The sequence below is a fragment of the Paramormyrops kingsleyae genome, unplaced genomic scaffold (assembly GCF_048594095.1).
Source record: "Paramormyrops kingsleyae isolate MSU_618 unplaced genomic scaffold, PKINGS_0.4 ups27, whole genome shotgun sequence".
Lineage (NCBI taxonomy): Eukaryota > Metazoa > Chordata > Actinopteri > Osteoglossiformes > Mormyridae > Paramormyrops > Paramormyrops kingsleyae.
In genome coordinates this window covers 2428452-2500540 of record NW_027325965.1, presented here as the reverse complement: position 1 = coordinate 2500540, position 72089 = coordinate 2428452, and the positions used below count along the sequence as shown (strand labels likewise).

At 45.5% G+C, this 72089-nt stretch overlaps 2 protein-coding genes and 1 long non-coding RNA gene across 5 annotated transcripts; 2 read left to right on the top strand and 1 right to left on the bottom strand.

Annotated features, from left to right (window-relative positions):
- The first annotated feature begins 26339 nt into the window (after positions 1-26339).
- LOC140583963 (uncharacterized) lies at positions 26340-32012 on the top strand. Its single transcript, XM_072707886.1, has 2 exons — positions 26340-27126; positions 31237-32012. Exons 1-2 carry the CDS (start codon positions 27114-27116, stop codon positions 32010-32012), a joined length of 789 nt encoding a protein of 262 aa, XP_072563987.1. The 5' UTR covers positions 26340-27113.
- A 4590-nt stretch (positions 32013-36602) lies between these two features.
- Positions 36603-38270, top strand: LOC140583967 (uncharacterized). Of its 2 annotated transcripts, XR_011986030.1 has the most exons (4): positions 36603-37267; positions 37445-37557; positions 37654-37765; positions 37866-38270. It is a non-coding gene; the product is annotated as an uncharacterized lncRNA (long non-coding RNA). The 2 variants fall into 2 exon arrangements; XR_011986029.1 differs by having other exon boundaries at positions 36604-37557.
- LOC140583966 (uncharacterized) lies at positions 38271-40145 on the bottom strand. 2 transcript variants are annotated; one of them, XM_072707888.1, is made up of 7 exons: positions 39768-40145; positions 39604-39674; positions 39271-39447; positions 38949-38998; positions 38818-38871; positions 38685-38747; positions 38271-38508 (listed from the first exon to the last, which is right to left on the bottom strand). In XM_072707888.1, the coding sequence occupies exons 1-7, from the start codon at positions 39938-39940 to the stop codon at positions 38356-38358; spliced, it is 741 nt and encodes a 246-aa protein (XP_072563989.1). In that variant the 5' UTR covers positions 39941-40145; the 3' UTR covers positions 38271-38355. The 2 variants fall into 2 exon arrangements, 1 of the variants encoding a protein (XP_072563989.1); XR_011986028.1 differs by lacking the exon at positions 38818-38871 and having other exon boundaries at positions 38271-38747.
- Positions 40146-72089: the final 31944 nt, after the last annotated feature.

The following is a 72089-nucleotide window of genomic DNA, read 5'->3' as shown; positions in this document are numbered from 1 at the left end:
TTTCCGTTTCAGCGTTTGATTTGCCCTCTCCACCATCCCTCTAACCTGAGTTCGCCACATCATGTTTTGGGACTGTGGGGGGAAACCCCATGATGACACGGGGAGACTGGGGCATAAACAGCCACCACACGGTCCTTGATAAACCTATTATCAACAGCATGGACTCCAAGACAGTTTAAGGTCCATCTCTGCTGCAGCCTTCTTCCACCTTCACAGCCGTTGTTGTGATCCACCTACATACCTGGACACAATCCTCCGCCTGCTCCGCTGTTGAGGTCTTTCTTGAGTCGTGCTTTGTCTGGCACCTCCCCCTCAACCTTACCGCCAAGGGTGACCCTACCAGGAGCGTGGCTCCAGACGGTATCACTCTCGGGATCTTTGGCACACGCAAGCCTCCCCACCACGACAAGGTGGCGACTCTCCGGAGAAGACACACACAGGTACACCGACAGGCACGCATGCACGCACACAGGCATGCATACAGGCACATACACAGTCAGGGACACATGCAGACACACACAGGCACGCATGCAGACACACACAGGCACGCATGCAGACACATACTTGCACGCATGCAGACACATACAGGCACGCACGCACAATTGCACGCAGGCAGGCACGCACACACAGGCCCACGCACGCTCACAGGTACGCAGACAGGCAGGCACGCACGCAACCACACAGGCATGCACAGTTACACTTGCACACACACGCACAGGCACGCATGCCCACAGGTACGCATACAGGCAGGCATGCACGCAGACAGGGATGCACGCACGCAAGCACACAGACATGCACAGTTACAGTTGCAACCACACACACACACACACACACACAGGCATACATACAGGCACACACACACAGGCACACACGCAGACACACACAGGTACGGACACACGCATGTACACAGGCATGCACAGAACACAAGCACGCGTACACACACAGGCCCACACACACGCACAGGCACGCACGCCCACAGGCACGCAGACACACACAGGCACGCGCACACACACAGGCCCACACACACGCACGCACGCCCACCGGCACGCATACATACAGGCACGCCACACAGGCACGCGCGCAGACACACACAGGCACGCACAATTGCACGCAGGCAGTCACGCACACACGCAGGAACACAGACAGGTACAGACACACACATGTACATAGGCATGCACAGGAACACAGGCAAGCGCACACACACAGGCCCACACACACGCACCCAACAATAGATATGACAAGCTTCAGTGAAGGTTCCCATGTCACACACACAGGTTCAGGCTGCCTTGAATTTCATCTAGCAGTCTGAGTACACAAATGCAAATGTGCCAGGGTTCACAGGTAATTGCCGTGTTTGCACAACAAAAGCAGGAGGAGAATGGGGCTGAAGGTCTGCGCAGACTTAGGAGGAGCTGTAGGGAGTTCTAGGGGATTTATGCAAATTTGCGCAGGATAGTAGTTCTAGTGCAGGGATTCATAACCCCGGTTGTAAAAGGAGCAAAAATGTGAGCTGCAGCACTTGGTGATGATCCACTTCTCTGTGCCTTCAAACTGGCTCATTTCCACCCCTTGATGGCCATATATTTGACAAGAATTATACATTAATACTTTACAACACTATAGAGAATTAAACTGTGCCTTACTGGCTCTTAAGCTCAGAATCTCTCGATTCACCTTTGGGAACAGACTGGCTCATGTGATTTGACATCTGTCACACACTGGATAACCTGTTACAGTTTTCTTCTACATATCCCATACATGGGGATGGCACAGTGGTGCAGTGGTTAGCCTCTGGGACCATCCATCCATCCATACATCCATTTTCTGAAACCGCTTCTCCTGTTCAGGGCTGCAGGGGCTCCGAAGCAGGACACAAAGCAGGAAACAACCCTGGATGGGGCGCCAACCCATCACAGAGCACACTCACCATTCACTCACACCTACAGGCAATTTGGTAACTTGAGATAGCCTCAGCATGTTTTGGGACTGTGGGGGGAAACCCCATGATGACACGGGGAGAATATGCAAACTGCACACATGGAACCCTGGCAGAAACTCAAACCCAGGTCCCAGAGATGTGAGGCGACAGTGCTAAGCACTGCAGCACCATGCTACCCGCCTCTGGGAACATACTGAGGTTAATTGCAGTTACCAAGTTGACCATAGGTGTGAATGGTGCACACAGGTACGCACGTACACAGGCAGGCACTCATGCACACAGGCACGCACGTACGCAGGCATACAGGCATGCATGCACACAGAGACACACAGGCATCATCGACAATCACTCGCAATCGAGTATGATGGTCCACCTGGAGGGTCCTTATTGTGGATCTTCAGATGGAATTCTCGAACCACAAACCTTATCCCAACAGGTGGACGCCTGTGCGTGGCTTCTTTTAATGTGGGGAGACTGGGGCATAAACAGCCACCACACGGTCCTTGACAGAGACAAACCTATTATCAACGGCATGGACTCCAAGACAGCTGAAGGTCCATCTCTGCTGCAGCCTTCTTCCACCTTCACAGCCGTTGTTGTGATCCACCTGCATGCCTGGACACAATCCTCCGCCTGCTCCGCTGTTGAGGTCTTTCTTGAGTCGCGCTTTGTCTGGCACCTCCCCCTCAACCTTACCGCCAAGGGTGACCCTACCAGGAGCGTGGCTCCAGACGGTATCGCTCTCGGGATCTTTGGCACACGCAAGCCTCCCCACCACGACAAGGTGGCGACTCTCCGGAGAAGACACACACAGGCACACAGACAGGTACACCGACAGGCACGCATGCACGCACACAGGCATGCATACAGGTACATACACAGTCAGGGACGCACGCAGACACACACAGACACACACAGGCACGCACGCACAATTGCACGCAGGCAGGGACGCACACACGCAAGCACACAGGCATGCACAGTTACACTTGCACACACACACACAGGCATATATACAGGCATGCACACACATGCACAAAGGCACGGACACACACACAGGCACGCACGCAGACACACACAGGCACGCACGCATACACAGGCACGCATGCAGACACATACTGGCACGCATGCAGACACATACAGGCACGCACGCACGCACAATTGCACGCAGGCAGGCACGCACACACGCAAGCACACAGGCATGCACAGTTACACTTGCACACACACACACAGGCATATATACAGGCATGCACACACATGCACAAAGGCACGGACACACACACAGGCACGCACGCAGACACACACAGGCACGCACGCATACACAGGCACGCATGCAGACACATACTGGCACGCATGCAGACACATACAGGCACGCACGCACACACAATTGCACGCAGGCAGGCACGCACACACGCAGGCACACAGACAGGTACAGACACACGCATGTACATGGGCATGCACAAGAACACAGGCAAGCGCACACACACAGGCCCACAAACACGCACGCACGCCCACAGGTACGCACACAGGCAGGCACGCACGCAAGCACACAGGCATGCACAGTTACACTTGAACGCGCACACACAGGCATACATACAGGTAGGTACGCACACACACCAGCATGCAAGCACGCACACCTAAGCTAGGTATCCTTAACCCAGGACTTCCAAACATAAGCAAAACAGTTACATTACTATTAGTTAGCATTATTATTAGTAAGATTCCCTTTACATTGCATAATAGATAAGAAATAAATGGATGTAGAGAAGAAACATGTTTACAATTTAAAGTATTTTAGAGATGCTGTAAGTATGAAGGTGAATGGTTCAATGGGGCAAATTCAAATAAGAGGCTGAGAAGGATGTTCAGCTTCAGCCACCGGCTCTCGTGGTTGGCAGTGGGCTCTAATTTTGCCGGTTCTTTCCTTTCTTCTGTTTCCCATGCCCTGCTTGCAGGGGCACCTTCACCACATTGCCAATTGATGTGGACACCTTCACACTGCCTGCTTCTGGATCATTTACGTTGAGGTGTTCCACTGTTAATTTATCCACTTTAGTTTCAGCAATGTCCCAATTAACAGCATTCAGCTGGAATTCACTATCTGCAACTTCTATCTCTACATCCATAATTTCCAATTCAACTGCTGAATCAAAACCCCTCTCTGCAGTCTCCTCCAATTTCACTGCTCCAATCTGTACTTCTACTATTTCAAAATTAACATTACTTTGATCTAAATATTCAAGATCAAACTGGTAGAGGTCTACCAGTACAGCTCCTACCTTCAGCCTGTCTTGGTGGTCGTCTGCAGGCTTTATGGAGATTGTCCTTTTATTTAGCACAAAGGCCTCCAACCCATGTGCATCTAACCGCTTATCCCTCCCAGGCTGGTTGGTGGGTGCAGTTACTGGGAAGCACTCTTCTCCATCGCCCCAGCAGATGATCTCCTCCCACTTGTCCCAGGCTGCCCAATACACATCATCCGTCCAGCTAACTGCCTTGGCAATTGGCTTTCGGGTGTGTGACACGATGGAACCATCAGCCTGGTCAGAGGGTGATTCTGCTGGGGAGCACAGCTCTTCCTCTTCTCCCCAGTCAATCACCTCTCCCCACTCGTCCCAAGTCGCCCAGTACTGGTCGTCGCTCCAGCTGACAGCTTTAGCCATTCTTCTGATTCTGAATGAGGAAAAACAACATACAGGCAATGCAATGGAGCTGTCAGTCACTCCAGACACATAGAATACAGGTCTGCACAGACCCACACCTTTGCAATCAACAGCCGCATTACTGCATAGGAAACTAGCTATCTTTCACATAGAATTTAAAAAAAAACAGAAGCCTGGGACAATTTAAATTTTATTTAATAGCAATATACCGATTTCAGTCACCAGACAAAGTTTACCAGTTTCGCTACACTGCCTTTATTTGTGGTTGTTGCAACACATCCGCCCTCTCCTGGTCTGGTGGAATATCACTGCTGTAGGCAGCACCGACCGCAACCATCCGCATCCGCAGCGGAACATAACATGAAAGCGCGGGAAGGCGTACGCGGAAAAGGGACATATCAACTAGACTTTGCGGCACAGGAAACTAGCCGACTTGCATATAAAATTTAAATGTAATTAACACAGCAGCCCAGAACAATATTCACTTTATTTAATAGCAATATACTGATTTTACTCACAATCAAGCGCAAATTTACTCAAGCGCAGGGAAGCACACGCGGAAAAGTTTAATATCAACTTAGAAACATTTTAATATACATGCAAATTTGACAGATACTAAAGTGTAAGATAATTAACATAATAAAACGGGAGCAGACATTTTTCGTACCTCGCCATCTTGGTCCAGAAACGGAAGTGAAGCTGCGTGTTTCAAACTTGCAGCGTCCCACGTGCCGAGACGTCCAATGTAACCAAGCAACGCAGCGATAACATAATTAAATAATAACATAACAATAATTATAGTAGTTGTATATAATAATAAGAAGAATAGAATTTTATAAGATGAATCGTACAGCGATACCGATACATATTGATATCGGTATGCTGAACAAGGTTATGCCACACAAGCCTCCTACAATTCAAGAACCTGAAGTTAGTTTAATTCACAATTTATCCGTTTACATTTTACCGTGACTGAGCACGATTGTCCCCCCCCCTCCCCCCAAACAGGAAGGTTTGCGCAGTCGCACAGCAGAAAGAAATTCCTGATTAATGCCCTTATTTTGTGGCTTATTTGGAGTCGTTTTGGGCACGACGATCGACACACATAGATTTATTAAGTATGCAACGCAGTGATTTTAATTCATTCATGCTGCAATTATAAGAAGATACTTCTATACTTTATCTTTGAGTTGTAAATGAAAATCCCGCTGCATGGGATACCGATATTGAAAAGGTACTGTGGTACCGCGTTTTTGAAAGCTGTTCCGTACGTATTACATTTCTTAATTAGTACTGAGATTATATTATACCGATCAGAATAACACACTCTGATTTAGAGCGCATGCCTAGAACAGAATTACATGATGTTCTCCGCTAGCCCATAAATTCAACAGACTGTTTCCACGGAAAGTAAGCAATTATACTTGCTGTTTTTACGTGCATGCAGTTACAGTTATAACTGTATATGTACAAGTAGCATTTATGCTGTTTCTTGAATGTGAGCTAATACATAAACTAAACCCACCGCTGCAAAAACATTCTAGCTTTAATTCTGTCATGCATATTTTTTATTTGTTTGCATTGTCCGGTTTTGTTCATAATTTGTAATATCCCGAATAAAGCCAATTTCAGATAACTAGATATGTTGATCTAATGCCTTTTCAGATTTTCAAATTACTTTGTTTTCAAAACAACATGGATATTGTGATTTAGGAGCGTATTTAAAGTACAAAAATAGCCTATCTTCCTATTACCTGCCTGATAGACACACTGTCCTATGACTGACTGACCACATTTAACTGGTCAGTATGAGCCTAGTTGGACCTGTTTACAGCGCCCTCCACAATTATTGGCATCCCTTGTAAAGATTTGTGAAAAGGGTTAGAAAAAAATCCACCTTTTGGTGAAGCAGCTTCATGTCACACTGAAAAAATGAGAAAAATCCATCGTTTCATTAACATAAATTTATTCCAAGGAAAAATCCCTTCATCAAGAAATAATTATCTTTAACAAAACACATGTGCCACGATTATTGGCACCCCTGGAAATGATAGTGAACACAATGTAACTGAAGTATGTTTCCCCTTTAATTTGCACATCTTTGAGTTGATTGGAGTGAAGAGGAACCTTCAAGCTGTAATCCATGACTTCCTAGTTAACAGGGATACGAACATGAGGTGACACAGAGCCCAAATTCCCTTAGTCATCCATCAACATGGGAAAGGTAAGAGAACATACAAACCAAATGAGGGAGAAGTGTGTTGACCTTCATAAGTCAGGAATTGGGTATTAAAAAATAGCTACTTGCCTTAAAATGCTCATTTCTACTGTTAGGGCAATAATAAAAAAGTGGACAACAACTGGAAGCCCCCTGGAAGAGGACCCAAGATTGTTTTTCCCCACTTACAGTGAGGAGGATTGTAAGAGAGGCAAAAAATCCCCAAGGATGACTGTTGGTGAATTACAGGATCAAGTAAAATCTTAAGGTTACCACGTCTCTAAAAAACTATCAGACGCCCCTTTTGTGCTAACAGATTATTTGGAAGGTGTGTCAGGAAAAAGCTTTTTTTTGTCCTTCACAACAGTCAGACGACACATCAGGACAACATGCATGACGCATATCGACATATTTGTGGCACAAATGGAACCCCATACTTACGCATTTAGTCTGTCAGCAATCTTTTGCCAAGGTACAGCTACAGTGTTCCCTTTTTTAGTTATTGCATCCTTGTACTCCTCATATAACTCCAAGATTATAATGCATTGACATATACATGCAAAGTGAATACAGTATTTTTGTTAACGTTATAATGTGCTGAAATAATGAAAAAGCAAAATAAAAAGACCAGGTGGCAAGATAGTTTATGTGGTACATATAGATAACTGGTCCTTCCAAAACCAGACAAAGCTTATGTTTAGTTATAGCTTAAAAACCTTCAAATTACACATTAAATTAAATGTTTTACAGGGTATTTAATTAAAATCGACAGTTTTCCTTTCTTTTTTTTTAGCAAAAATATTTAGTGATTTAACAACTTATTTTTACACAGATAATCATTCAACCTTGAAAAATGTTATTAAACTTACTTAATGTGTTAGAAAACTTACAAAACCTGTTGAAGTATGGTATAAATTTGTATTCCTATCAGTTAAAGTTACTGTATTTTAACAGATTTTAACCATCTTTTCTGAAAATATTTTTCACCGTTAACAGGTTTTGTCTGGCACCCCTGCTGCCAGACTTTTGACTTATTTTACAGATTTTTTTACAGTGTGATAACACAGAGAGTTACCTAGAATAAAAGTCTGGACCTCTCAGTTTGGTGAGTAAAGAAAATCTCTTTTATTCCAGCAATTCCAACAAACGCTCCCGTCACACTCTGGCACTCGGTACCAAGTACCCCGAGCACACAGAGCAACCAGTTGATAAAGCATAACTCCCAATTCCCTATAAGGACTTCTAAGTCCTAATTGGTCACAAAACACCAACAAATGGAGCTCAAACGTAGAGCAGTGTTCAAAACAATCTCTTCTTGCCTAAAGCCTAAGACATAACAGACCCAATATGCCTCCCCTCCCGGGCCTACCAATGTCCAATTTTTCTTCTACACTCCCCCCTTTTGAACACGTGAGATCCGCGCTGTTCACAAATAATCAGAGTCCACGATGTAGTAGTCCTCTGGACGAAAGCGCAACGGGCAGAAGCGGGCCGGTGGCGGTTGGATGGAACACGAGTCACCAGCGGTGTTGGTGTTGCTGCTGACATTGATGACGACCGGGGGCTGAGGTCTGTAGAGCCAGGCAGGAATGGGAGGATCATCCACGTATGGAAAAGAGGGAGCCCGCAGGAACATGAGATTTTGCCTGGGAAGACAGAACTAGCAATATGATTAGTAGCAACACTACAAGCAAAAGCAATATACTAAAAACTAATGGTTTAATCACCCCGGATAAACCAGTGAGGAGAACCAATTGTCCCAGCTGTACTCAAACAGGCCATGCTCTTCATGTATCTCAGACAGCTGTTTGTGCACTGCGTCCTCTAGATCCTGCACAGCCTGAGAGGAATCAGGGATGTACGTGCAACATTCTTTCCCCACTATAGCACAAACACCACCTTTCTCAGCTAATAGGAGATCCAATGCCTCACGGTTTTGCAGAGCTACCTGCTTCGCTGTGGATAATTCACCTTTAACGGCCTTCACAGTGTCAAGTGTCTGACTGGTCACTTTTTCAACTGCAGTCTGCAGGGCAGCCACCTCTGTCTGAAGGTCCGCTACACCAAGGGATGGAATAAACCCCAAACCATTGCTCAGTTCGACTAAGAGACCGTCTGCTCCGTGAATAGGCACGCAGTCAGCAGAGCAGCCATGACGGACAAAGAGCCGGAGCATGTTTGATTTAGGACTGCCATATCATGATTGGTGTACGGAATCCCGTAGATTCCACACAATTGTGACCCTCTCGGGGGCCAGTCTTGAAGGAACCACCAGGGTCGGACACGCGTCTGCAGTGGACCCGATGGACCCAGGCGTCGATTCCTTCCACTTTCACTGCGTGAGGGGTCACCATCAGGACCTGGTGTGGTCCCCTCCATCTCGGCGTGGTCCATCTCTTCCCTCTCAAGTCACGAACTAACACCCAGTTCCCTGGTTCGAGCGGTGTCACAGCTTGTAACGGCTTACCGTCCGCATTCCTCCAATTGGCACGAACCTGGTCCCAGGCTGCACCTATCGCTCACCGTAGACCTGTCAGATAAGTCCGAAAATCCCCATCCACGGTCTCCAGTGTAACATATCGTGAGGGAGACAAAACACGCATCGGCCTTCCTGCATCGACCCAGGGCAGGCCTGTCGTCTCTGAAATTTTGGCCAATTTCCGTTTCAGCATTTGATTTGCCCTCTCCACCATCCCTCTAACCTGAGTTCGCCACAGCATGTTTTGGGACTGTGGGGGGAAACCCCATGATGACACGGCGAGAACATGCAAACTCCACACATGGAACCCTGGCAGAAACTCAAACCCAGGTCCCAGAGATGTGAGACGACAGTGCTAAGCACTGCAGCACCGTGCTACCCGCCTCTGGGAACATACTGAGGTTAATTGGAGTTACCAAGTTGACCATAGGTGTGAATGGTGCACACAGGTACACACGTACACAGGCAGGCACTCATGCACACAGGCACGCACGTACGCAGGCATACAGGCATGCATGCACACAGAGACACACAGGCATCATCGGCGATCACTCGCAATCGAGTATGATGGTCCACCTGGAGGGTCCTTATTGTGGATCTTCAGATGGCTGAAGAGGCCAATTCTCGAACCACAAACCTTATCCCAACAGGTGGACGCCTGTGCGTGGCTTCTTTTAATGTGGGGAGACTGGGGCATAAACAGCCACCACACGGTCCTTGACAGAGACAAACCTATTATCAACGGCATGGACTCCAAGACAGCTGAAGGTCCATCTCTGCTGCAGCCTTCTTCCACCTTCACAGCCGTTGTTATGATCCACCTGCATGCCTGGACACAATCCTCCGCCTGCTCCGCTGTTGAGGTCTTTCTTGAGTCGCGCTTTGTCTGGCACCTCCCCCTCAACCTTACCGCCAAGGCTGACCCTACCAGGAGCGTGGCTCCAGACGGTATCGCTCTCGGGATCTTTGGCACACGCAAGCCTCCCCACCACGACAAGGTGGCGACTCTCCGGAGAAGACACACACAGGCACACAGACAGGTACACCGACAGGCACGCATGCACGCACACAGGCATGCATACAGGTACATACACAGTCAGGGACGCACGCAGACACACACAGACACGCACGCAGACACATACTGGCCGCACAATTGCACACAGGCAGGCACGCACACACACAGGTACGGACACACGCATGTACACAGGCACGCACACACACAGGCCCACACACACGCACAGGCACACAGACAGGGACGCACGCAAGCACACAGGCATACATACAGGCACTTACAGACGCACACATAGGCACGCATGCAGACACATACAGGCACGCACGCACAATTGCATGCAGGCAGGCACACACACACAGGCCCACGCACGCTCACAGGTACGCAGACAGGCAGGCACGCACGCAAGCACACAGGCATGCACAGTTACACTTGCACACACACGCACAGGCACGCATGCCCACAGGTACGCATACAGGCAGGCACGCACGCAGACAGGGATGCACGCACCCAAGCACACAGACATGCACAGTTACACTTGCACACACACACATACACACACACACAGGCATACATACAGGCACACACACACATGCACGAAGGCACGGAGAACACACAGGCACACACGCAGACACACACAGGTACGGACACACGCATGTACATAGGCATGCACAGGAACACAGGCAAGCGCGCACACACAGGCCCACACACCCGCACCCAACAATAGATATGACAAGCTTCAGTGAAGGTTCCCATGTCACACACACAGGTTCAGGCTGCCTTGAATTTCATCTAGCAGTCTGAGTACACAAATGCAAATGTGCCAGGGTTCACAGGTAATTGGCATGTTTGCACAACAAAAGGAGGAGGAGAATGGGGCTGAAGGTCTGCGCAGACTTAGGAGGAGCTGTAGGGAGTTCTAGGGGATTTATGCAAATTTGCGCAGGATAGTAGTTCTAGTGCAGGGATTCATAACCCCGGTTGTAAAAGGAGCAAAAATGTGAGCTGCAGCACTTGGTGATGATCCACTTCTCTGTGCCTTCAAACTGGCTCATTTCCACCCCTTGATGGCCATATATTTGACAAGAATTATACATTAATACTTTACAACACTATAGAGAATTAAACTGTGCCTTACTGGCTCTTAAGCTCAGAATCTCTCGATTCACCTTTGGGAACAGACTGGGTCATGTGATTTGACATCTGTCACACACTGGATAACCTGTTACAGTTTTCTTCTACATATCCCATACATGGGGATGGCACAGTGGTGCAGTGGTTAGCCTCTGGGACCATCCATCCATCCATACATCCATTTTCTGAAACCGCTTCTCCTGTTCAGGGCTGCAGGGGCTCCGGAGCAGGACACAAAGCAGGAAACAACCCTGGATGGGGCGCCAACCCATCACAGAGCACACTCACCATTCACTCACACCTACAGGCAATTTGGTAACTTGAGATAGCCTCAGCATGTTTTTGGACTAGGGGCAGAAACTCAAACCCAGGTCCCAGAGATGTGAGGCGACAGTGCTAAGCACTGCAGCACCGTGCCACCCGCCTCTGGGAACATACTGAGGTTAATTGGAGTTACCAAGTTGACCATAGGTGTGAATGGTGCACACAGGTACGCATGTACACAGGCAGGCACTCATGCACACAGGCACGCACGTACGCAGGCATACAGGCATGCATGCACACAGAGACACACAGGCATCATCGGCGATCACTCGCAATCGAGTATGATGGTCCACCTGGGGGGTCCTTATTGTGGATCTTCAGATGGCTGAAGAGGCCAATTCTCAAACCACAAACCTTATCCCAACAGGTGGACGCCTGTGCGTGGCTTCTTTTAATGTGGGGAGACTGGGGCATAAACAGCCACCACACGGTCCTTGACAGAGACAAACCTATTATCAACGGCATGGACTCCAAGACAGCTGAAGGTCCATCTCTGCTGCAGCCTTCTTCCACCTTCACAGCCGTTGTTGTGATCCACCTGCATGCCTGGACACAATCCTCCGCCTGCTCCGCTGTTGAGGTCTTTCTTGAGTCGCGCTTTGTCTGGCACCTCCCCCTCAACCTTACCGCCAAGGGTGACCCTACCAGGAGCGTGGCTCCAGACGGTATCGCTCTCGGGATCTTTGGCACACGCAAGCCTCCCCACCACGACAAGGTGGCGACTCTCCGGAGAAGACACACACAGGCACACAGACAGGTACACCGACAGGCACGCATGCACGCACACAGGCATGCATACAGGTACATACACAGTCAGGGACGCACGCAGACACACACAGACACACACAGGCACGCACGCACAATTGCACGCAGGCAGGGACGCACACACGCAAGCACACAGGCATGCACAGTTACACTTGCACACACACACACAGGCATACATACAGGCATGCACACACATGCACAAAGGCACGGACACACACACAGGCACGCACGCAGACACACACAGGCACGCACACATAAACAGGCACGCATGCAGACACATACTGGCACGCATGCAGACACATACAGGCACGCACGCACGCACAATTGCACGCAGGCAGGCACGCAATCACAGAGCACATTCACCATTCACTCACACCTACAGGCAAGATAAATTTATAGAAGTCGCGGATAAGCTTAGAAGCAGAACATCCACGGTGGTATTCTCTGGAATACTTCCCGTGCCACGTGCAAGTCAGGAAAAATTAGCTGAGATTAGGGGATTTAATTGCTTGGCTAAAATGGTGGTGTAGGAAAGAGGGGTTCAGGTTTATGGGGCACTGGAAGACCTTCTGGAACAGGTGGGACCTGTTCAAGCCGGACGGGTTGCATCTGAACCATAGGGGAACCAGTGTATTGGGGAGGCGTATGTGCAGAATAGTTGAGGAATGTTTAAACTAGGGACTGGGGGGGCAGGGAGGTCAGTTAAGAATTTATGTGGTGAGAGACGGAAAGCCCAAATAAAAATTAAAAGTAGACACTGTAAAAGGCCTACCATTAGTGGTCTGTATTTGAATGCTAGGAGTATTAGAAACAAAATTAATGACTTAGAGGCTTTAATTTCTTCAGACAATTACGACATTATAGGAATAACTGAAACATGGATGAGTGACAATGATGGTGATGAATATAATATGGATGGTTATACGTTGTTCCGTAGAGACCGGATAGGCAAGAAGGGAGGTGGTGTTGCAGTATACGTAAAAGAAAACTTGCAGGCAAGGGATCTCACTGATAAAAATAAAAATTCAGAAGCTGTATGGATCAAACTTGATGCTAAAGATTCAAATGGCCTAATTGTCGGGGTTTGTTATAGGGCACCTAATGTAGCTGTAGAGGAAAGCAGAATATTATATGATGATATCAGGATTATGAGTAATAAAAATGATGTGGTGGTTATGGGTGATTTTTATTTACCTGGGATACAGTGGGACACAGTCTCTGGCTCTTCTGTAAATGAACTTGAGATGGTGGAATTAGTACAGGATTGTTTTTTTACTCAGTTTGTTAATACTCCTACCAGGGGAGAAGCCCTTCTTGATCTCGTTTTTTGTAATAACCAGGATAGGATTGGAAAATTAGAGGTTTTAGACCCATTGTACGGTAGTGATCATAACATGGTTAAATTCGAGGTTAATTTTAGTGTCCAAAGAGCAAAGTCTAAATTAAAAGTATACAATGTTAGGAAGGCTAACTTTAATGGTATGAGACGGAAATTAGAAACTGTAAACTGGACAGAGTTAAATAGCAAAACAGTAGAAGAGGCATGGGAATTTTTCAAAAGCACATTGTTGCAAGTGCAAGAGGACTTCATACCTGTTTCCAGCAAAACTAAATCTAGGAAACGACAACCAAGGTGGTTTACTAAGGAAATTAAGAATAAAGTCAGGAGGAAAAGGGCTCTGTTCCACAACTGGAAAATAACTAATGATTTCAAAATCAAGCAGGAGTATCTAAGTCTACAGGCAGAGTTAAAAAATGACATTAGGCTATCAAAGAGGGATGTAGAAAGAAAAATTGCATTGGAGGCTAAGCATGACAGTAAAGGTTTCTTCCAATATTTTAACTCCAAGAGTGCACTAAAAGCTGAAATCACTAATTTACAGGATAGTAAGGGCCTTATAATTGATAACGAAATTGATATGGTAAATGAGTTTAATGATTATTTTTCAAGGGTGTTCACAATAGAGAACACAAGTAACTTACCACCAATTAATACGAATACAGCATCGTCTATGACCAATATATGTATAACTGAGGTTGATGTGATACTAAGCCTAGCTAAACTCAAAATAAATAAATCACAGGGGCCTGATGGCATCTTACCTTTAGTCTTGAAAGAGATGAGGGATATTATTAGCCAACCTTTGACTTTAATATTCCAGAAATCGTTATCTGCGGGTGTGGTACCATCAGATTGGAAGCATGCTAATATAACACCCATATTCAAAAAAGGGGATAGAAGTAATCCGGCAAACTATAGGCCAATCAGTTTAACTAGCATTACTGGAAAAATAATGGAAGCTATAATTCAAGTGAAAATGGTAGATTACCTAGATGCAAATAACATTATAAAGGATAGCCAACATGGATTTAGGAGAGGTAGATCCTGCTTAACGAATCTGCTTGAGTTCTTTGAGGAAGCTACAAGTGAAATTGATCACAAAAAGGCCTATGATGTGATTTACTTAGATTTCCAGAAAGCCTTTGATGTTGTCCCCCACAAATGGCTCTTGTTAAAGCTTAAAGCTGCAGGAATTTTAGGAACTGTGGCAGCTTGGATCAAAAACTGGCTAACTGATAGGAAGCAGCGAGTAGTTATTAGAGGCACTATGTCACAGTGGGCCTCCGTTTATAGTGGGGTACCGCAGGGTTCAATTTTAGGACCACTATTGTTCCTAATTTACATTAATGATATTGACACGAATACATACAGTAAACTGGTTAAATTTGCAGACGACACTAAGGTGGGCGGGGTAGCAGATACTAATCTAGCAGCAGAGAGGCTCCAACGGGATCTGGATTTAATTAGCGAATGGGCTGATACTTGGCAGATGAAATTTAACACAGATAAATGTAAGGTAATCCATGCAGGGAGCAGAAATATACAATACAGGTATTTTATGGGTTCCACTGAAATAAAGGTAGCTGATTACGAGAAAGATCTCGGTATGTATGTTGATGCTTCCATGTCCCACTCTCGCCAATGTGGGGAAGCAATAAAAAAGGCGAACAGAATGTTGGGTTATATCTCTAGATGTGTGGAGTTTAAGTCAAGGGAGGTGATGTTACACTTATATAATTCCTTGGTAAGACCCCACCTAGAATACTGTGTGCAGGTTTGGTCACCATACCTCAAGAAGGACATTGCTGCCTTAGAAAAGGTGCAACGAAGAGCTACGAGAATGATTCCTGGTCTTAGAGGAATGTCTTACGAGGAGAGGTTAGCGGAACTGAATCTGTTCAGCCTTGAGCAAAGGAGACTAAGGGGGGATATGATTCAGGTCTATAAGATTCTAATGGGTCTGGATGCCGTTCAGCCAAATGACTATTTCAATATTAGTCTAAATACTAGAACTCGTGGCCATAAGTGGAAATTAGCGGGAGAACATTTTAAAACAAATTTGAGGAAGCACTTCTTTACACAGCGTGTAGTCAGAGTATGGAATAGTCTTCCTGCTATTGTAGTGGAAGCTAAAACCATGGGTTCCTTTAAATCAGAGCTAGATAAGATTTTAACAACTCTGAGCTATTAGCTAAGTTCTCCCCAAACGAGCTTGATGGGCCGAATGGCCTCCTCTCGTTTGTAAATTTCTTATGTTCTTATGTTCTTATGTTCACACACGCAGGCACACAGACAGGTACAGACACACGCATGTACATGGGCATGCACAAGAACACAGGCAAGCGCACACACACAGGCCCACAAACACGCACGCCCACAGGTACGCACACAGGCAGGCACGCACGCAAGCACACAGGCATGCACAGTTACACTTGCACACACACACACACACACACACACACAGGCATGCATACAGGCACACACACACATGGACGAAGGCATGGACGCACACACAGGCACGCACGCAGACACACACAAGTACAGACACACGCATGTACACAGGAATGCACAGAAGAACACACACACAGGCCCACACACACACACTGGCACGCACGCCCATAGGTACGCATACATACAGGCACACACACACAGGCACACACGCAGACACACACAGGCACGCGCGCAGACACACACAGGCACGCACGCACGCACAATTGCACGCAGGCAGGCACGCACGCACGCACAATTGCACGCAGGCAGGCACGCACACACGCAGGCACACAGACAGGTACAGACACACGCATGTACATAGGCATGCACAAGAACACAGGCAAGCGCACACACACAGGCCCACACACACTCACCCAACAATAGATATGACAAGCTTCAGTGAAGGTTCCCATGTCACACACAGGTTCAGGCTGCCTTGAATTTCAGCTAGCAGTCTGAGTACACAAATGCAAATGTGCCAGGGTTCACAGGTAATTGCCGTGTTTGCACAACAAAAGCAGGAGGACAATGGGGCTGAAGGCCTGCACGGGCTTAGGAGGAGCTGTAGGGAGTTCTAGGGAATTTACGGAAATCTGCGCAGGATAGTAGTTCTAGTGCAGGGATTCATAACCCCGGTTGTAAAAGGAGCAAAAATGTGAGCTGCAGCACTTCCCTTCTAATGGTGATGATCCACTTCTCTGTGCCTTCAAACTGGCTCATTTCCACCCCTTGATGGCCATATATTTGACAAGAATTATACATTAATACTTTACAACACTACAGAGACTTAAACTGTGCCTTACTGGCTCTTAAGCTCAGAATCTCTCGATTCACCTTTGGGAACAGACTGGCTCATGTGATTTGACATCTGTCACACACTGGATAACCTGTTACAGTTTTCTTCTACATATCCCATACATGGGGATGGCACAGTGGTGCAGTGGTTAGCCTCTGGGACCATCCATCCATCCATACATCCATTTTCTGAAACCGCTTCTCCTGTTCAGGGCTGCAGGGGCTCCGGAGCAGGACACAAAGCAGGAAACAACCCTGGATGGGGCGCCAACCCATCACAGAGCACACTCACCATTCACTCACACCTACAGGCAATTTGGTAACTTGAGATAGCCTCAGCATGTTTTTGGACTAGGGGGAGAAACCCCACGATGACACGGCGAGAACATGCAAACTCCACACATGGAACCCTGGCAGAAACTCAAACCCAGATCCCAGAGGTGTGAGGTGACAGTGCCAACCACCATCACCGTGCCACCCACCCCTGGGAACAAACTGAGGTTAACTGGAATTACCAAGTTGACCATAGGTGTGAATGGTGCACAAAGGCAGGCAGGCAGGCAAACAGACAGGCACACACACAGGCACGTGCGAACACAGGCAAGCACACAGGCAGGCACACACACAGGCAGGTATGCAGAGACAAAGGCACGAACGCACGCAGACATGCACACAGGCACGCACGAACATAGGCAGGCACACACACAGGCAGGTACGCTGAGACAAAGGCACAGACACATGCAAACACGTACACAGGCATGAATGCGCGCAGGCAGGCAGAAACGCATGCACGCACACATTAACGCACACAGACATGGACGGACACAGGCAAGCAAGCACACAGGGACGCATGCACGCACACTGGCATGCATGCACACAGGCATGGAAGCACAGAGGCACACACACGTGCACGCAAGCACACGTGCACGCAAGCACACGTGCACGCACACGTGCAGATAAGCAGGCACGAACGCACACACGTACTCAGGCACGCACACAGGCAAGCACGCGCCACGCACCTAGCCACGCAAGCACACAGGTATGCACGCACGCACACAGGCACTCCCGCACACATGCACGCAAGCACACAGGAACGCAAGCACACAGGCAGGCACGCATGTCAGCACACAGGCACAGAGACACGCACACACATAAGCACACAGGCAGGCAGGCACGCAGGCAGTCACACACACACAGGCACGCACACGTGAAGGCACATACACAGGCACGAAAGCACTCAAGCACAAAGGCACACACGCATGCAGGCATGCCCACTGGCATGAATTCACACAGGCACGCACAGACACGAATGCACATAAGCACGCACACATACAGGGACGCCCACACATACACGTGAAACCACAAACGCGCACACACAGGCAGTTATGCACATAGGCATGCAAGCACACAGACACGCGCACACACAGGCACGCACACACGCATGCAAGCACACAGGCACAGAGACACGCACACACGCAAGCACGAAGGCAGGCACACAGGCAAGCACGAACAAAGGCACACATGCACAAAGGCACACACGCTTGCACGTAGGCACGAACACACAGGCACGCATGCAGGCAGTCACGCACACACACATGCAGGCACGCATGCACGTACACAGGCATGCATGCATGCACACAAGCTCACAGGCAGGAATGCACACAGGCATGCACGCACATTGGCACATACACAGGCACGCACGCACATTGGCACATACACAGGCACGCATGCAGGCACACACACAGGCATGCACGCAGGCTCACAGGCATGCACATAGGGACACATGCATGTAAACACACAGGCACGCACGCAGGCTCATACACAGGCACAAAGGCACTCAAGCACAAAGGCACGCAGACACACAGGCACGCACGCACACAGGTAGGCACTTACACAGGCATACACGCATGCACACATGCTGGCAGGCAGGCATGCACACAGGTACGCACGCATGCAAGCACGCCACAGGCACGCAAGCTCACAGGCAGGTATGCACACAGGCACGCATGCACAGACATGCACTCACGCATGAAGGCAAGCACACAGGCACGTACAATAGCATGTGCACAGGCACGCACACCGACAGAGCCACACACACACAGGCACGAATGCACTCAAGCACAAAGGCATTCACACAGGCATGCATGCACACAGAAAGGCGCTTACACACAGGCACACACGCACGCACACAGGCACGCACACAGGCAGGCATGCACACATGTGCGCACAGCGACACCCAAGCACAAAGGCATGCATGCATGCACACAGACATGCTTCAAGCAGACAGGCAAGCACACAGGCATTTACTGTACAGGCACACACGGGTATGAATGCACACAAGAACGCATGCAGGCACACACACGGGCACGAACGTACACATGCACTCAGGCACGTACACACGCAAGCAGGCATGCAGGCACACAGGCAGGCACACAAGCGACACAGGCGCGAACGCAGGCACACACGCAGACAGCCAGGTATGTACGCACACAGGCAGGCATGCAGGTACGGCCACAGGCACTCACACAGGCACACACACAGGCATGAACGCATGCACGCACTGAGGCACACACACACACACACAGGCACGCACGCACACAAAAACTCTACAAAAACTCTGGTTCTAAGCTAGGTGTCCTTAACCCAGGACTTCCAAATATAAGCAAAACAGAGTTACATTATTATTATTATTATTATTCATTATTATTAGCATTAATAAGATTCCCCTTACATTGCTAATAGGAAAGACATAAATGGATGTAGGGAAGAAACATGTTTACAATTTAAAGTGTTTTAGAGATGTTGTAAGTATGTATGTGAAGGGTACAATGGGGCTAATCCCACAATGATTTAAAACAATTTGACAAATTCAAATAAGAGGCTGAGAAGGATGTTCAGCTTCAGCAATCGGCTCTCGTGGGGTCTAATTTTGCCATTTTTTGCCTTTCTTCTGTTTCCCATGCGTTGTCTGCAGGGGCACCTTCACCACATTGCCATTTGATGTGGACACCTTCACACTGCCTGCTTCGAGATCATTTATGTTGAGGTGTTCCACTAATAATTTGTCCACTTTAGTTTCAGCAATGTCCCAATTAACAGCATTCAGCTGGAATTCACTGTCTACAACTTCTATCTCCAAATCCATCATTTCCAATTCAAATACTGAATTAAAACCCCTCTCTGCAGTCTCCTCCAATTTGACTTCTCCAATTTCTATTCCTACAATTTCAAATTTACCATTACTTTGATTTACATCATCAAGCTCAAACTGGCAGAGGTCGACCAATACGGCTTCTATACGTCTTGGTGGTCGTCTGCAGGCTTTATGGAGACTGTCCTTTCATTTAACACAAAGACCTCTAACCCATGCACGTCTAACCCCTTATCCTCCCCAGGCTGGTTGGTGGGTGGAGTTGCTGGGGAGCACTCTTTTGCTTCACCCCAGCAGATGATTTCATCCCATTTGTCCCAGGCTGCCCAATACACATCATCCGTCCAGCTAACTGCCTTGGCAATTGCCTTTCGGTTGTGTCACACGTTCAAACTGTCAGCCTGGTCAGAGGGTGATTCTGCTGGGGAGCACAGCTCTTCCTCATCTCCCCGGTCAATCACCTCTCCCCACTTGTCCCATGTTGCCCAGTACTGGTCATCACTCCAGCTGACAGCTTTCGCCATTCGTCTGATTCTGAATGAGGAAAAACAACATACAGGTAATGCAATGGAGCTGTCAGTCACTCCTGACACATGGAATACAGGTCAGGACTGATTGGCTGAAGAGTCCTCACACCTGGGTTTGAACAGCTGACCTACAGGTTATCCCAAAAACCTGCATACACACCGGCCCTTTGCGGATAAGATTGGTCACCCCTGTTTTAGGGGTTAGGGTAAGGATTTTAGGGGGTTTTTTGGGGCTAGCGTTAGGGCTATCTATTAGCACTATCCTCCTGACTCTCAGGCTTTTGTTTGGTGTGCATGTGTTATTTCCTTTAGCCATTTAGGATTAGTAGGACCTCATAATCATAAAAACCAAACATTTTTTTGAACAATTAATAGTTTTAAACAAAAATGATGTCCTTATATGAGGACGTAGTACTGTAGCTCAACTCGACAGAACACCGGAACCATCCGCATCTGAATGTAACATGAAAGCGCAGGAAAGCACATGCAGAAAACTTAAATATCAATACGAAACTATAGCTAACTTGCACATAAAATTTTGATAGAATTAACGCAGTAGCCCGAAACAGTAAACATATTTTAATATACATGCAAGTTTGACAGATACTAAATAATAAGATCATTTATACGATAATATGGGAGCAGAAACTTAACGTACCTCGCCATCTTGGTCCAGAAATGGAAGTGAGGCTGCGTGTTTCAAACTGGCAGCGTACGTCCCACATGCCATATGATGCCTAATACGTAACCAAGCAAAGCGGCCATAATGTGATTAAATAATAACATACCAATAATTCGCGTTGTTATGTAATAATAAGAACAGAATTCTATAAGATGAATTATAAAGATTAGTATACAACAGCATAAAAATGATGACACTGAAAGTTTGATTAATCACACGATCAGCTCTGGATAATATCAAACAATGACTTAAAGAGACACGTGAAATGAAGTGATAAATACACGTGAAATATAAAGTGATATCGGTATGTCAAAACGTTATGTTACGCACACCGCCCAACAATTCAAGAAGCTGTAGCTAGATTAAGGCCGTATTCACAATTTACCCGTGTGCCTTATACTGTAACCGAGCACGATTATCCCCGGCTGGTCTGCACTCTCCACATTGCACTTAATGATCCTGGCCTGAGCGATTTTTTGTGTTGAAGAAAACGAGCGAAGGGAAGTGCTGTGGCATAACTGACTGAAATTCATGATTAATGCCTTTATTTTACGGCTTATCTGGAGTCGTTTTCAGCACGATGTCACACATAGATTAATTGACTATGCAATGCAGCGATTTTTATTTATTGACATTTACCAAAGAGTTTTTGCAGACTAGCTGCATGTTATACCGCCATTGAAAAGGTACCATGCTACCGCATTTTTGAAAGCTGTTGTGTATTACATTTCATTAGTACAGGTGTTTTGACATTATAGCATACCTATCAGAATAGCACACTCTCAGTTAAAGCGCATGCGTAGAACAGAATTACATGTCCGCTAGCTCATAAATGTAGCATATTGCTGCAAGAATTTTCGACAGAAAGTAAGCAATTATGCTTTCCGGTTATTACGTGCAGTTACAGTTATAATAATAATTGATACTTTTATTGATCCCTGTGGGGAAATTGTCTTCTTTACACCTCCCTCAATTTGCTCTTTATAAATCAAGCACTATGTGAAAGACAGTCACCTGTGTGGGCCCCCAGGAAGCTGGGTGTTAAGGGCCTTGCTAAAGGACGTGCTGAGGTTGGGTTTGGACCGGTGACCTTCTGATTACAGGCACAAGGACTTAGCCCATGTACTGAGCCACACCCCCCCCCCCCCCCCCAGTTGTGTATTAGTAGCATTTATGATGTTTCTCTAATGTGAGCTAGTACATAACCCAGCTAGTACCAACCGTTGCAACAATACTCTAGTTTTCTGTCATACTCATTGTTTTATTTTCTTGCATTGTCCATTTTTGTTCATAGTCTTTAATATTCCAAATAACGACAATTTCAGATAACTACTGGAACAATGAGTTCTGGAGGGGAGCAAGCTCCGTTACATGCTATAGATATGTTGATCTGATACCTTTCCGTATCAGATTGTTACCACTGTTAAAAACCACAGGTATTTTATTCTGATTGTATGTATTTCCTTATTAGGACACATTAGTTACTCCTGTTAAAAAATCCGTTTATTCTGACATTGTAAATTTCCTGAAGAGTTTACCCTCTTTAAAATGATGGAGTTCCACTTGTGCCAAAAATATGCTGATATGCATATGAGCTTTCCGTTTCTGCCAAAAATATGTAAACAGCACACAGTCCATGTCGGCTGAGCATGTGACAAAGCATTTGTCTGTGACGACTCTATTTTGTCAATGAGTTTGTCTGTGGAGCCCCTGAAGGAACCAAAAGGTGTCTGCTAATTAGATACCCAGGAATAAACTGTGTGGCCCCTGCCCAAGCATTGCTGCCCAAACAGCAGTCTCCTCCTTATGCCGCCGAGGGAGGAGTAGCAACTGGTTCCCCTGCCCCTTCCCCTCTCCCCCCTGCAGATGAGGATCATAACCATTCAGCGCCCGACTCCACCTCCTTATCAGTGACGACGTGCCGCGGTCAAAAACTCAGGCAGTAGGACGAGGCAGAAAAAATTCTTGCCCCTATGTTGTTATTTACAAATCCTCAAGAGGGAGATAACTTTGGTCATCTGACACTGTAGATGAAGGAGTTGAAGGACATTGTCAGTGACCTGCTGGATCCCAGGCAGAACAGACCTCGCTATGTGGCAGCCCTTCTGATACAGGTCGCCCCGCGCATGGACTGGATGATGATGCATCAGTTTAAGCAGGAGCCTAGTAAATCCTGCGAGTGCTACACCGAACGACTGATGGCAGCTTTCTCCAACTACAGTGGGATGGACCGCCCAGCGAACCAAGAGTGTATGTGATGTAAAATACACTAAGAGAGCTCAGTTCCTTTAAAGAGAGGTACTTATAATACTCTGTATTAGTTTTCGTGAGCTGTCCTCTTAAAAAGTACAACACCAGTACTCCATATTCAAATTGTCCCATGAAAAACTACAACCTCCAAACATCAAACTACATGCTTCTATGTCACCTACACTTCAGACTTCATCCTCAAAATCAAAGCAGTATTAACACAAGCAACATCCATCACTTAAAGCCAATATAAGTCTGCTACAACTGGACTTATATCTAAGCAAAACAAACATTTTATGTTCAAGTTTTCTTAAAACTACTGAAACAAATAAATGGCTGCCCTACAGTTCCGCTGTTTTGTTTGTCACCCTGAATTATGTCCTTCATAGTGTGGAAAAAACCGAAGGCTGAGGAATGTTACGTAACACAGCTAGAATGCAATAACTCTCTCTGGTGTAATTCACTGTGTGGTCTTAAGTGTGGTGTCTTCTTCATAACACTCCCTAACTCTTGTATTCATGACCATGAGATAGGGTGGGCTGCTTTTCTTCCTTGCTTTGGCTAGTATTCCTCCCTTTCCTCCCCAGCCTTGGTTGGTGGTTCAGGCAGCATCACCTTGTTTTAGTAGACCCAGGTGCCATACATTTTGAAAGTAGGCTCAAGTGCACAAAATGTTCTAGCAGAAGTCTTAGACAAACTCTGAATTACAAAGTAATCTGACTCCTTCTGAAGCTGTGAGAAATTGTTCATCTGTATTTGCTGCATTGTCACTTGTTGATCTGCGTGTGCCCTGCTCCAGCAGTAAAGGGGAGATCGCGTGCAGAGCTGGTTTTCTGTAGGTCTGAGTAAAAATAAAATATCCTCTTCATACAGGAACCAAGTGTATGGCTGGAAATTTCTGCAACAGAGCCATTTAGTTATTTCTAGAAAAACATATAGAGCCAATGAAGGAACCTGATGTCATAGTAACACAGGTCACTATCCGTGGTGCTGAATTCTCTACTAGATGGGCTGGTGCTGAATGAATAGGACAGCTGGCCAACGTGTCTGTGTTCTTCCACTGACTGGCACCCTGACAACGAGGGGGAAAAATTCATACAGTAAATTAGTTAACAATAATTAGTAATCACCTATAGTTCTCATTTATCATGATGTAAAATTCAAAAACCATTTCTGACTATTAATCTGCACATTTTAATAATTTAATTAATATTACCTAAATTGTTTATCATTTTCTGCAATCACTGTGCGTTAAAGCAAGTTTTAAAACTAGCTGTGAAATTGTTGATGCTGTTGTTGATCTGAATGTTGCTGACGGAGCCTTAGGATACGTCTTCATACAGATGAGTGAGGGGATGGATGCACTATTCTATGGAGGCCTCTGAAGAGAAAAAATTATCCCAATTTTATATTGAGAGGGATGGTTAATTCCATTTTAATGCAGACAACGTTAAAAGTCCCAGTTCTGCCGTTGATCTTTTGCATGCATGCTATCATGTATTAGTTTACTATGTATTTTGATCACATGTCAAACTAAAGAATTTTTGGTCGTATTTTTGTTCCTAATTTTGAAGTAATTGTAAAATAAAAATGTTGTTCTTTTCCGCCGCCATGCTTCGTCTTACTTGTGAAGGTTATGCTTGCATTGAACTTGCTTTGTAGACAGTAAGATCCTGCCGGCATTAATTCTGCACTGTGTGGTAATTTTGAGAAATTGCGCACGTTTCTTATCCCGTCAGAATCGGTATAACTAACGCCATGCGAATGTGTCTTAGCGCAGAGTTTAGAATATTTACGGTTTCCGGTCAATGAAGGCAGTTTGAAATAAAACAAAAACGTTTAAACTTTCTGGATGCGCAAACTCTCGCTCTTGGCAAGATGGTGCAGATAGTCGAGATAAAGGACTGTTATTCGATGAGAATTCGAATCCATCACTCCTTAAACATGGAGAACATGGATCCAGAAGGTATTAATGATTATAATGATTAAATGATAATAAAGTTGTAGCTCCTGGTATGTGACAAACGAAATGAACGGCCAAGTCTGCATTGGCCTAATGCTTGTTAGTTTTGAGGTAAAGCTGATAAGTAACACATTTGGTTTTCGAGGTAAAATAACCGACCGGTTGAATAATTCAAGTTTTATCTACAGAAATGAATGTATTTAGAACTGCAAACGGATACATTGGAAGCGGAGTTTTAAAATGAGAAAATGTAACGATGTGATAGGAAATGCCGTTCGTTATACTCCCCTTCTGTCTCCCATTCTTGCTCATCTTGTTTAAATAATAAGAAAATGAAAAGCAAGATCACTGTTAGTGACAAAAGTGCAGGACTAAATGTGTTTCATTTAATATTTATTCATTTGGATATGTGTGAGAGTAAGCGTATGCATGGATGTTGTCTTCTGGTTTAGCCTTCTTAGCTTTATCGGTAATTCACATTATTTCATTTATCTGACAATCTGAAGCCCATGGACTAATTTTAAACGGATTTTGTAGTAGAGTATTTATCCAGTTATTGTCATGTTCTTATATATCTCTCTGTGTTCCATTTTGTCCCAGTTCATGAGTTTTTGGAGGACAAGTTCATCTCCATTCTGGTCGTGAACTTCGAGAGGAGCCCACTGACCATGGAGAACTTGCAGTCTCTGGCCCTCAGTGTCCCTTCATTTTATTGGCGGCTCACTGGGGAGGAGCTGGATCCCAGCCTATTGCACGTAGCACCTGCACGACTGCAAGTGGTACATCATGGTACAGAGACTGGTGTCCAGCATGGGGATGGAGAATCACCAGCTGAGGAGGATGACCATTACGGACAGGAGCTGCTATCACCGAGCTCTAGAAGGGAGGCTTCCCCTGCAGCTCCAGCATCCACGACTGAGGATGCTAATGGGCTTCCTGAGGCTCTCCCCTTGGCCTGGGGTGAAGATGAGTTCTCATCTCCATCCTTATCTGTGCCTTCTGACACTCAACCTGGAAGTCAGATTGAGCCAGAACATGCTGAGCCCTCCAGCTCCACCTTCTGGATCCCTGTGGGCCCTAACAGCATGTGGCAGCAGCTTGATATCGAAGGCCGCAACTACCTGCGGAAGCTGGATGAGCTCAGCATCTCCGATGGACTCTGGAGCATTACGGACTACGGTGATGATCACACCGTGGTCATGTCCGTGCATGTCTCCGTGCATGTGAGCAGTTCTCTGCGAACATGGGGCGTGAGGCAGGAGGAGAGGCCTCCTCAGAGGCCCGCTGGCACCAGACAGAGGAAGCGCAAGGCCGAGCCCGACGACACCAGCGGCTCAAGTTCTCCTCCACCGCACAAGAGGCCCATGCGCTTCTGACTTGATTCCATGTTTTTACACTGTAAGTTACATTTTTATTTCAACATAATTAGAAGATCCCGCAGGAAAATATTAGTCAGTTACTTAATAAATGACCAAAAAGTAGTTGAATAGGACAGCTGGCCAACGTGTCTGTGTGCTTCCACTGACTGGCACCCTGACATATAATGATTTTTAACAACGAGGGGGAAAAATTCATACAGTAAATTATTTAACAATAATTAGTAATCACCTATAGTTCTCATTTATCATAATGTAAAATTGAAAAACCTTTTCTGACTATTAATCTGCACAATTTAATAATTTAATTAATAGTACCTAATTTGTTTATCATTTTCTGCAATCACTGTGCGTTTAAGCAAGTTTTAAAACTAGCTGTGAAATTGTTGATGCTGTTGTTGATCTGAATGTTGCTGACAGAGCCTTAGGATACGTCTCTATACACATGAGTGAGGGGATGGATGCACTATTCTATGGAGGCCTCTGAAGAGAAAAAAATTATCCCAATTTTATATTGAGAGGGATGGTTAATTCCTTTTTAATGCAGACAACGTTAAAAGTCCCTGTTCTGCCGTTGATCTTTTGCATGCATGCTATCATGTATTAGTTTACTTTGTATTTTGATCACATGTCAAACTAAAGAATTTTTGGTCGTATTTTTGTTCCTAATTTTGAAGTAATTGTAAAATAAAAATGTTGTTCTTTTCCGCCGCCATGATTCGTCTTACTTGTGAAGGTTATGCTTGCATTGAACTTGCTTTGTAGACAGTAAGATCCTGCCGGCATTAATTCTCCACTGTGTGGTAATTTTGAGAAATTGCGCACGTTTCTTATCCCGTCAGAATCGGTAAAACTAACGCCATGCGAATGTGTCTTAGCGCAGTGTTTAAAATATTTACGGTTTCCGGTCAACGAAGGCAGTTTGAAATAAAACAAAAACGGTTAAACTTTCTGGATGCGCAAACTCTCGCTCTTGGCAAAATGGTGCAGATAGTTGAGATAAAGGACTGTTACTCGATGAGATTTCGAATCCATCACTCCTTAAACGTGGAGAACATGGATCCAGAAGGTATTAATGATTATAGTGATTAAATGATAATAAAGTTGTAGCATGATTATAGTGATTAAATGATAATAAAGTTGTAGCTCCCGGTATGTGACAGACGAAATGAACGGCCAAGTCTGCATTGGCCTAATGCTTGTTAGTTTTGAGGTAAAGCTGATAAGTAACACCTTTGGTTTTCGAGGTAAAATAACCGACCTGTTGAATAATTCAACTTTAATCTACAGAAACAAATGTATTTTGAACTGCAAACGGATACATTGGAAGCAGAGTTTTAAAATGAGAAAATGTAACGATGTGATAGGAAATGCCGCTCGTTATACTCCCCTTCTGTCTCCCATTCTTGCTCATCTTGTTTAAATAATAAGAAAATGAAAAGCAAGATCACTGTTAGTGACAAAAGTGCAGGACTAAATGTGTTTCATTTAATATTTATTCATTTGGATATGTGTGAGAGTAAGCGTATGCATGGATGTTGTCTTCTGGTTTAGCTTTCTTAGCTTTATCGGTAATTCACATTATTTCATTTATCTGACAATCTGAAGCCCATGGACTCATTTTAAACTGATTTTGTAGTAGAGTATTTATCCAGTTATTGTCATGTTCTTATATATCTCTCTGTGTTCCATTTTGTCCCAGTTCATGAGTTTGTGGAGGACAAGTTCATCTCCATTCTGGTCGTGAACTTCGAGAGGAGCCCACTGACCATGGAGAACTTGCAGTCTCTGGCCCTCAGTGTCCCTTCATTTTATTGGCGGCTCACTGGGGAGGAGTTGGATCCCAGCCTATTGCACGTAGCACCTGCACGACTGCAAGTGGTACATCATGGTACAGAGACTGGTGTACAGCATGGGGATGGAGAATCACCAGCTGGGGAGGATGACCATTACGGACAGGAGCTGCCATCACCCAGCTCTAGAAGGGAGGCTTCCCCTGCAGCTCCAGCATCCACGACTGAGGATGCTAATGGTCTTCCTGAGGCTCTCCCCTTGGCCTGGGGTGAAGATGAGCCCTCATCTCCATCCTTATCTGTGGCTTCTGACACTCAACCTGGAAGTCAGATTGAGCCAGAACATGCTGAGCCCTCCAGCTCCACCTTCTGGATCCCTGTGGGCCCTAACAGCACGTGGCAGCAGCTTGAGATCGAAGGCCGCAACTACCTGCGGAAGCTGGATGAGCTCAGCATCCCCGAGGGACTCTGGGGCATTACGGACTACGGTGATGACCACACCGTGCTCATGTCCGTGCATGTGAGCAGTTCTCTGCGAACATGGGGCGTGAGGCAGGAGGAGAGGCCTCCTCAGAGGCCCGCTGGCACCAGTCAGAGGAAGCGCAAGGCCGAGCCCGACGACACCAGCGGCTCAAGTTCTTCTCCACCGCACAAGAGGCCCATGCGCTTCTGACTGGATTCCATGTTTTTACGCTGTAAGTTACATTTTTATTTCAACATAATTAGAAGATCCCGCAGGAAAATATTAGTCAGTTACTTAATAAATGACCAAAAAGTAGTTGAATAGGACAGCTGGCCAACGTGTCTGGGTGCTTCCACTGACTGGCACCCTGACATATAATGATTTTTAACAACCAGGGGGAAAAATTCATACAGTAAATTAGTTAACAATAATTAGTAATCAAGTATAGTTCTCATTTATCATAATGTAAAATTCAATAACCTTTTCTGACTATTAATCTGCACAATTTAATAATTTAATTAATATTACCTAATTTGTTTATCATTTTCTGCAATCACTGTGCGTTTAAGCAAGTTTTAAAACTAGCTGTGAAATTGTTGATGCTGTTGTTGATCTGAATGTTGCTGACAGAGCCTTAGGATACGTCTCTATACACATGAGTGAGGGGATGGATGCACTATTCTATGGAGGCCTCTGAAGAGAAAAAAATTATCCCAATTTTATATTGAGAGGGATGGTTAATTCCTTTTTAATGCAGACAACGTTAAAAGTCCCTGTTCTGCCGTTGATCTTTTGCATGCATGCTATCATGTATTAGTTTACTCTGTATTTTGATCACATGTCAAACTAAAGAATTTTTGGTCGTATTTTTGTTCCTAATTTTGAAGTAATTGTAAAATAAAAATGTTGTTCTTTTCCGCCGCCATGCTTCGTCTTACTTGTGAAGGTTATACTTGCATTGAACTTGCTTTGTAGACAGTAAGATCCTGCCGGCATTAATTCTCCACTGTGTGGTAATTTTGAGAAATTGCGCACGTTTCTTATCCCGTCAGAATCGGTAAAACTAACGCCATGCGAATGTGTCTTAGCGCAGAGTTTAAAATATTTACGGTTTCCGGTCAATGAAGGCAGTTTGAAATAAAACAAAAACGGTTAAACTTTCTGGATGCGCAAACTCTCGCTCTTGGCAAAATGGTGCAGATAGTTGAGATAAAGGACTGTTACTCGATGAGATTTCGAATCCATCACTCCTTAAACGTGGAGAACATGGATCCAGAAGGTATTAATGATTATAGTGATTAAATGATAATAAAGTTGTAGCTCCCGGTATGTGACAGACGAAATGAACGGCCAAGTCTGCATTGGCCTAATGCTTGTTAGTTTTGAGGTAAAGCTGATAAGTAACACCTTTGGTTTTCGAGGTAAAATAACCGACCTGTTGAATAATTCAACTTTAATCTACAGAAACAAATGTATTTTGAACTGCAAACGGATACATTGGAAGCAGAGTTTTAAAATGAGAAAATGTAACGATGTGATAGGAAATGCCGTTCGTTATACTCCCCTTCTGTCTCCCATTCTTGCTCATCTTGTTTAAATAATAAGAAAATGAAAAGCAAGATCACTGTTAGTGACAAAAGTGCAGGACTAAATGCGTTTCATTTAATATTTATTCATTTGGATATGTGTGAGAGTAAGCGTATGCATGGATGTTGTCTTCTGGTTTAGCTTTCTTAGCTTTATCGGTAATTCACATTATTTCATTTATCTGACAATCTGAAGCCCATGGACTCATTTTAAACTGATTTTGTAGTAGAGTATTTATCCAGTTATTGTCATGTTCTTATATATCTCTCTGTGTTCCATTTTGTCCCAGTTCATGAGTTTGTGGAGGACAAGTTCATCTCCATTCTGGTTGTGAACTTCGAGAGGAGCCCACTGACCATGGAGAACTTGCAGTCTCTGGCCCTCAGTGTCCCTTCATTTTATTGGCGGCTCACTGGGGAGGAGTTGGATCCCAGCCTATTGCACGTAGCAACTGCACGGCTGCAAGTGGTACATCATGGTACAGAGACTGGTGTCCAGCATGGGGATGGAGAATCACCAGCTGAGGAGGATGACCATTACGGACAGGAGCTGCCATCACCCAGCTCTAGAAGGGAGGCTTCCCCTGCAGCTCCAGCATCCACGACTGAGGATGCTAATGGGCTTCCTGAGGCTCTCCCCTTGGCCTGGGGTGAAGATGAGCCCTCATCTCCATCCTTATCTGTGGCTTCTGACACTCAACCTGGAAGTCAGATTGAGCCAGAACATGCTGAGCCCTCCAGCTCCACCTTCTGGATCCCTGTGGGCCCTAACAGCACGTGGCAGCAGCTTGAGATCGAAGGCCGCAACTACCTGCGGAAGCTGGATGAGCTCAGCATCCCCGAGGGACTCTGGGGCATTACGGACTACGGCGATGACCACACCGTGGTCATGTCCGTGCATGTCCCCGTGCATGTGAGCAGTTCTCTGCGAACATGGGGCATGAGGCAGGAGGAGAGGCCTCCTCAGAGGCCCGCTGGCACCAGTCAGAGGAAGCGCAAGGCCAAGCCCGACGACACCAGCGGCTCAAGTTCTCCTCCACCGCACAAGAGGCCCATGCGCTTCTGACTGGATTCCATGTTTTTACGCTGTAAGTTACATTTTTATTTCAACATAATTAGAAGATCCCGCAGGAAAATATTAGTCAGTTACTTAATAAATGACCAAAAAGTAGTTGAATAGGAAAGCTGGCCAACGTGTCTGTGTGCTTCCACTGACTGGCACCCTGACATATAATGATTTTTAACAACGAGGGGGAAAAATTCATACAGTAAATTAGTTAACAATAATTAGTAATCACCTATAGTTCTCATTTATCATAATGTAAAATTGAAAAACCTTTTCTGACTATTAATCTGCACAATTTAATAATTTAATTAATATTACCTAATTTGTTTATCATTTTCTGCAATCACTGTGCGTTTAAGCAAGTTTTAAAACTAGCTGTGAAATTGTTGATGCTGTTGTTGATCTGAATGTTGCTGACAGAGCCTTAGGATACGTCTCTATACACATGAGTGAGGGGATGGATGCACTATTCTATGGAGGCCTCTGAAGAGAAAAAAATTATCCCAATTTTATATTGAGAGGGATGGTTAATTCCTTTTTAATGCAGACAACGTTAAAAGTCCCTGTTCTGCCGTTGATCTTTTGCATGCATGCTATCATGTATTAGTTTACTCTGTATTTTGATCACATGTCAAACTAAAGAATTTTTGGTCGTATTTTTGTTCCTAATTTTGAAGTAATTGTAAAATAAAAATGTTGTTCTTTTCCGCCGCCATGCTTCGTCTTACTTGTGAAGGTTATGCTTGCATTGAACTTGCTTTGTAGACAGTAAGATCCTGCCGGCATTAATTCTCCACTGTGTGGTAATTTTGAGAAATTGCGCACGTTTCTTATCCCGTCAGAATCGGTAAAACTAACGCCATGCGAATGTGTCTTAGCGCAGAGTTTAAAATATTTACGGTTTCCGGTCAATGAAGGCAGTTTGAAATAAAACAAAAACGGTTAAACTTTCTGGATGCGCAAACTCTCGCTCTTGGCAAAACGGTGCAGATAGTTGAGATAAAGGACTGTTACTCGATGAGATTTCGAATCCATCACTCCTTAAACGTGGAGAACATGGATCCAGAAGGTATTAATGATTATAGTGATTAAATGATAATAAAGTTGTAGCTCCCGGTATGTGACGGACGAAATGAACGGCCAAGTCTGCATTGGCCTAATGCTTGTTAGTTTTGAGGTAAAGCTGATAAGTAACACCTTTGGTTTTCGAGGTAAAATAACCGACCTGTTGAATAATTCAACTTTTATCTACAGAAACAAATGTATTTTGAACTGCAAACGGATACATTGGAAGCAGAGTTTTACAATGAGAAAATGTAACGATGTGATAGGAAATGCCGTTCGTTATACTCCCCTTCTGTCTCCCATTCTTGCTCATCTTGTTTAAATAATAAGAAAATGAAAAGCAAGATCACTGTTAGTGACAAAAGTGCAGGACTAAATGTGTTTCATTTAATATTTATTCATTTGGATATGTGTGAGAGTAAGCGTATGTATGGATGTTGTCTTCTGGTTTAGCTTTCTTAGCTTTATCGGTAATTCACATTATTTCATTTATCTGACAATCTGAAGCCCATGGACTCATTTTAAACTGATTTTGTAGTAGAGTATTTATCCAGTTATTGTCATGTTCTTATATATCTCTCTGTGTTCCACTTTGTCCCAGTTCATGAGTTTGTGGAGGACAAGTTCATCTCCATTCTGGTTGTGAACTTCGAGAGGAGCCCACTGACCATGGAGAACTTGCAGTCTCTGGCCCTCAGTGTCCCTTCATTTTATTGGCGGCTCACTGGGGAGGAGTTGGATCCCAGCCTATTGCACGTAGCAACTGCACGGCTGCAAGTGGTACATCATGGTACAGAGACTGGTGTCCAGCATGGGGATGGAGAATCACCAGCTGAGGAGGATGACCATTACGGACAGGAGCTGCCATCACCCAGCTCTAGAAGGGAGGCTTCCCCTGCAGCTCCAGCATCCACGACTGAGGATGCTAATGGGCTTCCTGAGGCTCTCCCCTTGGCCTGGGGTGAAGATGAGCCCTCATCTCCATCCTTATCTGTGGCTTCTGACACTCAACCTGGAAGTCAGATTGAGCCAGAACATGCTGAGCCCTCCAGCTCCACCTTCTGGATCCCTGTGGGCCCTAACAGCACGTGGCAGCAGCTTGAGATCGAAGGCTGCAACTACCTGCGGAAGCTGGATGAGCTCAGCATCCCCGAGGGACTCTGGGGCATTACGGACTACGGCGATGACCACACCGTGGTCATGTCCGTGCATGTCCCCGTGCATGTGAGCAGTTCTCTGCGAACATGGGGCATGAGGCAGGAGGAGAGGCCTCCTCAGAGGCCCGCTGGCACCAGTCAGAGGAAGCGCAAGGCCGAGCCCGACGACACCAGCGGCTCAAGTTCTCCTCCACCGCACAAGAGGCCCATGCGCTTCTGACTGGATTCCATGTTTTTACGCTGTAAGTTACATTTTTATTTCAACATAATTAGAAGATCCCGCAGGAAAATATTAGTCAGTTACTTAATAAATGACCAAAAAGTAGTTGCTGCAGTATATATTCCATAAATTTACTGCAGTTTTATTAGTCCTTATAAAGTAATAACTGTAAGCGTTCTTTAAGTATGAAAGAGTTTAATAGACCTGCAGCGGACGGGCACGTGTCCCCATAATTAACTTTAGGTTACATTTCTGCATGACTTAGTATTCAGTAAGTACCAGGTAGTGTTGGGTGGTACTCACGTCTCGTATTTACCATTTATATCAGTCTTCAAAGTCTTTAGATAATTAAGGTTGGTCTTGGTTGTTTTCTTGCCTGGAGAAACAGAATTTTGATGCCATGACGCCACAGCAGCACAACAGCTGTCAGTACGGTGGAGGTAAGAGTTTGAAACGTTCATCAGCCTCTCAGCCACGCATCTCGCCTGGATACGGGATTCAGCTTTTATTCTTCTGTATTACTCCCTAAGTCCCTCACTCTGCACAATCTCAATACCGTTTGCTTTATAGGAGGGAGGAGCAGCACAAATGCAGCTGACAGACGTAAAGCCATGTGCTGGCAGCAGATGCTTCGCACCCCTTAATAGCGGATCTGTTGCTGGTAAGACTGTCTGTGCTGCCTGGCATCTCAGTAACCAGGTGAAACTCCTCAGGCAAGGTAAGGATCATATTGTGTTGAGTTTGTGAGTTTCCTGTGTGTAAAGACAGTTTTAGGGTCAGTATGGAGCCTGGCACAGGCATGAGCTGGGGAGACGTGACCAAAGACTCATTCACAGTCTGCACTGTTACTCTTGTGTGTCTTTTCATTCAAATCTCTTTCCCCACAGTGTCCATCATCTTGAGCAGCACCGGCTGTGATTTAGCATGAAGGATGCCTGTTCAGTTTTCCACCTGAACAAGTGCCCTCTGGACCCAGGTGTGCACTACATGAGCACTTTATGTTCCTGACTCCTTATCAGCGTTTACATTTACATTCTCAGCCAGTATTTAATCTGTAAAGTTCCACTCGGTGAGATTTATACAGACACGAATAAAGAGCACAGTCAAAGGATGTTTTTGCTTCTGCCTCATTTAACAGGCTATTCCCAATTTCCCTCTGGGTCTGTGTTTTCACCTCTTGAATGCTGGGATTTGTAGGCCCCGAGGTGCTGCCAGCGAGGGTGAGAGGGTTCAGAGATGGAGGAAGCCAGGGTGTTGCTGCAGTCCAGCAGTCAGAGCCACATTAACGCAGGTACACCCCCTCAGTATGTGTCTTGTATGCATATCAGATCTGGCTGAACATAGTCCTCCAAAGCTGTAGTGTAATCCTGGTCAACCTCTGGGGTTAGTTGCTCTGTTGGCCTGTGGAAAAATGGGTACTCTTAATGTATTCTGTGTGTTTTGCAGGAATATTTCCAGGCACTCTACACCAACCTGGCTCACCTGGACAATAAAAGCTGTTATATCAGGCTGCTGCTTGTGGACTACAGCTGAGCCTTCAACAGAATCATTCCATGCTGGCTCACGGCTAAGCTCCTGAACTTGGGGTCAGCTCTTCACCATGTACTGTAACTGGATTCTGGACTTTCTCACCGGCAGACTCCCAACAAGTGTGCATCGGTGGGAAGAACTCTTCCTCCATCATCACCAACACGGGCAACCCCGCAGGGCAGTGTGCTGAGCCCCCTGCTCTACTCCATCTTCACCCACGACTGCGTAACCAAGTTTCGCTCCAACTCCATCTTGAAGCTGCTGACGACACCACCGTCATTGGTCTGATCTGCAACGATGATGAGGAGGTCAGAGATCCTGAAGGATGCTGTCGAGATAACAACCTCACCGTCAACGTTAGCAAAACCAAGTAGCTGATCCTGGACTTTGACAAGCAGGTGACTCTCCAAAGTCCTAGCTACATCGCAGAGGATGGTGTGGAGCAGATCAACAGGGTCAAGTTCCTCGGGCACACAGCTTCCAAGACATCGTCTTCACACACTGTCTGACATGACACTAACATTTCCTCACACTGCCACTATTACCTCATGCTGTACCGTTGCTGTGTCTGTCTATGTTGTTTCCATTACTTTAATTTTATTTATATTGTTTTATCACTGGGGGCCGTTTCACGAAGCGGGTTTAGTGAAAACTCGGAGTTAGTTGTGTGTGAGTTAAGGGAAATTCAAAGTTTTCGGTTTCAAAAAGCCAGTTGAGCCCAACTCTGAGTCATTTACCGCGGTAACATACCCCGTGAAGCTAACCTGCTCGCTAGCAGGTTTAATCCCTGTAACTCTGAGTTCCTCCTCTTTAAATGAACAGTCAGATTGAAGCAAGTACTTTCTCAGACATGGCGTGTCCTTTTCTCGAAAGACCGGTCGACATCGAAGCACAAATTATCCGCAGGAATCTACGTCAGGAGAGGGTGATCAGACCCCGTTTAGATATTTTATCGTTTACAAATGATTTTCTGTTAGAGCGTTACCGTTTTTCATCACAGACAATCATTTATCTCAACAATATTCTTAGCCCTCATTTTGCTCGTCAAACACACCGTGGACATCCTCTCAGTTCCGAGCAAATTCTTTGTACAGCACTTCGCTTTTTTGCTAATGGCAGCTTTCTGTATAATATTGGTGACGCTCAACATGTTTCTAAGGCAACCGTCTGCCGGTGTATCAGACAGGTTACTCTTGCGCTTAAACATTTTCTCTACACGTTTGTGGCATTTCCTGGTCACAGATGTAGTAGAATAATCAAGGAAGAATTCCACAGAATTGCAGGTATGAAGTAATAGCCTCATATATTTAGTAATATGCTTTAAGATTTGAAGCAATAAACAATTGTAGGTTAAGACTAGATAAAATACAGTTACACTTTTTGCATTGTAACACCATACAAAACTAGAAACTGACTGCAGTACCTGTTAAAATTAAGTAGACTTATGCCCTCTTTGTTAGGATTTCCAGGTGTGATTGGCTGCATAGATGGCACACATATTCCCATTAAGGCTCCTTCAGTAAATGAAGGAGACTATGTGAACAGAAAGTCATTCCACAGTATTAATGTGCAGGTAGGTGTTTCTAGCTTTTAGTAGTTTACTGCATTGAATTATTGGCCTACTTTACAGTACATCTACAGTAACTAATCACTGTTCTGCATTGTGAAGATTATATGTGATGCAGCCTATGTCATCAGCAACGTGGAGGCAAAGTGGCCTGGGTCTGTGCATGATGCCAGAATGTTCCGTGAATGCACACTGAGTGCTAGACTTGCTCGTGGTGAGTATATAATGTAGCTACAGTATATTATAATCTTTAAGCAATATCTTGTTCCCTCATATTGCACCTTAACATGTAAACTGTCTACTCATTATTGTAGGGGAGTTCAGTGGTTACCTACTCGGTGACAGGGGGTACCCATGCCAGCCCTATCTGCTGACCCCATACCCTGATCCTGAGCCTGGCCCACAGCAAAGATATAACTTGGCTCACAGCAGGACCCGGGCCAGAATAGAGATGACCCTGGGCATACTGAAGGCCCGTTTCCAGTGCCTTCGTGGCCTCCGTGCCACCCCAGAAAGGGCCTGTGATATCATTGTTGCATGCGTAGTCCTGCACAATATTGCAATGATGAGAAGAGAAACCTGGGTTGCTGCCCCAGAGGTTGACCCTGATAACAACCCTGACATTCCTGTTGATGCAACAGATGGACAAGCTGTTCGAAACGCAATATGTTCTAATCATTTCCAGTAAATAAGTTGCAAATAAAAACAAATGACAATCATTTTATGAACTCTTCTTTATTTCCTGTAATTGAATATGCAAAACAGTATTTTAATATTTTGTTTTGAAAGACAGTTAACGATCCATCAACTTGTGCCACTACCCACCTTTAACTGATGTTCCAATATTTGTATTTCTATTAGGGTTTTCTGCATTTTTTGTTTAATGTGTTCCATTTCCAGATCCGATTTTTCAATTTGTTTCTCAAGGTATATTTTGTACAACTGCTTTACAGGGAGCTATTAGAATACACAAAAATGTTACATCTTGGCAGTATTGCACTGTGAAAATTGTACCACTATGAATATAACTTAGAAAACAGACACTTGTAGCTAACAACATTTTCATTTAATGAGAAGAATGATTCTTAATCCAATTTTTCAATAACTGGCAGGCAAATACTGAAGCATCTTACAGAGGTAAGCTGCGCTGTGGCTGTGGATGCAGTCGGTTCACCCTGGAGATTCTCTGCATTGCTCTGTGAAGAAAGGATAAATGTTTTAAAATGGTGCATCACTTACATGACGTATTTGTTAGAAAGTGCATACCATAGGCTGCTCTACATCTTCCCTCCCTGTGACAGCTGACAAGGTGTCTTCATCCTGTAGTGAAGACTCTCTTACTTGCATACACCAATAATGAAAGACATAGTATGAAAAATCTCGAGAAGAGTATGTACCATTTCATGGGTGTCTGGCGGTTCCACAACAGAGATTACTCCATCAGTAACTGCAAGACAATGTGGATTACAGGCAATTCATCAACAGAGACCTGCACATTTTCAATATAACTTTTACAACAGTGGGCAGTCTTTCAAATATCACAGTCTTTCAACAGTATGTACATGAAGTAATGACATCTATCAAATTATACTCATCTATAACTTTTAAATAAATTACAATCGGTTCGATTATGATGGGTTTGATGATGAGTTTAATGGATAGCCATCACTGAGCCAACACTGGACAAATGCACATACATCATTCATATGAATTACTTACTTCTTATGTAAGAACTTCTGTCCTGGGGCATGGCTGTATCGGAGGAGCTTCCTCCTAGGATGCCATCAGCCATGGGCCGGCCAGTGTTTTGGCTGAGAGCCATCTCTTCAGCCTCTGTGAGAGGTGTTGGTGGTGGACCCCCACCAGTTTTTCGGGCCTCTGCCTTTTTCCTATTGGCTAATATGTAGGTAAAATGTGAACATATGCACCCAAGCCCACATTTAGAACCTTGTAAAAAGATTTAAACAATATTACATGCTGCCAGATTTAAGATGAAACTGTAGCTTTTGTGTCTTATAGACAAGCAAAACCTCCCAATCGTCCAGTGCCTACCTGTTTGTACTATATTTTTATACTTCATCTTTATTTGCTGCCAAGTGCGCTTTATGCCTGCTGGGTTACAACTGTAACAACGAAATTAAATTAGAGAGAATATAGAAAAACTAGTATTATTTCTTAAATATACATCAATCAACATCGTTCTTATCAATACTTACGCATTCACTCGGTCAGCTATTTTCTGCCACGCTTGTTCCCGTTCTTTCGCAGCAGCAATCGTGTTTCCTTTTTTTGATATGGCATGCTCATATTCAGCATACGCCATCATTAATAATTCAAGCTCCACTGGGGTGAAATTGGAAGCGCGAGATTTGTTTCCTTGTGTTGTCATGGTGAATCATTTTCTCTGGATGCCATTGATAGAGCCTTTTTATGTGCTCGTGCACGCGTGACAATCAGGGTTAATTGAACTCAGAGTTTTGTAAACTAATCGTTATCACCTGTTCTGAAACCAAAAACTCAGAGGTTGACATCTCAGAGTTAATCAACTCAGAGTTCAAGTTTAAACCCAGAGTTTGCAAAACCTGCTTCGTGAAATACCCCCCTGGTGCTCTCTGTTTATACTGTTGACGTTAGGGCTGCCACTACCGACTATTGTTTTTTTTTGTTTTTTGTTTTTTTTCTCTCATCAGCAGCGAGTTACAGCAGCTCTGTCCTGTTTATTGTTTTGTTTGGTGTGTTTTAATGTTTATTTTTTTGTTTTTCTCTCATTTTTTTAAAACCTTCATGGGGTGAGGGACCACGTGACGCTCAGTGGTGCATGGCGGCGTTTTAGTCTCGCTCCCCAAGTCCTACCGCCGGTTTCCCGTTTTTTTGAATGTCTATCAGGCACTTTTATTTTGGTTTACTTTGCTGAACTCGTCCGCATAACTTTACTGCTATTATGGATCACTCTGGGCGCAGAACACCTCCTCAATCTTCGACCGCAAGTCCGGCGAAGAAAGCACAAAAACATGTGCGGGCATGTTGCGTCAGCGCTGGCAACATGGCGGGCAGCGCTGACGCGCTGAGTTCGGATGTTTGCAGGTTAAAAGAGTTTGTTAAGGAGCAGATCGAGTCTCTCCATACAAACCTGCCGTCCTCCTTCCAGAGGAATTTTACAGATCTGAGGGCTGATGTCGGCGATCTGAAGGTGGAGCAGCAAAAGCTCGGTAAATCTTTTGAGTTGTTTCAAGGCCAAGTCCAGAAACACGAAATTGAACTGGGGTTCAATTTCGAAGTTGGTCTCCTTCGTAATAAGCTTGCCGAGCAGGAGGATAGGGAGCGGAGAAATAATATCAGGATCGTCGGGGTTCCGGAAGACGTGGAGAAGGGCAACTTACTGCGGTTTTTGGATCTTCAGTGGGCGAAGTGGTTTCTGGGTCTTACCAACTTCAGTCCCGAAGTGATGAGGGCTCATCGGGTGTCTGCCGGCAGTGGCAATGGTTTGCGCCCGCGCCCCATTGTTCTGAATCTCCTACGCTACACCGAACGGCAGATTATACTGCAGGAGGCTCGGAGATCGCCGGTTCGTTTCGAGGGACGAAAAATCCTTTTTTTCGCCGATTACAGCGCCCAGACGGCCCGAGCTCGCAAGGCTATGTCCCCCGTTCTGAAGAAGGCTCGGGAAGCTGGTGTTCCTGCTTTTCTGTTGTACCCGACTAAAGTTCGCCTTTCTTTTGCGGGTAACCAGTGGTTTTTTACCGACCCAGAAGAAGCTCTTCAGGCAATCGGCGCTTTCACCTCCACCGGGTCCTGGCCAATTTAATATGCTTATTCGGTCTGCTTTGTTGTTTGCCTGTTATTATATTGCGGTCACACTGTGCGTGTGGAGTATATAAATCGGGTGCTTTTCTGTTAACGATTTTGTGTCTGTTCTATAGTTGATTTTGCTTTGTAGTTTACGCCGGGGGTGGCCGGCGGGCTTGAGTATTCACGCATGCCTTATCCCCTGCGTGTCACGCGCTGGCTTTTGGCCCCGCGCTGTTCTGGGGGGATGGGGGGGAGGGGGGTGTTTTGTGGTTGTTTTGCCTTGGGGTTCGCGCCCTTCGGCTCATTGGATGATGGTGTTCTGTCTTATGGGGTGTTAGGGGTTTGTATTACTGGAGCTTATTTGTTTATGGGTTTTCACTAATTCCTTCTCTAACGATGTGCTACTCTATTGACGTCTCCCTCTTTGTCTCTCTCTCTCCAGTATTGTGCTGTGGATCTATGTCTTTTATAGCTGCTGATGGCTAACTTAGTTATGGCTACCTGGAACGTGAGGACGCTTTCGACCCCTCAGAAGCGCTCTAGTGTCACAGACATTTTGTTTAGAAATAGGGTGGACATTGCTTTTTTGCAGGAGACACATTTGGAGTGCATTGGTGCATTTGGACCAAGCGCATGAGGCTCGTATCGCCAGGGTGCGGGCCGAACGCAGTGGTTTACTTTTGCGTAAGGCTGAATTTCTTGTACATCGCACTAGGACACGGTATTACGCTAGTGGAGCTAAGCCTGGTAAGTTGTTGGCGCTTAGGCTCCGCCAGTGTGACACTTTTCAAGTGTAAAATTCAAGGATGGAGCTGTAACCACCAACCCTTCTGAAATTAATGACCGTTTTCTTGATTTCTATAAGGATCTCTACTTATCCGACAGCCCTCCATCTCAGACAGCCCTGGACTCGCCTTTTTCCCTGGCTTCTCTCCCTATACTTGCTCAGCAGGATGCCTTACTACTGGAAGCCCCCATTACATTTTGTGAGCTCACTGAGGCCCTTAAGTCATTTTCTAAGAATAAAGCTCCTGGGATGGATGGTATTCAAGCTGAGGTGCTGCTCACCTTCTGGGCACAGTTAGCCTCCCCTCTGTTTCGTATGCTGTCCTCCGCCATACGCTCCTCTCAGCTCCACCCCGCTTTAAATTCTGTGATAATCTCTTTGCTTTTAAAACAGGGCAAAGACTCTGCTGATTGTTCCAGCTACCGTCCCCTATCTTTAATGAACTCTGATGTTAAGCTATTGGCTAAGGTGTTGGCTCGCCGCCTTCAGTTAATGATAGCTAAGATTGTACATCCCGATCAGACTGGTTTTATTTCAGCTCGCTACGCAGCCGACAATATGCGTCGTCTTCTGCATATTGTTAAAAATGATTATTCTTCCTCTCCTCCCACTGCTCTTTTCTCATTGGATGCCGAGAAGGCCTTTGACAGGCTTAATTGGAGTTTCCTCTGGGAAATTTTTTTTTTGCCCCGCTTAAATTTCTTAAGTGCTATGCTTCCTTTGCCGCCCCCTTCCCACTTTTTGAAAGATGTCCGGTCGACAGTAACGTCCTTTCTCTGGAATGCCCGCAAGCCTCGCATAAGGTACTCCTTTCTTACTCTTTCTAGAGATGATGGGGGTCTCGCTCTACCGGAATATGAATGGTACCACTGGTCCTTTGTTCTCCGTTCGGTCTGGCACTGGCTTCAGCCTCCCCCATCACCGCCTTCCTGGTTTCCAATAGAGGAGAATCTGGCGCGTCCGCATCAGCTGCAACATCTCCCTTTTCTCTCCCTGAAAGCTAAGGCAGCTAAACCTGTGCTAGGCTCAATTGTGTCTTATGCTGTGCAGATTTTCCATCGGGTCGAGAAGCGCACTGGCTCTGTCCCTGTCTGGCACTCAAATACACCAGTATTTCTTAATAGAGCGCTTAACATTGGTGGTCAGCCCATCACAAACTCCCGGTGGATCTCGTCCGGAATCCATGTTTTGGGTGATCTATTTGATGACTCTGGCCTCCTCACGTTCCAGGCTCTCAGCTCTAAATTTCCTATCCCTCCTTCTTCCTTCTTTTTCTTTCTACAACTGCGATCTGTCTTCAGAACATGTGGGATTTCCTTCTCTGCTCCTTTGCCTATTCACCCCTTTTGCAAATTTGTGGCTTCCCTGTCCAAATCTAATAGACCAGTCTCCACGCTGGACATGTTTTTGCGTAATGCTGGTCAGGTTATTCCACCTGTTGCCCGTAAATGGGGTGATATCTCTTCTCCTTCTCCATTGTGCTGGCGCACCATTTTTAAAAATATTATGCGGGCTTCTAGAAATCCCAATCACCAGCACGTTCAGTTTAGTTTTGTGCACAGGATGTACTGTACTCCACGATTGCGCTTTGCTATGGCTCTCGATCCTGATACCCTTTGTAAATTGTGCCCACTTAGAGCCCTTGGTATGTTCTGGGAATGTCCACCTGTGGCCGCTCTTTGGTATGCGGTCTCCTCCTTTCTTTCTGATCTGCTGGATGTGACTGTCCCTTGTTCTCCTCAATCTCTGTTACTCTTAGAGTTCTCTCTCCTTTCTTTTTCCCCTTCTCAGCAACAGACGATTTCTTTATCCTCTGTCGCTGCAAAGCTTCTGTTGGTCTCAAGGTGGAAAGACCCGAGTCGTTGCACTTTCATAGTCTGGAGGGCTTCCCTTTACAATCTGATCATGTTGGAGCTGTCTGCTGCTTGAATAAATGGTGCCTCAGACGTTACTATCAACAATTGGGAGCGTAATGCTTCACTTGTACTACAGTACATTGAGGAGAGCACATCACCTATTGTGTCTGGTTAATTTCTTATGTTCTTATGTTCTGGTACGGTTATGTAGATATGCTATATGGCAATATATTTGGTGTGTGTGTTGTGTATCTATGTGGATGTCTGGGGGTGTGCATGCATTTGCATTTATAGGTGTATGTGTGTTATTTATTATTGCTGTATGTATATTACTGTATATGTATATAGATGTATATTCTTTTGTTTCCTTTAATGTCTTGCTCCGGTGGGGGGGGGGGGGGTTTGGTTCTGGTGTTTTTTTTGTTTTGTATGTTGAACAGTTTTTGATGTGTCACTTTTTTGTGCATTGTAGTAAAACCCAATAAAAAATTGGTTGCAAAAAAAAAAACCAGAATGATCATTTAAAAAAAACAAAACCTTTATGAGGTTGTGCAACGAGGGGTACGACTTTCATCACGTTTGCACTTCTCTACATCATTTTTGGCCAATTTTTTGAGTCTTAATGGCGGTGTCATCTGAGAACTTCTTTTTATAAAATGCATATTATGTTTAAAAAAATTCCAGCTTTACGGTTTCAGGACAGAACAGCCACTCTGTTATGATGAACATTACGGTATTTTGAGTGTTATTAGTTGTGGCGCCCCTTACTGTACACTGACTACGCCACCCCTTGCGATTCACTACCTACTGAGTGTGCCAGAGCAAGGGAACAATGCTCTAATAAGAAGTACAGATGCAGGTTTTACAGAAATATAAAAGTACAACCTTTAACAACAAATATTCTTGATTGGTCACCAATTAAATAGGTCACTACCTTGATGTTGGGGAAGGGACAGTAAACAGACAAAAAGGGGAAGATGAAAAAAGAAAACAAATCACCAAGACATTGGGACAGAGGCCTATTGAACCAAGGGCGGGTAGACACACTGGTGGGAAGCTAGGGTTTCTATAGCACACGTGACTGTGCAAACCCACTTATCCTAATACACACTTCAATCCAATACCTGCAACCCTCACAGTACTCAGGTACCTTAAGTGACCATTGAAAGTCTTGCAGTTCAGGACTCGGTAGGACCACAGCAGGGGCTGACCCTGACACACACTGAATAAAGCAACACTTAACTCCCAATTGGGTAGTATACAAAACAGTTTAAAACAGCCGGGGCAAACAAAAGAGCTTCACACTATGTGGAACTGCAAGACTTTCAATGGTTAACACAAAAAAAGGCTAGGGAACCCAGCTTTCCAGTGTAATCTCCCTCAAACACATTAGGCAACCCTGTGCAAGCAGCACCCAGGTTGATTAAGGATAAAGGAGGGGGCTAAGGGACTAGACAATAAGAATGATAAAAAGAAAAAAATACAAATAAAAAAATAAACCCACTCTAGCCTGTGGCGTACAGAGCAATTACACTTAAGCTACAGCGCACAGGCTAGAGGAAAACAAAATGCACAACAAAGAAACAGAAGAAAAAAAATAAATACATAAAGCTATGAGCAGCACCACATTCACACAGTACAGAGAACAGCAGCTAGCCATGCAACATAGCCATATGGACCTATAAATCAGACACACAATTAAGTGCTTGTGTTCAGTTAAATGATGACTCATCCATTAAGAACCACTAGCTAAATGGCTAGGGAACAGCTAGCGAATGCTAATGTTTTAAAATACTAGAGTTTGACAGAAACTTACCAGCAACAACAAACATGTATACATTAGCTAAGTGAATGCTAATTATCAGAGAGCATATACTGTAAACTAGCACACTGTCATGGATCCGGGCGGCTCGGGCACGGGAGCGAGGCATAGTGCAGGCACAGAAAAAGGGTGGACGACCCACTTGCGGCTCAAGGAACAGAAAAGGGGTTTATTAAATAAAACAGAAAACACAACAAAACCAAAAGGACCACGAGGGATCAAAACTAAAAAGGGATTAACAAAAACTAAATAACAAAACCAAAATACACGTTGAACACTGAAAATATCTAAACCATCTAACATCCATGAAACATCACACACAGAACACAATGAACCACTAGGGAACTGAACAGAAGCAGGAACTAAAATACTAAGGGTTAACGAGACTAACACAGGACAGGTGAGGCTAATTAAGAAAGACCAGGGAAACGGGGTACAGGTGAAACTAATACTCAAAAGGAACTAAACAGGGAAACTAAGAACTAACCAAGTAATCAGAACACTGGGGAATTACAGACAGGTAATTAAGACAAGCAGGGGCACAAGGAACAAAACCAAAAACCAAAAATCACCAAATACAATAACTAGACAAACTAGGGAGCAAAATACAAAAACAGGAGGTGGGATTCAAACACAGGACAGAAGGTACAAAGACAACCAGACGCTCAAGGTGTTGAACCATGAGGCCAACAGAACAGGGGAAACTCCAAGACAAACATGAAGGACGGGATGACCAGCAATGCCTGCTGGTCAAACGGGGAAGGGACTCGGTAGGACCACAGCAGGGGCTGACCCTGACACACACTGAATAAAGCAACACTTAACTCCCAATTGGGTAGTATACAAAACAGTTTAAAACAGCCTGGGTAAACAATACATGCAACAGGTTACCCCAGACTGTAGTGTAATGTTCTGAAACAAACAATACAACATGGACACGGTAAAAATGCAAACAGGCCAATCATAATATCCTGACATGACAAAGACATGTACAGGATTAACAACACATACCTGTCCCAGTATTAGCAGGATACGCCAGAAGTTAAGCTTGGAGATACATCAGTCCCAGCATGGTCATAGCTACCAGCGTCCACGCTGATTACACGCCAACTCAGAAGTCTTAAGTAGTTCTAACAGCGCCTGCTGTTAAAACCGGAAACGGGTGGAGTCATATTTTCACCTTCATGACTCCCGCCGACTGTGGCAAGGAATATATACAATCACGGACTATAAGAATAAACACGCCGTTGCGTTGAGCACTTACGCTGTGTTCGCCGACGAGCTGAACGCGTTCTTCGCACGGTTTGAGATAAACAGCTCTCACCACGGAGACAACAACAGTCTGATCTCGGTGAGCGAGGACAGCAGCGCGGCTCTGGTTAGCCTGGCAGAGCGCGACGTGCGCCGGGCTCTGAAGCAGGTGAGCATCAGAAAAGCAGCGGGACCAGACGGGATTTCAGGATGAGTCCTGCGATGCTGCGCTGATCAGCTGACTGGTGTTTTCACTAAGATCTTCAATGAGTCCCTAGCTCTGTCTATTGTGCCAACGTGTTTTAAACGGTCCACCACAGTTCCCGTCCCGAAGCACAACAAGCCCTCCAGCCTGAATGACTACCGCCCGGTAGCCCTAACATCTCTGGCCATGAAGGTGTTTGAAAGGCTGGTAAAGAACTTAATCTGTTCATCCATCCCAAATTCCATAGACCCATTACAGTTCGCCTACCGCCCAAACAGATCAACTGAGGCGTTACCTGCAAGATCGCTATTTTTCTTTATGCTGCAATTGTTTTCATTATTACTTTGTTTAACTTGACACATCACATCTTTAAATTCTTATCCTTGCATTAGAATATAGACCAGTTAATACTGATGGTATCTCATCCTGTGTCATATGTTTTAAAATTACTACACACTGAATATTGAACTGAAGCTTGACATAAAAAAATTAAATCGCAAATCAAATCGTAATCGCAATTTCTGTCAGAAAAATGGCGATTCGATATTTTCCCCAAATCGTGCAGCCCTAGTTGGCACCACGTCCTGGGTTATTCCCTGCTTTGTGCCCATAGCTTTCAGGATAGTCTCCAGACCCCCTGTGACCCTGCACAGGAAGTTGACCATCCCCGGCCAGCCCCCAGAGTTCTGTGGAAGTTAAAAACACTTTAGTCAAACAACAGACTAACCAAATCTCAGGCTGGAGTAAGCTTCAAAAAAGGAGCTGGTCATTACCTGAACAGAAGGGGAACATAAGAAGGAGACTAGAGCTCAGCTGACAACATACAGTATATCTCTCCCGTTCCTTGCTGATGATGGGAGGTCACTGAGACGAGGTGAGACAAGTAAATAGAAAGTCAGCTGGCTCCTGCTGACACCCAACAGTGTGACACAAAACGGGTGGCATTGCCGAAGACCTCACAGCTAAATATGGAAAGAGGAGAAATATTTTAAAAATGTAAATAAAATGTGGAGCACCTATAATAAAAGCACAGCTATTAGGTGCTAATGATCCAGTTCACACTCAAGATGCCTAAGTTTGATCAGGTCAATCCTGCGATGTAACATGGACAGGCAGGCGTAATGTACTCACTGTCTGCAGTATGAACAACATGGTCCCACACAGACAGGTGACCCCATAGAAGCGCCTCTCCAGGTTAACAAATACCTTCACTCAGATACTTATGCTCAAATGCTGTTCGCTGTCAGACTCTGCAACAAAGTCCTTGCAGCTGACCCCACACACATAGACTAACAAACACACACATCCAATACACCATGGTAGTTTCTATGTGCAATATTAGTTCTTGTCAATCCCTGTCACTCCATTGCGTGCCTGTCCATATAGATATATCCAGTGTTGTACATATATTTATATATCCACTCTGTACATATATTTATATATCCACTCTGTACATAATATACATACACTCTATTTATACATACATATATTTATCTGTTTACATATACACACACATATATATATAAATATTTTTCAATATACTCATCCAAATTTATGTTCCCAGATTGTTTGTATAGTGCACTTTTTATACTGTACTGTTGGTACAGTTTTTATTCTATTATTTTTAATTTTGCTACTCTTGTCTTGCACTGTCCACTTTTCTGCCGTGACGATGCAATTTTCCACTTGTGGGACTAATAAAGACAAATTTGCTGCGATCTCTGACATTTGGACATGCTTCACTAAGAACTGTGCTGAGAGTTTCACTCCAGGAGAACACATGACCATAGATGAACGGCTGTTCCCTACCAAGGTTCCTTGTCCATTCAAGCAGTATATCGTATCCAAGCCGGACAAATTTGGGATCAAGTTCTGGATGGCCACAGATTTGGAGACCGAATATGTCTGCAATGCATCCCCTTACTTCGGAAAGGACCCCAGTCGTCAGAAGTGGGAGAGGCTGGCAGAGAACGTGGTCATGAATCTGATGGAGCCATTTTTGGATGATGAGAGAAATGTCACAACGGACAATTTCTTCACCTCACTGGCACTGTCACACAGACTGCTTCAGCGCAAAACAACGCTACTGGGCACGGTGAATAAAGTTCGGCATGAACTTCCTCCACTTGCAAAGGACACTGCACAGCGGGAGGAATTCTCCACGTCAGTGCTTTGCAAAGCCTAGCTAAGCTCAAAATAAATAAATCACAGGGCCCTGATGGCATCTTACCTATAGTTTTAAAAGAGATGAGGGATATTATTTGCCGACCTTTAACTTTAATATTCCAGAAATCGTTATCTGCGGGTGAGGTACCTTCTGATTGGAAGCATGCCAACATAACGCCCATATTCAAAAAAGGGGATAGAAGTAATCCAGCAAACTATAGGCCAATCAGTTTAACTAGCATTACTGGAAAAATAATGGAAGCTATAATTCAAGTGAAAATGGTAGATTACCTAGATGCAAATAACATTATAAAGGATAGCCAACATGGATTTAGGAGAGGTAGATCCTGCTTAACGAATCTACTTGAGTTCTTTGAGGAAGCTACAAGTGAAATTGATCACAAAAAGGCCTATGATGTGATTTACTTAGATTTCCAGAAGGCCTTTGATGTTGTCCCCCACAAACGGCTCTTGTTAAAGCTTAAAGCTGCAGGGATTTTAGGAACTGTGGCAGTTTGGATCAAAAACTGGCTAACTGACAGGAAGCAGCGAGTAGTTATTAGAGGCACAATGTCACAGTGGGCCTCCGTTCATAGTGGGGTACCGCAGTGTTCAATTTTAGGACCACTATTGTTCCTAATTTACATTAATGATATTGACACAAATACATACAGTAAATTGGTTAAATTTGCAGACGACACCAAGGTGGGCGGTGTAGCAGATACTGATCTAGCAGCAGAGAGGCTTCAAAGGGATCTGGATTTAATTAGCGAATGGGCTGATACTTGGCAGATGAAATTTAACACAGATAAATGTAAGGTAATCCATGCAGGGAGCAGAAATATAAAGTACAGATATTTTATGGGTTCCACTGAAATAAAGGTAGCTGATTACGAGAAAGATCTAGGTATGTATGTTGATGCTTCCATGTCCCACTCTCGCCAGTGTGGGGAAGCAATAAAAAAGGCCAATAGAATGTTGGGTTATATCTCTAGGTGTGTGGAGTTTAAGTCAAGGGAGGTGATGTTACACTTATATAATTCCTTGGTAAGACCCCACCTAGAATACTGTGTGCAGGTTTGGTCACCATACCTCAAGAAGGACATTGCTGCTTTAGAAAAGGTGCAACGAAGAGCTACGAGAATGATTCCTGGTCTTAGAGGAATGTCTTATGAGGAGAGGTTAGCGGAACTGAATCTGTTTAGCCTTGAGCAAAGGAGACTAAGGGGGGATATGATTCAGGTCTATAAGATTCTAACGGGTCTGGATGCTGTTCAGCCAAACTACTATTTCAATATTAGTCTAAATACCAGAACTCGTGGCCATAAGTGGAAATTAGCGGGAGAACATTTTAAAACAAATTTGAGGAAGCACTTCTTTACACAGCGTGTAGTTAGAGTATGGAATAGTCTTCCTGCTAGTGTAGTGGAAGCTAAAACCATGGGTTCCTTTAAATCAGAGCTAGATAAGATTTTAACAACTCTGAGCTATTAGTTAAGTTCTCCCCAAACGAGCTTGATGGGCCGAATGGCCTCCTCTCGTTTGTAAATTTCTTATGTTCTTATGTTCATATGTGGGCAGTGTGGTGGCACAGCGGTTTCTGCTGCCGCCTCACAGTGAGAAGGTCCTGGGTTTGATCCCCGGGTTGAATGCCCATTGAGGCTTTCTTTGTGGATCTTGCATGCTCTCCCCGTGTTCGTGTGGGTTAGGGCTAGTTAAGTCTTTGTTCCAAAAGGTCCAGTTGAATTCTGTACATTTTTTGGAAGCTGTGCAGTTGTTACCTAAGGTTATTAAGGTTATTTGTCCCAAGTTGGAGACTAATTTGCTTACTGTATTTTTTCCATTTCAATAGGTAATGTGCTGAAATAATGAAAAAGCAAAATAAACTATCTTGCCACCTGATCTTTTTGTCTTTTTATGTGGTACATATAGATAACTGGTCCTTCCAAAACCAGACAAGGCTTGTTTAGTTATAGCTTAAAAACCTTCAAATTACAGGTTAAATTAAATGTTTTACAGGATATTTAAAATTGACAGTTTTCCATTTTTTTTCACAAAAATATTTAGTGATTTAACAACTTATTTTTACAGATAATCATTCAACCTTGAAAAATGTTATTAAACTTACTTAATGTGATAGAAAACTTACAAAACCTGTTGAAGTATGGCATAAATTTGTATTCCTATCAGTTAAAGTTACTGTATTTTAACAGATTTTAACCATCTTATCTGAAAATATTTTTCACCGTTAACAGGTTTTGTCTGGCAGACTTTTGACTTATTTTACAGATGTTTTTTACAGTGTGATAACACAGAGAGTTACCTAGAATAAAAGTCTGGACCTCTCAGTTTGGTGAGTAAAGAAAATCTCTTTTATTCCAGCAATTCCAACAAACGCTCCCGTCACACTCTGGCGCTCGGTACCAAGTACCCCGAGCACACAGAGCCACCAGTTGATAAAGCATAACTCCCAATTCCCTATAAGGACTTCTAAGTCCTGATTGGTCACAAAACACCAACAAATGGAGCTCAAACGTAGAGCAGTGTTCAAAACAATCTCTTCTTGCCTAAAGCCTAAGACATAACAGACCCAATATGCCTCCCCTCCCGGGCCTACCAATGTCCAATTTTTCTTCTACACTCCCCCCTTTTGAACACGTGAGATCCGCGCTGTTCACAAATAATCAGAGTCCACGGTGTAGTAGTCCTCTGGACGAAAGCGCAACGGGCAGAAGTGGGCCGGTGGCGGTTGGATGGAACACGAGTCACCAGCGGTGTTGGTGTTGCTGGTGACATTGATGACGACCGGGGGCTGAGGTCCATAGAGCCAGGCAGGAATGGGAGGATCATCCACGTATGGAAAAGAGGGAGCCCGCAGGAACATAAGAGATTTTGCCTGGGAAGACAGAACTAGCAATATGATTAGTAGCAACACTACAAGCAAAAGCAATATACTAAAAACTAATGGTTTAATCACCCCGGATAAACCAGTGAGAACCAATTGTCCCAGCTGTACTCAAACAGGCCATGCTCTTCATGTATCTCAGACAGCTGTTTGTGCACTGCGTCCTCTAGATCCTGCACAGCCTGAGAGGAATCAGGGATGTACGTGCAACATTCTTTCCCCACTATAGCACAAACACCACCTTTCTCAGCTAATAGGAGATCCAATGCCTCACGGTTTTGCAGAGCTACCTGCTTCGCTGTGGATAATTCACCTTTAACGGCCTTCACAGTGTCAAGTGTCTGACTGGTCACTTTTTCAACTGCAGCCTGCAGGGCAGCCACCTCTGTCTGAAGGTCTGCTACACCAAGGGATGGAATAAACCCCAAACCATTGCTCAGTTCGACTAAGAGACCGTCTGCTCCGTGAATAAGCATGCAGTCAGCAGAGCAGCCATGACGGACAAAGAGCCGGAGCAAGTTTGATTTAGGACTGCCATATCATGATTGGTGTACGGAATCCCGTAGATTCCACACAATTGTGACCCTCTCGGGGGCCAGTCTTGAAGGAACCACCAGGGTCGGACACGCGTCTGCAGTGGACCCGATGGACCCAGGCGTCGATTCCCTCCACTTTCACTGCGTGAGGGGTCACCATCAGGACCTGGTGTGGTCCCCTCCATCTCGGCGTGGTCCATCTCTTCCCTCTCAAGTCACGAACTAACACCCAGTTCCCTGGTTCGAGCGGTGTCACAGCTTGTAATGGGTTACCGTCCGCATTCCTCCAATTGGCACGAACCTGGTCCCAGGCTGCACCTATCGCTCACCGCAGACCTGTGAGAGATAGTCAGAAAATCCCCATCCACGGTCTCCAGTGTAACATATCGTGAGGGAGACAAAACACGCATCGGCCTTCCTGCATCGACCCAGGGCAGGCCTGTCGTCTCTGAAATTTTGGCCAATTTCCGTTTCAGCGTTTGATTTGCCCTCTCCACCATCCCTCTAACCTGAGTTCGCCACAGCATGTTTTGGGACTGTGGGGGGAAACCCCATGATGACACGGGGAGACTGGGGCATAAACAGCCACCACACGGTCCTTGACAGAGACAAACCTATTATCAACGGCATGGACTCCAAGACAGCTGAAGGTCCATCTCTGCTGCAGCCTTCTTCCACCTTCACAGCCGTTGTTGTGATCCACCTGCATGCCTGGACACAATCCTCCGCCTGCTCCGCTGTTGAGGTCTTTCTTGAGTCGCGCTTTGTCTGGCACCTCCCCCTCAACCTTACCGCCAAGGGTGACCCTACCAGGAGCGTGGCTCCAGACGGTATCGCTCTCGGGATCTTTGGCACACGCAAGCCTCCCCACCACGACAAGGTGGCGACTCTCCGGAGAAGACACACACAGGCACACAGACAGGTACACCGACAGGCACGCATGCACGCACACAGGCATGCATACAGGTACATACACAGTCAGGGACGCACGCAGACACACACAGACACACACAGGCACGCACGCACAATTGCACGCAGGCAGGGACGCACACACGCAAGCACACAGGCATGCACAGTTACACTTGCACACACACACACAGGCATACATACAGGCATGCACACACATGCACAAAGGCACGGACACACACACCGGCACGCACGCAGACACACACAGGCACGCACGCATACACAGGCACGCATGCAGACACATACTGGCACGCAAGCAGACACATACTGTACAGGCACGCACGCACGCACAATTGCACGCAGGCAGGCACGCACACAAGCAGGCACACAGACAGGTAAAGACACACGCATGTACATGGGCATGCACAAGAACACAGGCAAGCGCACACACACAGGCCCACAAACACGCACGCACGCCCACAGGTACGCACACAGGCAGGCACGCACGCAAGCACACAGGCATGCACAGTTACACTTGCACGCGCACACACAGGCATACATACAGGTAGGTACGCACACACACCAGCATGCAAGCACGCACACCTAAGCTAGGTATCCTTAACCCAGGACTTCCAAACATAAGCAAAACAGTTACATTACTATTAGTTAGCATTATTATTAGTAAGATTCCCTTTACATTGCATAATAGATAAGAAATAAATGGATGTAGAGAAGAAACATGTTTACAATTTAAAGTATTTTAGAGATGCTGTAAGTATGAAGGTGAATGGTTCAATGGGGCAAATTCAAATAAGAGGCTGAGAAGGATGTTCAGCTTCAGCCACCGGCTCTCGTGGTTGGCAGTGGGATCTAATTTTGCCGGTTCTTTCCTTTCTTCTGTTTCCCATGCCCTGCTTGCAGGGGCACCTTCACCACATTGCCAATTGATGTGGACACCTTCACACTGCCTGCTTCTGGATCATTTACATTGAGGTGTTCCACTGATAATTTATCCACTTTAGTTTCAGCAATGTCCCAATTAACAGCATTCAGCTGGAATTCACTGTCTGCAACTTCTATCTCTACATCCATAATTTCCAATTCAACTGCTGAATCAAAACCCCTCTCTGCAGTCTCCTCCAATTTCACTGCTCCAATCTGTACTTCTACTATTTCAAAATTAACATTACTTTGATCTAAATATTCAAGATCAAACTGGTAGAGGTCTACCAGTACAGCTCCTACCTTCAGCCTGTCTTGGTGGTCGTCTGCAGGCTTTATGGAGATTGTCCTTTTATTTAGCACAAAGGCCTCCAACCCATGTGCATCTAACCGCTTATCCCTCCCAGGCTGGTTGGTGGGTGCAGTTACTGGGAAGCACTCTTCTCCATCGCCCCAGCAGATGATCTCCTCCCACTTGTCCCAGGCTGCCCAATACACATCATCCGTCCAGCTAACTGCCTTGGCAATTGGCTTTCGGGTGTGTGACACGATGGAACCATCAGCCTGGTCAGAGGGTGATTCTGCTGGGGAGCACAGCTCTTCCTCTTCTCCCCAGTCAATCACCTCTCCCCACTCGTCCCAAGTCGCCCAGTACTGGTCGTCGCTCCAGCTGACAGCTTTAGCCATTCTTCTGATTCTGAATGAGGAAAAACAACATACAGGCAATGCAATGGAGCTGTCAGTCACTCCAGACACATAGAATACAGGTCTGCACAGACCCACACCTTTGCAATCAACAGCCGCATTACTGTATAGGAAACTAGCTATTTTTCACATAGAATTAAAAAAAAAACAGAAGCCTGGGACAATTTAAATTTTATTTAATAGCAATATACCGATTTCAGTCACCAGACATTTAACAGATTTTAACCATCTTTTCTGAAAATATTTTTCACCGTTAACAGGTTTTGTCTGGCACCCCTGCTGCCAGACTTTTGACTTATTTTACAGATTTTTTTACAGTGTGATAACACAGAGAGTTACCTAGAATAAAAGTCTGGACCTCTCAGTTTGGTGAGTAAAGAAAATCTCTTTTATTCCAGCAATTCCAACAAACGCTCCCGTCACACTCTGGCACTCGGTACCAAGTACCCCGAGCACACAGAGCAACCAGTTGATAAAGCATAACTCCCAATTCCCTATAAGGACTTCTAAGTCCTAATTGGTCACAAAACACCAACAAATGGAGCTCAAACGTAGAGCAGTGTTCAAAACAATCTCTTCTTGCCTAAAGCCTAAGACATAACAGACCCAATATGCCTCCCCTCCCGGGCCTACCAATGTCCAATTTTTCTTCTACACTCCCCCCTTTTGAACACCTGAGATCCGCGCTGTTCACAAATAATCAGAGTCCACGATGTAGTAGTCCTCTGGACGAAAGCGCAACGGGCAGAAGCGGGCCGGTGGCGGTTGGATGGAACACGAGTCACCAGCGGTGTTGGTGTTGCTGCTGACATTGATGACGACCGGGGGCTGAGGTCCGTAGAGCCAGGCAGGAATGGGAGGATCATCCACGTATGGAAAAGAGGGAGCCCGCAGGAACATAAGAGATTTTGCCTGGGAAGACAGAACTAGCAATATGATTAGTAGCAACACTACAAGCAAAAGCAATATACTAAAAACTAATGGTTTAATTACCCCGGATAAACCCGGAATCAGTGAGGAGAACCAATTGTCCCAGCTGTACTCAAACAGGCCATGCTCTTCATGTATCTCAGACAGCTGTTTGTGCACTGCGTCCTCTAGATCCTGCACAGCCTGAGAGGAATCAGGGATGTACGTGCAACATTCTTTCCCCACTATAGCACAAACACCACCTTTCTCAGCTAATAGGAGATCCAATGCCTCACGGTTTTGCAGAGCTACCTGCTTCAATGTGGATAATTCACCTTTAACGGCCTTCACAGTGTCAAGTGTCTGACTGGTCACTTTTTCAACTGCAGTCTGCAGGGCAGCCACCTCTGTCTGAAGGTCTGCTACACCAAGGGATGGAATAAACCCCAAACCATTGCTCAGTTCGACTAAGAGACCGTCTGCTCCGTGAATAGGCACGCAGTCAGCAGAGCAGCCATGACGGACAAAGAGCTGGAGCATGTTTGATTTAGGACTGCCATATCATGATTGGTGTACGGAATCCCGTAGATTCCACACAATTGTGACCCTCTCGGGGGCCAGTCTTGAAGGAACCACCAGGGTCGGACACGCGTCTGCAGTGGACCCGATGGACCCAGGCGTCGATTCCTTCCACTTTCACTGCTTGATGGGTCACCATCAGGACCTGCTGTGGTCACCTCCATCTCGGCGTGGTCCATCTCTTCCCTCTCAAGTCACGAACTAACACCCAGTTCCCTGGTTCGAGCGGTGTCACAGCTTGTAACGGCTTACCGTCCGCATTCCTCCAATTGGCACGAACCTGGTCCCAGGCTGCACCTATCGCTCACCGCAGACCTGTCAGATAAGTCAGAAAATCCCCATCCACGGTCTCCAGTGTAACATATCGTGAGGGAGACAAAACACGCATCGGCCTTCCTGCATCGACCCAGGGTAGGCCTGTCGTCTCTGAAATTTTGGCCAATTTCAGTTTCAGCGTTTGATTTGCCCTCTCCACCATCCCTCTAACCTGAGTTCGCCACAGCATGTTTTGGGACTGTGGGGGGAAACCCCATGATGACACGGGGAGAATATGCAAACTGCACACATGGAACCCTGGCAGAAACTCAAACCCAGGTCCCAGAGATGTGAGGCGACAGTGCTAAGCACTGCAGCACCGTGCTACCCGCCTCTGGGAACATACTGAGGTTAATTGGAGTTACCAAGTTGACCATAGGTGTGAATGGTGCACACAGGTACGCATGTACACAGGCATACAGGCATGCATGCACACAGAGACACACAGGCATCATCGGCGATCACTCGCAATCGAGTATGATGGTCCACCTGGAGGGTCCTTATTGTGGATCTTCAGATGGCTGAAGAGGCCAATTCTCAAACCACAAACCTTATTCCAACAGGTGGACGCCTGTGCGTGGCTTCTTATAATGTGGGGAGACTGGGGCATAAACAGCCACCACACGGTCCTTGACAGAGACAAACCTATTATCAACGGCATGGACTCCAAGACATCTGAAGGTCCATCTCTGCTGCAGCCTTCTTCCACCTTCACAGCCGTTGTTGTGATCCACCTGCATGCCTGGACACAATCCTCCGCCTGCTCCGCTGTTGAGGTCTTTCTTGAGTCGCGCTTTGTCTGGCACCTCCCCCTCAACCTTACCGCCAAGGGTGACCCTACCAGGAGCGTGGCTCCAGACGGTATCGCTCTCGGGATCTTTGGCACACGCAAGCCTCCCCACCACGACAAGGTGGCGACTCTCCGGAGAAGACACACACAGGCACACAGACAGGTACACCGACAGGCACGCATGCGCGCGCACACAGGCATGCATACAGGTACATACACAGTCAGGGACGCACGCAGACACACACAGACACACACAGGCATGCACGCAGACACATACTGGCACGCACGCACGCACAATTGCACGCAGGCAGGCACGCACGCACACAGGTACGGACACACGCATGTACACAGGCACGCACATACACAGGCCCACACACACGCACAGGCACACATGCACGCAGACAGGGACGCACGCAAGCAGACAGGGACGCACGCACGCAAGCACACAGGCATGCACAGTTTCATTTGCAACCACACACACACACAGGCATACATACAGGCACTTACAGACGCACACACAGGCACGCACGCAGACACACACAGGCACGCATGCAGACACATACTTACACGCATGCAGACACATACAGGCAGGTACGCACAATTGCACGCAGGCAGGCACGCACACACACACAGGCCCACGCACGCTCACAGGTACGCATACAGGCAGGCACGCACACAAGCACACAGGCATGCACAGTTACACTTGCACACACACACACAGGCACACATGCCCACAGGTACGCATACAGGCAGGCACGCACGCAGACACACACAGACACACACAGGCACGCACGCACAATTGCACGCAGACAGGGACGCACACACGCAAGCACACAGGCATGCACAGTTACACTTGCACACACACACACACACAGGCATACATACAGGCATGCACACACATGCACAAAGGCACGGACACACACACAGGCACGCACGCAGACACACACAGGCACGCACGCATACACAGGCACGCATGCAGACACATACTGGCACGCATGCAGACACATACAGGCACGCACGCACGCACAATTGCACGCAGGCAGGCACGCACACACGCAGGCACACAGACAGGTACAGACACACGCATGTACATGGGCATGCACAAGAACACAGGCAAGCGCACACACACAGGCCCACAAACACGCACGCACGCCCACAGGTACGCACACAGGCAGGCACGCACGCAGACAGGGATGCACGCACACAAGCACACAGACATGCACAGTTACACTTGCACACACACACACACACAGGCATGCATACAGGCACACACACACATGCACAAAGGCATGGACGCACACACAGGCACGCACGCAGACACACACAAGTACAGACACACGCATGTACACAGGCATGCACAGAAGAACACAGGCATGCGCACACACACAGGCCCACACACACGCACTGGCACGCACGCCCATAGGTACGCATACATACAGGCACACACACACAGGCACACACGCAGACACACACAGGCACGCGCGCAGACACACACAGGCACGCGCGCAGACACACACAGGCACGCACGCACGCACAATTGCACGCATGCAGGCACGCACACACGCAGGCACACAGACAGGTACAGACACACGCATGTACATAGGCATGCACAAGAACAAAGGCAAGCGCACACACACAGGCCCACACACACTCACCCAACAATAGATATGACAAGCTTCAGTGAAGGTTCCCATGTCACACACAGGTTCAGGCTGCCTTGAATTTCAGCTAGCAGTCTGAGTACACAAATGCAAATGTGCCAGGGTTCACAGGTAATTGCCGTGTTTGCACAACAAAAGCAGGAGGACAATGGGGCTGAAGGCCTGCACGGGCTTAGGAGGAGCTGTAGGGAGTTCTAGGGAATTTACGGAAATTGCGCAGGATAGTAGTTCTAGTGCAGGGATTCATAACCCCGGTTGTAAAAGGAGCAAAAATGTGAGCTGCAGCACTTCCCTTCTAATGGTGATGATCCACTTCTCTGTGCCTTCAAACTGGCTCATTTCCACCCCTTGATGGCCATATATTTGACAAGAATTATACATTAATACTTTACAACACTACAGAGACTTAAACTGTGCCTTACTGGCTCTTAAGCTCAGAATCTCTCGATTCACCTTTGGGAACAGACTGGCTCATGTGATTTGACATCTGTCACACACTGGATAACCTGTTACAGTTTTCTTCTACATATCCCATACATGGGGATGGCACAGTGGTGCAGTGGTTAGCCTCTGGGACCATCCATCCATCCATACATCCATTTTCTGAGACCGCTTCTCCTGTTCAGGGCTGCAGGGGCTCCGGAGCAGGACACAAAGCAGGAAACAACCCTGGATGGGGCGCCAACCCATCACAGAGCACACTCACCATTCACTCACACCTACAGGCAATTTGGTAACTTGAGATAGCCTCAGCATGTTTTTGGACTAGGGGGAGAAACCCCACGATGACACGGCGAGAACATGCAAACTCCACACATGGAACCCTGGCAGAAACTCAAACCCAGATCCCAGAGGTGTGAGGTGACAGTGCCAACCACCATCACCGTGCCACCCACCCCTGGGAACAAACTGAGGTTAACTGGAATTACCAAGTTGACCATAGGTGTGAATGGTGCACAAAGGCAGGCAGGCAGGCAAACAGACAGGCACACACACAGGCACGTGCGAACACAGGCAAGCACACAGGCAGGCACACACACAGGCAGGTATGCAGAGACAAAGGCACGAACGCACGCAGACATGCACACAGGCACGCACGAACATAGGCAGGCACACACACAGGCAGGTACGCTGAGACAAAGGCACAGACACATGCAAACACGTACACAGGCATGAATGCGCGCAGGCAGGCAGAAACGCATGCACGCACACATTAACGCACACAGACATGGACGGACACAGGCAAGCAAGCACACAGGGACGCACGCACGCACACTGGCATGCATGCACACAGGCATGGAAGCACAGAGGCACACACACGTGCACGCAAGCACACGTGCACGCAAGCACACGTGCACGCAAGCACACGTGCACGCAAGCACACGTGCACGCAAGCACACGTGCATGCACACGTGCAGATAAGCAGGCACGAACGCACACACGTACTCAGGCACGCACACAGGCAAGCACGCGCCACGCACGTAGCCACGCAAGCACACAGGTATGCACGCACGCACACAGGCACTCCCGCACACATGCACGCAAGCACACAGGTACGCAAGCACACAGGCAGGCACGCATGCCAGCACACAGGCACAGAGACACGCACACACATAAGCACACAGGCAGGCAGGCACGCAGGCAGTCACACACACACAGGCACGCACACGTGAAGGCACATACACAGGCACGAAAGCACTCAAGCACAAAGGCACACACGCATGTAGGCATGCACACTGGCATGAATTCACACAGGCACGCACAGACACGAATGCACATAAGCACGCACACATACAGGGACGCCCACACATACACGTGAAACCACAAACGCGCACACACAGGCAGTTATGCACATAGGCATGCAAGCACACAGACACGCGCACACACAGGCACGCACACACGCATGCAAGCACACAGGCACAGAAACACGCACACACACAAGCACGAAGGCAGGCACACAGGCAAGCACGAACACAGGCACACATGCACAAAGGCACACACGCTTGCACGTAGGCACGAACACACAGGCACGCATGCAGGCAGTCACGCACACACACATGCAGGCACGCATGCACGTACACAGGCATGCATGCATGCACACAAGCTCACAGGCAGGAATGCACACAGGCATGCACGCACATTGGCACATACACAGGCACGCACGCACATTGGCACATACACAGGCACGCATGCAGGCACACACACAGGCATGCACGCAGGCTCACAGGCATGCACATAGGGACACATGCATGTAAACACACAGGCACGCATGCAGGCTCATACACAGGCACAAAGGCACTCAATCACAAAGGCACGCAGACACACAGGCACGCACGCACACAGGTAGGCACTTACACAGGCATACACGCATGCACACATGCTGGCAGGCAGGCATGCACACAGGTACGCACGCATGCAAGCACGCCACAGGCACGCAAGCTCACAGGCAGGTATGCACACAGGCACGCATGCACAGACACGCACTCACGCATGAAGGCAAGCACACAGGCACGTACAATAGCATGTGCACAGGCACGCACGCCCACAGAGCCACACACACACAGGCACGAATGCACTCAAGCACAAAGGCATTCACACAGGCATGCATGCACACAGAAAGGCGCTTACACACAGGCACACACGCATGCACACAGGCACGCACACAGGCAGGCATGCACACATGTGCGCACAGCGACACCCAAGCACAAAGGCATGCATGCATGCACACAGACATGCTTCAAGCAGACAGGCAAGCACACAGGCATTTACAGGCACACACGGGTATGAATGCACACAAGAACGCATGCAGGCACACACACGGGCACGAACGTACACATGCACTCAGGCACGTACACACGCAAGCAGGCATGCAGGCACACAGGCAGGCACACAAGCGACACAGGCACGAACGCAGGCACACACGCAGACAGCCAGGTATGCACGCACACAGGCAGGCATGCAGGTACGGCCACAGGCACTCACACAGGCACACACACAGGCATGAACGCATGCACGCACTGAGGCACACACACACACACACAGGCACGCACGCACACAAAAACTCTACAAAAACTCTGGTTCTAAGCTAGGTGTCCTTAACCCAGGACTTCCAAACATAAGCAAAACAGAGTTACATTATTATTATTATTATTATTCATTATTATTAGCATTAATAAGATTCCCCTTACATTGCTAATAGGAAAGACATAAATGGATGTAGGGAAGAAACATGTTTACAATTTAAAGTGTTTTAGAGATGTTGTAAGTATGTATGTGAAGGGTACAATGGGGCTAATCCCACAATGATTTAAAACAATTTGACAAATTCAAATAAGAGGCTGAGAAGGATGTTCAGCTTCAGCAATCGGCTCTCGTGGGGTCTAATTTTGCCATTTTTTGCCTTTCTTCTGTTTCCCATGCGTTGTCTGCAGGGGCACCTTCACCACATTGCCATTTGATGTGGACACCTTCACACTGCCTGCTTCGAGATCATTTATGTTGAGGTGTTCCACTAATAATTTGTCCACTTTAGTTTCAGCAATGTCCCAATTAACAGCATTCAGCTGGAATTCACTGTCTACAACTTCTATCTCCAAATCCATCATTTCCAATTCAAATACTGAATTAAAACCCCTCTCTGCAGTCTCCTCCAATTTGACTTCTCCAATTTCTATTCCTACAATTTCAAATTTACCATTACTTTGATTTACATCATCAAGCTCAAACTGGCAGAGGTCGACCAATACGGCTTCTATTTTCAGCCTGTCTTGGTGGTCGTCTGCAGGCTTTATGGAGACTGTCCTTTCATTTAACACAAAGACCTCTAACCCATGCACGTCTAACCCCTTATCCTCCCCAGGCTGGTTGGTGGGTGGAGTTGCTGGGGAGCACTCTTTTGCTTCACCCCAGCAGATGATTTCATCCCATTTGTCCCAGGCTGCCCAATACACATCATCCGTCCAGCTAACTGCCTTGGCAATTGCCTTTCGGTTGTGTCACACGTTCAAACTGTCAGCCTGGTCAGAGGGTGATTCTGCTGGGGAGCACAGCTCTTCCTCATCTCCCCGGTCAATCACCTCTCCCCACTTGTCCCATGTTGCCCAGTACTGGTCATCACTCCAGCTGACAGCTTTCGCCATTCGTCTGATTCTGAATGAGGAAAAACAACATAGAGGTAATGCAATGGAGCTGTCAGTCACTCCTGACACATGGAATACAGGTCAGGACTGATTGGCTGAAGAGTCCTCACACCTGGGTTTGAACAGCTGACCTACAGGTTATCCCAAAAACCTGCATACACACCGGCCCTTTGCGGATAAGATTGGTCACCCCTGTTTTAGTGGTTAGGGTAAGGATTTTAGGGGTTTTTTTGGGGCTAGCGTTAGGGCTATCTATTAGCACTATCCTCCTGACTCTCGGGCTTTTGTTTGGTGTGCATGTGTTATTTCCTTTAGCCATTTAGGATTAGTAGGACCTCATAATCATAAAAACCAAACATTTTTTTGAACAATTAATAGTTTTAAACAAAAATGATGTCCTTATATGAGGACGTAGGGTCTCAGGAGGTTAAGGTAGCCTAACTCGACAAAGTACTGTAGCTCAACTCGACAGAACACCGGAACCATCCGCATCTGAATGTAACATGAAAGCGCAGGAAAGCACATGCAGAAAACTTAAATATCAATACGAAACTATAGCTAACTTGCACATAAAATTTTGATAGAATTAACGCAGTAGCCCGAAACAGTAAACATATTTTAATATACATGCAAGTTTGACAGATACTAAATAATAAGATCATTTATACGATAATATGGGAGCAGAAACTTAACGTACCTCGCCATCTTGGTCCAGAAATGGAAGTGAGGCTGCGTGTTTCAAACTGGCAGCGTACGTCCCACATGCCATATGATGCCTAATACAGTACGTAACCAAGCAAAGCGGCCATAATGTGATTAAATAATAACATACCAATAATTCGCGTTGTTATGTAATAATAAGAACAGAATTCTATAAGATGAATTTTAAAGATTAGTATACAACAGCATAAAAATGATGACACTGAAAGTTTGATTAATCACACGATCAGCTCTGGATAATATCAAACAATGACTTAAAGAGACACGTGAAATGAAGTGATAAATACACGTGAAATATAAAGTGATATCGGTGTGTCAAAACGTTATGTTACACACACCGCCCAACAATTCAAGAAGCTGTAGCTAGATTAAGGCCGTATTCACAATTTACCCGTGTGCCTTATACTGTAACCGAGCACGATTATCCCCGGCTGGTCTGCACTCTCCACATTGCACTTAATGATCCTGGCCTGAGCGATTTTTTGTGTTGAAGAAAACGAGCGAAGGGAAGTGCTGTGGCATAACTGACTGAAATTCATGATTAATGCCTTTATTATCTGGAGTCGTTTTCAGCACGATGTCACACATAGATTAATTGACTATGCAATGCAGCGATTTTTATTTACACTGTATTGACATTTACCAAAGAGTTTTTGCAGACTAGCTGCATGTTATACCGCCATTGAAAAGGTACCATGCTACCGCATTTTTGAAAGCTGTTGTGTATTACATTTCATTAGTACAGGTGTTTTGACATTGTAGCATACCTATCAGAATAGCACACTCTCAGTTAAAGCGCATGCGTAGAACAGAATTACATGTCCGCTAGCTCATAAATGTAGCATATTGCTGCAAGAATTTTCGACAGAAAGTAAGCAATTATGCTTTCCGGTTATTACGTGCAGTTACAGTTATAATAATAATTGATACTTTTATTGATCCCTGTGGGGAAATTGTCTTCTTTACACCTCCCTCAATTTGCTCTTTATAAATCAAGCTCTATGTGAAAGACAGTCACCTGTGTGGGCCCCCAGGAAGCTGGGTGTTAAGGGCCTTGCTAAAGGACATGCTGAGGTTGGGTTTGGACCGGTGACCTTCTGATTACAGGCACAAGGACTTAGCCCATGTACTGAGCCACACCCCCCCCCCCCCCCCCAGTTGTGTATTAGTAGCATTTATGATGTTTCTCTAATGTGAGCTAGTACATAACCCAGCTAGTACCAACCGTTGCAACAATACTCTAGTTTTCTGTCATACTCATTGTTTTATTTTCTTGCATTGTCCATTTTTGTTCATAGTCTTTAATATTCCAAATAACGACAATTTCAGATAACTACTGGAACAATGAGTTCTGGAGGGGAGCAAGCTCCGTTACATGCTATAGATATGTTGATCTGATACCTTTCCGTATCAGATTGTTACCACTGTTAAAAACCACAGGTATTTTATTCTGATTGTATGTATTTCCTTATTAGGGCACATTAGTTACTCCTGTTAAAAAATCCGTTTATTCTGACATTGTAAATTTCCTGAAGAGTTTACCCTCTTTAAAATGATGGAGTTCCACTTGTGCCAAAAATATGCTGATATGCATATGAGCTTTCCGTTTCTGCCAAAAATATGTAAACAGCACACAGTCCATGTCGGCTGAGCATGTGACAAAGCATTTGTCTGTGACGACTCTATTTTGTCAATGAGTTTGTCTGTGGAGCCCCTGAAGGAACCAAAAGGTGTCTGCTAATTAGATACCCAGGAATAAACTGTGTGGCCCCTGCCCAAGCATTGCTGCCCAAACAGCAGTCTCCTCCTTATGCCGCCGAGGGAGGAGTAGCAACTGGTTCCCCTGCCCCTTCCCCTCTCCCCCCTGCAGATGAGGATCATAACCATTCAGCGCCCGACTCCACCTCCTTATCAGTGACGACGTGCCGCGGTCAAAAACTCAGGCAGTAGGACGAGGCAGAAAAAATTCTTGCCCCTATGTTGTTATTTACAAATCCTCAAGAGGGAGATAACTTTGGTCATCTGACACTGTAGATGAAGGAGTTGAAGGACATTGTCAGTGACCTGCTGGATCCCAGGCAGAACAGACCTCGCTATGTGGCAGCCCTTCTGATACAGGTCGCCCCGCACATGGACTGGATGATGATGCATCAGTTTAAGCAGGAGCCTAGTAAATCCTGCGAGTGCTACACCGAACGACTGATGGCAGCTTTCTCCAACTACAGTGGGATGGACCGCCCAGCGAACCAAGAGTGTATGTGATGTAAAATACACTAAGAGAGCTCAGTTCCTTTAAAGAGAGGTACTTATAATACTCTGTATTAGTTTTCGTGAGCTGTCCTCTTAAAAAGTACAACACCAGTACTCCATATTCAAATTGTCCCATGAAAAACTACAACCTCCAAACATCAAACTACATGCTTCTATGTCACCTACACTTCAGACTTCATCCTCAAAATCAAAGCAGTATTAACACAAGCAACATCCATCACTTAAAGCCAATATAAGTCTGCTACAACTGGACTTATATCTAAGCAAAACAAACATTTTATGTTCAAGTTTTCTTAAAACTACTGAAACAAATAAATGGCTGCCCTACAGTTCCGCTGTTTTGTTTGTCACCCTGAATTATGTCCTTCATAGTGTGGAAAAAACCGAAGGCTGAGGAATGTTACGTAACACAGCTAGAATGCAATATCTCTCTCTGGTGTAATTCACTGTGTGGTCTTAAGTGTGGTGTCTTCTTCATAACACTCCCTAACTCTTGTATTCATGACCATGAGATAGGGTGGGCTGCTTTTCTTCCTTGCTTTGGCTAGTATTCCTCCCTTTCCTCCCCAGCCTTGGTTGGTGGTTCAGGCAGCATCACCTTGTTTTAGTAGACCCAGGTGCCATACATTTTGAAAGTAGGCTCAAGTGCACAAAATGTTCTAGCAGAAGTCTTAGACAAACTCTGAATTACAAAGTAATCTGACTCCTTCTGAAGCTGTGAGAAATTGTTCATCTGTATTTGCTGCATTGTCACTTGTTGATCTGCGTGTGCCCTGCTCCAGCAGTAAAGGGGAGATCGCGTGCAGAGCTGGTTTTCTGTAGGTCTGAGTAAAAATAAAATATCCTCTTCATACAGGAACCAAGTCTATGGCTGGAAATTTCTGCAACAGAGCCATTTAGTTATTTCTAGAAAAACATATAGAGCCAATGAAGGAACCTGATGTCATAGTAACACAGGTCACTGTCCGTGGTGCTGAATTCTCTACTAGATGGGCTGGTGCTGAATGAATAGGACAGCTGGCCAACGTGTCTGTGTGCTTCCACTGACTGGCACCGTGACAACGAGGGGGAAAAATTCATACAGTAAATTAGTTAACAATAATTAGTAATCACGTATAGTTCTCATTTATCATGATGTAAAATTCAAAAACCATTTCTGACTATTAATCTGCACATTTTAATAATTTAATTAATATTACCTAATTTGTTTATCATTTTCTGCAATCACTGTGCGTTAAAGCAAGTTTTAAAACTAGCTGTGAAATTGTTGATGCTGTTGTTGATCTGAATGTTGCTGACGGAGCCTTAGGATACGTCTTCATACAGATGAGTGAGGGGATGGATGCACTATTCTATGGAGGCCTCTGAAGAGAAAAAATGATCCCAATTTTATATTGAGAAGGATGGTTAATTCCATTTTAATGCAGACTGCGTTAAAAGTCCCTGTTCTGCCGTTGATCTTTTGCATGCATGCTATCATGTATTAGTTTACTCTGTATTTTGATCACGTCAAACTAAAGAATTTTTGGTCGTATTTTTGTTCCTAATTTTGAAGTAATTGTAAAATAAAAATGTTGTTCTTTTCCGCCGCCATGCTTCGTCTTACTTGTGAAGGTTATGCTTGCATTGAACTTGCTTTGTAGACAGTAAGATCCTGCCGGCATTAATTCTCCACTGTGTGGTAATTTTGAGAAATTGCGCACGTTTCTTATCCCGTCAGAATCGGTAAAACTAACGCCATGCGAATGTGTCTTAGCGCAGAGTTTAGAATATTTACGGTTTCCGGTCAATGAAGGCAGTTTGAAATAAAACAAAAACGTTTAAACTTTCTGGATGCGCAAACTCTCGCTCTTGGCAAGATGGTGCAGATAGTTGAGATAAAGGACTGTTATTCGATGAGAATTCGAATCCATCACTCCTTAAACATGGAGAACATGGATCCAGAAGGTATTAATGATTATAATAATTAAATGATAATAAAGTTGTAGCTCCCGGTATGTGACAAACGAAATGAACGGCCAAGTCTGCATTGGCCTAATGCTTGTTAGTTTTGAGGTAAAGCTGATAAGTAACACATTTGGTTTTCGAGGTAAAATAACCGACCGGTTGAATAATTCAACTTTTATCTACAGAAATGAATGTATTTAGAACTGCAAACGGACACATTGGAAGCGGAGTTTTAAAATGAGAAAATGTAACGATGTGATAGGAAATGCCGTTCGTTATACTCCCCTTCTGTCTCCCATTCTTGCTCATCTTGTTTAAATAATAAGAAAATGAAAAGCAAGATCACTGTTAGTGACAAAAGTGCAGGACTAAATGTGTTTCATTTAATATTTATTCATTTGGATATGTGTGAGAGTAAGCGTATGCATGGATGTTGTCTTCTGGTTTAGCTTTCTTAGCTTTATCAGTAATTCACATTATTTCATTTATCTGACAATCTGAAGCCCATGGACTCATTTTAAACGGATTTTGTAGTAGAGTATTTATCCAGTTATTGTCATGTTCTTATATATCTCTCTGTGTTCCATTTTGTCCCAGTTCATGAGTTTTTGGAGGACAAGTTCATCTCCATTCTGGTCGTGAACTTCGAGAGGAGCCCACTGACCATGGAGAACTTGCAGTCTCTGGCCCTCAGTGTCCCTTCATTTTATTGGCGGCTCACTGGGGAGGAGCTGGATCCCAGCCTATTGCACGTAGCACCTGCACGACTGCAAGTGGTACATCATGGTACAGAGACTGGTTTCCAGCATGGGGATGGAGAATCACCAGCTGAGGAGGATGACCATTACGGACAGGAGCTGCCATCATCCAGCTCTATAAGGGAGGCTTCCCCTGCAGCTCCAGCATCCACGACTGAGGATGCTAATGGGCTTCCTGAGGCTCTCCCCTTGGCCTGGGGTGAAGATGAGCCCTCATCTCCATCCTTATCTGTGCCTTCTGACACTCAACCTGGAAGTCAGATTGAGCCAGAACATGCTGAGCCCTCCAGCTCCACCTTCTGGATCCCTGTGGGCCCTAACAGCACGTGGCAGCAGCTTGAGATCGAAGGCCGCAACTACCTGCGGAAGCTGGATGAGCTCAGCATCTCCGATGGACTCTGGAGCATTACGGACTACGGTGATGATCACACCGTGGTCATGTCCGTGCATGTCTCCGTGCATGTGAGCAGTTCTCTGCGAACATGGGGCGTGAGGCAGGAGGAGAGGCCTCCTCAGAGGCCCGCTGGCACCAGACAGAGGAAGCGCAAGGCCGAGCCCGACGACACCAGCGGCTCAAGTTCTCCTCCACCGCACAAGAGGCCCATGCGCTTCTGACTGGATTCCATGTTTTTACGCTGTAAGTTACATTTTTATTTCAACATAATTAGAAGATCCCGCAGGAAAATATTAGTCAGTTACTTAATAAATGACCAAAAAGTAGTTGAATAGGACAGCTGGCCAACGTGTCTGTGTGCTTCCACTGACTGGCACCCTGACATATAATGATTTTTAACAACGAGGGGGAAAAATTCATACAGTAAATTAGTTAACAATAATTAGTAATCACCTATAGTTCTCATTTATCATAATGTAAAATTGAAAAACCTTTTCTGACTATTAATCTGCACAATTTAATAATTTAATTAATAGTACCTAATTTGTTTATCATTTTCTGCAATCACTGTGCATTTAAGCAAGTTTTAAAACTAGCTGTGAAATTGTTGATGCTGTTGTTGATCTGAATGTTGCTGACAGAGCCTTAGGATACGTCTCTATACACATGAGTGAGGGGATGGATGCACTATTCTATGGAGGCCTCTGAAGAGAAAAAAATTATCCCAATTTTATATTGAGAGGGATGGTTAATTCCTTTTTAATGCAGACAACGTTAAAAGTCCCTGTTCTGCCGTTGATCTTTTGCATGCATGCTATCATGTATTAGTTTACTTTGTATTTTGATCACATGTCAAACTAAAGAATTTTTGGTTGTATTTTTGTTCCTAATTTTGAAGTAATTGTAAAATAAAAATGTTGTTCTTTTCCGCCGCCATGCTTCTTCTTACATGTGAAGGTTATGCTTGCATTGAACTTGCTTTGTAGACAGTAAGATCCTGCCGGCATTAATTCTCCACTGTGTGGTAATTTTGAGAAATTGCGCACGTTTCTTATCCCGTCAGAATCGGTAAAACTAACGCCATGCGAATGTGTCTTAGCGCAGTGTTTAAAATATTTACGGTTTCCGGTCAATGAAGGCAGTTTGAAATAAAACAAAAACGGTTAAACTTTCTGGATGCGCAAACTCTCGCTCTTGGCAAAATGGTGCAGATAGTTGAGATAAAGGACTGTTACTCGATGAGATTTCGAATCCATCACTCCTTAAACGTGGAGAACATGGATCCAGAAGGTAATAATGATTATAGTGATTAAATGATAATAAAGTTGTAGCTCCCGGTATGTGACAGACGAAATGAACGGCCAAGTCTGCATTGGCCTAATGCTTGTTAGTTTTGAGGTAAAGCTGATAAGTAACACCTTTGGTTTTCGAGGTAAAATAACCGACCTGTTGAATAATTCAACTTTTATCTACAGAAACAAATGTATTTTGAACTGCAAACGGATACATTGGAAGCAGAGTTTTAAAATGAGAAAATGTAACGATGTGATAGGAAATGCCGTTCGTTATACTCCCCTTCTGTCTCCCATTCTTGCTCATCTTGTTTAAATAATAAGAAAATGAAAAGCAAGATCACTGTTAGTGACAAAAGTGCAGGACTAAATGTGTTTCATTTAATATTTATTCATTTGGATATGTGTGAGAGTAAGCGTATGCATGGATGTTGTCTTCTGGTTTAGCTTTCTTAGCTTTATCGGTAATTCACATTATTTCATTTATCTGACAATCTGAAGCCCATGGACTCATTTTAAACTGATTTTGTAGTAGAGTATTTATCCAGTTATTGTCATGTTCTTATATATCTCTCTGTGTTCCATTTTGTCCCAGTTCATGAGTTTGTGGAGGACAAGTTCATCTCCATTCTGGTCGTGAACTTCGAGAGGAGCCCACTGACCATGGAGAACTTGCAGTCTCTGGCCCTCAGTGTCCCTTCATTTTATTGGCGGCTCACTGGGGAGGAGTTGGATCCCAGCCTATTGCACGTAGCAACTGCATGGCTGCAAGTGGTACATCATGGTACAGAGACTGGTGTCCAGCATGGGGATGGAGAATCACCAGCTGAGGAGGATGACCATTACGGACAGGAGCTGCCATCACCCAGCTCTAGAAGGGAGGCTTCCCCTGC

What these genes read in the sequence shown, in the direction of transcription:
- LOC140583966 (XM_072707888.1), bottom strand. Translation starts at nt 39,940, where the DNA reads ATGACAACACAAGGAAACAAATCTCGCGCTTCCAATTTCACCCCAGTG. An exon ending in ATAGCTGACCGAGTGAATGC is followed by an intron (nt 39,675 to 39,767) that starts GTAAGTATTGAT and finishes TCGTTGTTACAG; the next exon opens with TTGTAACCCAGCAGGCATAA. An exon ending in CAGAAGTTCTTACATAAGAA is followed by an intron (nt 38,999 to 39,270) that starts GTAAGTAATTCA and finishes ATTGTCTTGCAG; the next exon opens with TTACTGATGGAGTAATCTCT.